This window comes from Coregonus clupeaformis, unplaced genomic scaffold (assembly GCF_020615455.1).
Source record: "Coregonus clupeaformis isolate EN_2021a unplaced genomic scaffold, ASM2061545v1 scaf0755, whole genome shotgun sequence".
Taxonomy (NCBI): Eukaryota; Metazoa; Chordata; class Actinopteri; order Salmoniformes; family Salmonidae; genus Coregonus; species Coregonus clupeaformis.
Genome location: NW_025534210.1, coordinates 2390 through 73825, shown reverse-complemented (window position 1 = coordinate 73825; position 71436 = coordinate 2390). Strand labels below are relative to the sequence as shown.

General features: G+C 44.0%; 5 protein-coding genes across 9 annotated transcripts in view; 2 read left to right on the top strand and 3 right to left on the bottom strand.

Moving 5' to 3' along the window:
• The window catches only part of LOC121587505 (PDZ and LIM domain protein 7), a 128819-nt gene extending 111250 nt beyond the window's left edge, over positions 1-17569 (bottom strand). The window contains exons 1-3 of one of the 4 annotated variants that reach the window (XM_045216623.1): positions 15117-15251; positions 14514-14688; positions 4548-4646 (exon numbers count right to left, since the gene is read on the bottom strand). In XM_045216623.1, the coding sequence (XP_045072558.1) occupies positions 4548-4643 (96 nt within the window). In that variant the 5' untranslated portion in view covers positions 4644-4646; positions 14514-14688; positions 15117-15251. Of the gene's footprint in view, positions 1-4547; positions 4647-14513; positions 14689-15083; positions 15252-17246 lie in introns of those variants that run through there. The other 3 variants (XM_041904501.2, XM_041904510.2, XM_041904520.2) reach the window with 3 other exon arrangements.
• Positions 17570-24339: 6770 nt separating this feature from the next.
• Positions 24340-37152, top strand: cltb (clathrin, light chain B). 2 transcript variants are annotated; one of them, XM_041904467.2, is made up of 6 exons: positions 24340-24804; positions 25306-25361; positions 29128-29245; positions 31586-31697; positions 34905-34958; positions 35501-37152. In XM_041904467.2, the coding sequence occupies exons 1-6, from the start codon at positions 24603-24605 to the stop codon at positions 35670-35672; spliced, it is 714 nt and encodes a 237-aa protein (XP_041760401.1). In that variant the 5' UTR covers positions 24340-24602; the 3' UTR covers positions 35673-37152. The 2 variants fall into 2 exon arrangements, with proteins under 2 accessions (XP_041760401.1, XP_041760410.1); XM_041904476.2 differs by lacking the exon at positions 34905-34958 and having other exon boundaries at positions 24341-24804.
• Positions 37153-37427: 275 nt separating this feature from the next.
• Positions 37428-39552, bottom strand: LOC121587499 (HIG1 domain family member 2A). The gene is made up of 2 exons (XM_041904490.2): positions 39054-39552; positions 37428-38196 (listed from the first exon to the last, which is right to left on the bottom strand). Exons 1-2 carry the CDS (start codon positions 39487-39489, stop codon positions 38033-38035), a joined length of 600 nt encoding a protein of 199 aa, XP_041760424.1. The 5' UTR covers positions 39490-39552; the 3' UTR covers positions 37428-38032.
• Positions 39553-44578: 5026 nt separating this feature from the next.
• On the top strand, positions 44579-55709 carry LOC121587481 (FAS-associated factor 2). The gene is made up of 11 exons (XM_041904455.2): positions 44579-44663; positions 45402-45470; positions 45732-45866; positions 46192-46268; positions 46373-46511; positions 49508-49593; positions 49845-49936; positions 53220-53397; positions 54138-54309; positions 54490-54633; positions 54865-55709. Exons 1-11 carry the CDS (start codon positions 44601-44603, stop codon positions 55045-55047), a joined length of 1338 nt encoding a protein of 445 aa, XP_041760389.1. The 5' UTR covers positions 44579-44600; the 3' UTR covers positions 55048-55709.
• An 8368-nt stretch (positions 55710-64077) lies between these two features.
• On the bottom strand, positions 64078-69635 carry LOC121587456 (RING finger protein 44-like; the record flags this gene model as incomplete). The annotated part of the gene is made up of 5 exons (XM_045216622.1): positions 64078-64246; positions 64452-64551; positions 68377-68498; positions 69244-69331; positions 69527-69635. Coding segments are annotated over 5 exons (482 nt in total), but the record flags the coding sequence as incomplete, so codon positions are not given.
• Positions 69636-71436: the final 1801 nt, after the last annotated feature.

Sequence of the window (71436 nt, the reverse complement as noted above, 5' to 3'; positions counted from 1 at the left end):
GTTAGTATGACCGTACCCCTGTATGTCAGTCCTGTTAGTATGACCGTACCCTTGTATGTCAGTCCTGTTAGTATGACCGTACTCCTGTATGTCAGTCCTGTTAGTATGACCGTACTCCTGTATGTCAGTCCTGTTAGTATGACCGTACTCCTGTATGTCAGTCCTGTTAGTATGACCGTACTCCTGTATGTCAGTCCTGTTAGTATGACCGTACTCCTGTATGTCAGTCCTGTTAGTATGACCGTACTCCTGTATGTCAGTCCTGTTAGTATGACCGTACTCCTGTGTGTCAGTCCTGTTAGTATGACCGTACTCCTGTATGTCAGACTCCATGTCTGCAAACAGCCCATCAAGGTGACGTAAACCTACTGAAACAGGTCTGTCTGGATATGGACACCTGTGTCATTAATTAATTCAGAGACCAGTCATGTATGATACAGATCAGATACCTGTGGGAACTCAGGCTGAGAATACCTGCAGTATAACATATCTGATTCACTATACTGTCACAAACATGGTAGGTATACCATTACCAACCCAACCATTAGTCATCCATACACCAACCTCTAAGCAGTTAATAAGTTTCCATTCTAATATACAGGCTTTTATAGTAAGATAGAGGTCAAATGTGTTTGTTTAGAGTGAGCTGTAACCAATTTATTCTAATCAAATTCACACACATCCACTAGACTACACTACATGACCAGAAGTATGTGGACACCTGCTCGTCGAACATCTCATTCCAAAATCATGGGCATTAATATGGAGTTGGTCCCCCCTTTGCTGCTATAACAGCCTCCACTCTTCTGGGAAGGCTTTCCACTAGATGTTGGAACATTGCTGCGGGGGACTTGCTTCCATTCAGCCACAAGCGCATTAGTGAGGTCGGGCACTGATGTTGGGTGATTAGGCCTGGCTCGTCCCAATTCATCCCAAAGGTGTTCGATTGGGTTGAGGTCAGGGCTCTGTGCAGGCCAATCATGTTCTTCCACACCGATCTCAACAAACCATTTCTGTATGGACCTCGCTTTGTGCACTGGGTTTTTCTTTATTTGTACTATTGCCTTGATGACAGCTTTGCACACTCTTGGCATTCTCTCAACCAGCTTCATGAGGTAGTCACCTGGAATGCATTACAATTAACAGGCGTGCCTTCTTAAAAGTTAATTTGTGGAATTTATTTCCTTCTTAATGCGTTTGAGCCAATCAGTTGTGTTGTGACAAGGTAGGGGGGGTATACAGAAGATAGCCCTATTTGGTAAAAGACCAAGTCCATATTATGGCAAGAACAGCTCAAATAAGCAAAGAGAAACGACAGTCCATCATTACTTTAAAAAACAACAGTCCATCAATACGGAACATTTCAAGAACTTTGAACGTTTCTTCAAGTGCAGTCGCAAAAACCATCAAGCTACCTCTGCTGCAGAGGATAAGTTCATTAGAGTTACCAGCCTCAGAAATTGCAGCCCAAATAAATGCTTTAGAGTTGAAGTCACAGACACATCTCAACATCAACTGTTTAGAGGGGACTGTGTGAATCAGGCCTTCATAGTCGAATTGCTGCAAAGAAACCACTACTAAAGGACACCAATAAGAAGAAGAGACTTGCTTGTGCCAAGAAACACGAGCAATGGACATTAGACCGGTGGAAATGTGTCCTTTGGTCTGGAGTCCAAATTTGAGATTTTTGGTTCCAACCGCCGTGTCTTTGTGAGATGCGGTGTGGGTGAACGGATGATCTCCGCATGTGTATTTCCCACCGTAAAGCATGGAGGAGGTGTTATGGTGTGGAGCTGCTTTGCTGATAACACTGTCTGTGATTTATTTAGAATTCAAGGCACACTTAACCAGCATGGCTACCACAGCTTTCTGCAGCGATACGCCGTCCCATCTGGTTTGGGCTTAGTGGGACTATCATTTGTTTTTCAACAGGACAATGACCCAACACACCTCCAGGCTGTGTAAGGGCTATTTTACCAAGAAGGAGAGTGATGGAGTGCTGCATCAGATGACCTGGCCTCCACAATCCCCCGACCTCAACCCAATTGAGATGGTTTGAGATGAGTTGGACCGCAGAGTGAAGGAAAAGCAGCCAACAAGTGCTCAGCATATGTGGAAACTCCTTCAAGACTGTTGGAAAAGCATTCCAGGTGAAGCTGGTTGAGAGAATGCCAAGAGTGTGCAAAACTGTCATCAAGGCAAAGGGTGGCTATTTGAAGAATCTCAAAATATAAAATATATTTTGATTTGTTGAACACTTTTTTGGATACTACATGATTCCATATGTGTTATTTCATAGTTTTGATGTCTTCACTATTATTCTACAATGTAAAACATAGTAAAAACAAAGGAAAACCCTTGTTGCTCAAGTGTAGCAGGTTGTGAGCTCTGTGTCCTCTCCGACAATGAGAACAGTAAATGACTGTTGTAATAATAATAATAATAATAATAATAATACATTGAATGCATTAACAGAAACAAATCTACTTGCGACTGCTTGACAAAAAAAGGAATCTTGGTTGACCAACAGCCTATCGACCAAACAATGGACTAAATGGGGTCAGATAAAGTCTCCGTTTGGTCTTGTCTGTTTGTAAGGATGAAACAATTCTGTCCTGTCACAGATCTGTTATGATATGGATGGTACGGAGTGAGGGCCAGCGAGAGGGCGAGTGAGAGGGCGAATCGAGAGAGGCAGAGTTCGAGTGAGAGAGAGGGCGAGCGAGAGAGGGCGAGCGAGAGAGAGGGAGGGTGAGATAGAGGGCGAGCGAGAGAGAGGGAGGGCGAGCGAGAGAGAGGGAGGGCGAGCGAGAGAGAGAGGGCGAGCGAGAGAGAGGGAGGGCGAGATAGAGGGCGAGCGAGAGAGAGAGAGAGGGCGAGCGAGGGCGAGCGAGAGAGAGGGCGAGCGACAGAGAGGGCGAGCGACAGAGAGGGCGAGCGAGAGAGAGGGCGAGCGAGAGATGGCAAGCGAGAGAGAGAGAGAGGGCGAGAGAGAGAGAGGGCGAGCGAGGGCGAGCGAGAGAGAGAGGGCGAGCGAGGGAGCGAGAGGAAGAGGGCGAGCGAGGGCGCGAGGGCGAGCGAGAGAGAGAGGGCGAGAGACAGAGAGAGAGAAAGAGCCACAGAGTGACAGGCTGGTTTAACTGCTCCCTCCATCACAGGAATACACACACAGACCTTTGAGTGTGTGTGCGTGTGTGTGTGTGCGTGTGTGTGTGTGTGTGTGTGCGTGCGTGTGTGCGTGCGTGCGTGTGTGTGTGTGCGTGTGTGTGTGTGTGTGTGTGTGTGTGCGTGTGTGTGTGCATGTGTGCGTGTGTGCGTGCGTGCGTGTGTGCGTGCGTGTGTGCGTGTGTGTGTGTGTGTGTGCGTGCGTGTGTGCGTGTGTGTGTGTGCGTGCATGTGTGCGTGCGTGTGTGTGTGTGTGCGTGCGTGTGCGTGCATGTGTGTGTGCGTGCGTGTGTGCGTGTGTGTGTGTGTGCGTGTGTGTGTGCATGTGTGCGTGTGTGCGTGCGTGTGTGCGTGCGTGTGTGTGTGCGTGCGTTTGTGTTTGTTTATATACAGGCAGACTGACCGTTAGGCAAAGTCATAAGGGCTGGAAACCATGAGTCACTAAGTTCATGAACGACTGGCTATTGAACAACCAGAGAAACCATTCAGCTAAGAACAATGTATTTAGCTAAGACACAGTGATCTAATACAGTGACAAGTTGTTCATAAGATAAACAACCCACAAGATGTCCTTGTGAGGAGAGAGAGAAGTGGAGCAACTCAAGACACTCCTGATATCATACACATTGTGTACATCCCAAAATGGCACCCTATTCCCTATACAGTATACTAGTTAGAATGTTATAGAGGACATCTTGAACACAGTGTTGGTTGACATGACAACGAATGAAAAAGCCAGGAAGGCGTTCATAAACTTAGAATACTAATTGGATCCTTATAGAAGTGTTATTGTGACAGGCTATCAACCAAAGTGTTGTTCAGTGTTTCCCAGGGGAGCGGGATCCTATATTCTTTGTTTTCTCTTACTTCATGTAGCTAATATTCATGCTTTGCCGATTTAGAAGATACTGTTACACAGATAACATGGTGACACCAGCTGTATTAGCTAGCTACGTTTGCTCTGACTCAGTTCATTTATTAGCTAGCCAGCTAACTAGCGATTAGCATTAGCGGCTAACAACTTATTTTAGCGACTTGCTTAGAAAAGACAAATTTGCTTTTTGCAAAGAGTAAGATACAAACTAACAGCGTAATTAATTACAGAACGCTAGTGGATTTACATTAAGAAGCAAAGTGGAAAGCTGCATCGTTGTCATCGATCAACAACATATTGTTGCATCTGCTGCATTGACCATGCAGACAGAAGAGTGAACGGACGGCAGATGATCTCTCGTGGTCGAGCAACAACCACCGCCTCCTTAGGTGACAGGGGGTGGGGCTTAGTAAGAGGGCCGACTCAAACTAGAAAAACGAAATACCGTTATAGAAGGTAAAGACCCAAACCGGTATATAGTAAAATACGGTACACAGATGAAGCTCACCCTGGACACAGTGAGGGGCATGCTGAAGTCCTTCCCCCCCTGAAGTCTGAAGCCCCATGGTGCTGGTCCGTTGAGGGTTATACAGTATATATTCATAGCCTATAGAGGAGAGAGAGGAGACAGAGTTATATATATTCATAGCCTATAGAGGAGAGAGAGGGTTATATATATATATATATATATATCACACATACATATACATACATACATACAGTGGGGAGACCAATATTTGATACACTGCCGATTTTGCAGGTTTTCCTACTTACAAATCATGTAGAGGTCTGTAATTTTTATCATAGGTACACTTCAACTGTGAGAGACGGAATCTAAAATAAAAATCCAGAAAATCACATTGTATGATTTTTAAGTAATTAATTTGCATTTTATTGCATGACATAAGTATTTGATCACCTACCAACCAGTAAGAATTCCGGCTCTCACAGACCTGTTAGTTTTTCTTTAAGAAGCCCTCCTGTTCTCCACTCATTACCTGTATTAACTGCACCTGTTTGAACTCGTTACCTGTATAAAAGACACCTGTCCACACACTCAATCAAACAGACTCCAACCTCTCCACAATGGTCAAGACCAGAGAGCTGTGTAAGGACATCAGGGATAAAATTGTAGACCTGCACAAGGCTGGGATGGGCTACAGGACAATAGGAAAGCAGCTTGGTGAGAAGGCAACAACTGTTGGCGCAATTATTAGAAAATGGAAGAAGTTCAAGATGACGGTCAATCACCCTCGGTCTGGGGCTCCATGCAAGATCTCACCTCGTGGGGCATCAATGATCATGAGGAAGGTGAGGGATCAGCCCAGAACTACATGGCAGGACCTGGTCAATGACCTGAAGAGAGCTGGGACCACAGTCTCAAAGAAAACCATTAGTAACACACTAAGCCGTCATGGATTAAAATCCTGCAGCGCACGCAAGGTCCCCCTGCTCAAGCCAGCACATGTCCAGGCCCGTCTGAAGTTTGCCAATGACCTTCTGGATGATCCAGAGGAGGAATGGGAGAAGGTCATGTGGTCTGATGAGACAAAAATAGAGCTTTTTGGTCTAAACTCCACTCGCCGTGTTTAGGAGGAAGAAGAAGGTTGAGTACAACCCCAAGAACACCATCCCAACCGTGAAGCATGGAGGTGGAAACATCATTCTTTGGGGATGCTTTTCTGCAAAGGGGACAGGACGACTGCACCGTATTGAGGGGAGGATGGATGGGGCCATGTATCGCGAGATCTTGGCCAACAACCTCCTTCCCTCAGTAAGAGCATTGAAGATGGGTCGTGGCTGGGTCTTCCAGCATGACAACGACCCGAAACACACAGCTAGGGAAACTAAGGAGTGGCTCCGTAAGAAGCATCTCAAGGTCCTGGAGTGGCCTAGCAAGTCTCCAGACCTGAACCCAATAGAACATCTTTGGAGGGAGCTGAAAGTCCGTATTGCCCACCAACCTGAAGGATCTGGAGAAGGTCTGTATGGAGGAGTGGGCCAAAATCCCTGCTGCAGTGTGTGCAAACCTAGTCAAGACCTACAGGAAATGTATGATCTCTGTAATTGCAAACAAAAGGTTTCTGTACCAAATATTAAGTTCTGCTTTTCTGATGTATCAAATACTTATGTCATGCAATAAAATGCAAATTAATTACTTAAAAATCATACAATGTGATTCTGGATTTTTGGTTTTAGATTCCGTCTCTCACAGTTGAAGTGTACCTATGATAAAAATTACAGACCTCTACATGCTTCGTAAGTAGGAAAACCTGCAAAATCGGCAGTGTATCAAATACTTGTTCTCCCCACTGTGTATATATATATATATATATATATATATTAGTTTGGACACACCTACTCATTCAAGGGTTTGTCTTTATTTTTACTATTTTATACATTGTAGAATAATAGTGAAGACATCAAAACTATGAAATAACACATATGGAATCATGTAGTAACCAAAAAAGTGTTAAACAAATCAAAATATATTTTATATTTGAGATTCTTCAAATAGCCACCCTTTGCCTTGATGACAGCTTTGCACACTCTTGGCATTCTCTCAACCAGCTTCATGAGGTAGTCACCTGGAATGCATTTCAATTAACAGGTGTGCATTCTTAAATGTTAATTTGAGGAATATTTTCCTTCTTAATGCGTTTGAGCCAATCAGTTGTGCTGTGACAAGGTAGGGGTGGGTATACAGAAGAAAGCCCTTTTGGTAAAAGACCAAGTCCATATTATGGCAAGAACAGAGCAAATAAGCAAAAAGAAACGACAGTCCATCATTACTTTAAGACATGAAGGTGAGTCAATCTGGAACATTTCAAGAACTTTGAAAGTTTCTTAAAGTGCAGTCGCAAAAAACATCAAGCGCTATGATGAAACTGGCTCTCATGAGGACCACCACAGGAAAGGAAGACCCAGAGTTACCTCTGCTGCAGAGGATAAGTTCATTAGAGTTACCAGCCTCAGAAATTGCAGCCCATATAAATGCTTCACAGAGTTCAAGTAACAGACACATCTCAACATCAACTGTTCAGAGGGGACTGTGTGAATCAGGCCTTAATGGTCGAATTGCTGCAAAGAAACCACTACTAAAGGACACCAACAAGAAGAAGAGACTTGCTTGGGCCAAGAAACACGAGCAATGGACATTAGACCGGTGGACATTTGTCGCAACTGCGCGCGTTCTTATCCAATTCCGAGGTGCATTTGAAGATATTGGAAGAACTGTCCACATGTACTTTTCGTCAGCCAACAAGATGAGTAGGCCTAACGAACAGCCAAAGCACTAGCCTATGTCAATCTACTATCCCCCATAGTACAACAGTTGACCTGTTCTATTCTGTGCAAGAAATAAATATTCCAAACATAGTTTGGGACAGCTGTGGGACGCGATAGATCCCAAATTAATACAAACACTAGCATCAAAAAAACATGTTTTACGCAATGTGGCTGACACAACGTTTAGCTTAAAATGTTGATAAACTATTAGGCTATTTTTACAATGCTCACACATGGCAGTAGGCTATAAGCGAGAATGTTCCATTAGCAGGAAAACACCATTATCAAAAGTGACCGCAAATGCGATTATGCATGTAATGCTTTTATTATAAAGGTGCCTTTTTATGGTGAAAGTTATCTTCCCCAAACTTGAAACTCACCCGCTGCTTATGTATGCCAGTTAGGTTCTAAACCCCTTGTAAAGCGGATTAATGTGCTTCATTTTAAGAAGTTATTTGGCCACTTTAGTTGTGATACAAACCTTATCAAAACATATAGGCCTATGGGCTAGGCTACATGAGGTGTGCGACTATGATTCCAAAAAGTCGAGAAAAATAATGCTGTTTCTTATGCTGGGCATCATTCACAAGTGATCATATATAATTCACAAGTGATAGGCTAATATTGTCACCCATCAGACTATTATTGATTTAATCTTGTCTTTACATTTACTAAATAATGTGTGTGAAATCTGTTTTGATTTATAATGGACCATTATCATGCAGCTGTCTCGAAACAGGGGCTACGGGAAAAAATATATGTCATCTCTGCACTTAAATAGCGAATGGAGGACGCTTTTCCCGTGGTTCATTCTCATGCCAGCCAGGTAGGCTATACTCCTGTTGTAAAGATAATCAATGTGCTTAATATTAGGAAAGTTGAGAAATAAATATAGTAGGCCTAGCCTATAGAAAGCTGATGGGATCCTCCTCTTTTTAATAGAGGCCATCACTCTGTTTTCTCCCGCAATTGCATAGCCTATAGAAATGTTACGCAACATGAGCTCATGGGCTCTCATGAAGTGTTTGATTCGATTTTCGACTACATTTGCATTGATGTCAGAGTGATTAGAGGGACAATAGAGTGCTGAGTACCAGGCAGTTAGCAAGTTTGGTAGGATACTAATGACCATCAGCAGCATCAGAGCTTGGAGAAGCCTAATTACCGTGACTAAACGGTTACATGGAGTTTGACTGCCTTCATGACTAATGACCGCCGGTCTGGTGGTAATACGGTCAACGCAACAGCCCTAGCCACCACCATGCTTCACCGTAGGGATGGTGCCAGGTTTCCTCCTGACGTGACGCTTGGCATTCAGCCCAAAGAGTTCATTCTTGGTTTCATCAGACCAGAGAATCTTGTTTCTCATGGTCTGAGAGTCCTTTAGGTGCCTTTTGCCAAACTCCAAGTGGGCTGTCATGTGGCTTCCGTCTGGCCACTCTTCCATGAAGGCCTGATTGCTAGAGTGCTACAGAGATGGTTGTCCTTCTGGAAGTTTCTCCCATCTCCACAGAGGAACTCTGGAACTCTGTCAGAGTGACCATCGGGTTCTTAGTCACCTCCCTGACCAAGGCCATTCTAGGAAGAGTCTTGGTGGTTCCAAACTTCTTCCATTTAAGACTGCTGCAGAAATGTTTTGGTACCCTTCCGCTGATCTGTGCCTCGACACAATCCTGTCTCGGAGCTCTACTGTCTATTCCTTCGACGTCATGGCTTGGTTTTTGCTCTGACATGCACTGTCAACTGTGGGACCTTATATAGACAGGTGTGTGCCTTTCCAAATCATGTCCAATCAATTGAATTTACCACAAGTGGACTCCAATCAAGTTGTAGAAACATCTCAAGGATGATCAATGGAAACAGCATGCACCTATGCTCAATTTCGATTCTCATAGCAAAGGGTCTGAATACTTACGTAAATAAGATATTGCTGTTGTTTTTGTATTCTAAATTTGCAACAACTAAAAAAATCTAAAAACCTGTTTTCACTTTGTCACTATGGGGTATTGTGTGTAGATTGATGAGGGAAAACATTTATTTAATCAATTGTAGAATAAGGCTGTAAAGCAACAAAATGTGGAAAAAGTAAAGGGGTCTGAATACTTTCCAAATGCACTGTACATGTATATATTCATGGCCTATAGAGGAGAGAGGGTCATATACACTACCGTTCAAAAGTTTGGGGTCACTTAGAAATGTCCTTGTTTTTGAAAGAAAAGCAATTTTTTGGTCCATTAAAATAACATCAAATTGATCAGAAATACAGTGTAGACATTGTTAATGTTGTAAAATGGCTATTGTAGCTGGAAACGGCTGATTTTTAATGGGATATCTACATAGGCGTACAGAGGCCCATTATCAGCAACCATCAGTCCTGTGTTCCAATGGCACGTTGTGTTTGCTAATCCAAGTTTATCATTTTAAAAAGGCTAATTGATATTTAGAAAACCCTTTTGCAATTATGTTAGCACAGCTGAAAACTGTTGTGCGGATTAAAGAAGCAATTAAACTGGCCTTCTTGAGACTAGTTGAGTATCTGGAGCATCAGCAATTGTGGGTTCGATTACAGGCTCAAAATGTCCAGAAACAAATAACTTTCTTCTGAAACTCTTCAGTCTATTCTTGTTCTGAGAAATGAAGGCTATTCCATGCGAGAAATTGCCAAGAAACTGAAGATCTCGTACAACGCTGTGTACTACTCCCTTCACAGAACAGCGCAAACTGGCTCTAACCAGAATAGAAAGAGGAGTGGGAGGCCCCGGTGCACAACTGAGAAAGAGGACAAATACATTAGTGTCTAGTTTGAGAAACAGACACCTCACAGGTCCTCAACTGGCAGCTTCATTAAATAGTACCCGCAAAACACCAGTCTCAACGTCAACAGTGAAGAGGCGACTCTGGGATGCTGACCTAGGCAGAGTTGTAAAGAAAAAGCCATATCTCAGACTGGCCAATAAAAATAAAATATTAAGATGGGCAAAAGAACACAGACACTGGACAGAGGAAGATTGGAAAAAGTGTTATGGACAGACAAATCGAAGTTTGAGGTGTTCGGATCACAAGGAAGAACATTTGTGAGACGCAGACCAAATGAAAAGATGCTGGAGGAGTGCTTGATGCCATCTGTCAAGCATGTTGGAGGCAATGTGATGGTCTGGGGGTGCTTTGGTGGTGGTAAAGTGGGAGTTTTGTACAGGGTAAAAGGGATCTTGAAGAAGGAAGGCTATCACTCCATTTTGCAACGCCATGCCATACCCTGTGGACGGCATGGCGTCCTCCTACAACAGGACAATGACCCAAAGCACAGCTCCAAACTATGCAAGAACTATTTACGGAAGAAGCAGTCAGCTGGTATTCTGTCTATAATGGAGTGGCCAGCACAGTCACCAGATCTCAACCCTATTGAGCTGTTGTGGGAGCAGCTTGTCACCAGTGTCAGTGTAATGCGGTGGATCGAAGTCAGGCGCAGGACACAGAACTCAATGAAAACGTACTTTACTGAATAAGTAAAGAAACCAATACAAAATACCTCCACACAGGGAGGAACAAACCCGCTCACCAAACGACACACGAAACGAAAAACAAACACTCACAAAACACAAATGGGAGCCACCGGGTTAAATAGGGAAGGAGTAATCACATGATGGGAAACAGGTGTGAGACAATCAGACCACAACAGGTAGAACATAGAACCATAGAACATAGATCGGCAGTAGCTAGTATTCCGGTGACGACGAACGCCGAAGCCTGCCCGAGCAAGGAGGAGGGGCAGCCTCGGTAGAATACGTGACACAGCTTGATCGTATGGTACGTAAAGAGTGCCCATCAGGCCAATCCAATTTATGGGAGGTGCTTCAGGAAGCATGGGGTGAAATCTCTTCAGATTACCTCAACAAATTGACAACTAGAATGCCAAAGGTCTGCAAGGCTGTAATTGCTGCAAATGGAGGATTCTTTGACGAAAGGACACAATTATTATTTCTATTAAAAATCATTATTTCTAACCTTGTCAATGACTACATTTCCTATGCATCTTGCTATATTTCCTATTCAAACTCATTTCATGGAAAACAAGGACATTTCTAAATGACCCCAGACTTTTGAACGGTAGTGTATTTTCATGGCCTATAGCAGAGAGAGGGTTACATACGCACATACGCACACACACACACACACACACACACACACACACACACACACACACACACACACACACACACACACACACACGTTCTATAGAGGAGAGGAGAGAGTGTTATACACTGGGTTAGTTATATGATACAGAGCAGTCTGTTGCCCCATGGTGCCGGGTGGTTGAGGGTTACACAGTCATCACATTCATGGCCTACAGAGCAGAGGTTGTCAAACCATGTAACTGATCTATTCCAGAACTAGCACACCTCATTCAACTTGTCGACTAATCATCAAGCTCTTGAATAGCTAGTTCAGCGCTACAACAAAAACGGTGAAAACGTCTGAGGGTCCCCGAGGAGAGGTTTGACAACCACCGCTACAGAGGAGATATCCTGGACAGGATTATAGAACTTTTCAAAAAAGAAAATATACTTTTATTTAATTTTGTTTTACAAGGAGCAAAGAGGAGAGAGGGTTATAGTGTGTAGAAAATAAATGTAAGAGCACAAATGAAAAATATTTGAGGTAACGGTGCATGAATCTGCGCTCAGTGTCTCCACTCCGGGGCTGCGGTACAGTGAAGTAATCATTGCAACAATTTTTGTAGCCGCACTGTATTTGTATTTTGTTTTGGATCCCCTTTAGTTCCTGCCAGGGCAGCAGCTGGTCTTCCTGGAGTCCAACAAAATGAAGGCAATTACAATACATTCACAACATATTAAGTGTGTGCCCTCAGGCCTCTACTCTACTACCACATATCTATAACAAAAAATCCATGTGTACGTGTGTGTATAGTGCGAATGTTATTGTGTGTTTCTCTGCATGTGTCTGTTTGTGTTGCTTCACAGTCCCCGCTGTTCCATAAGGTATTTTTTATCTGTTTTTGTTAAATCTTATTTTACTGCTGGCATGAGTTAATTGATGTGTGTTACGGATATCGGGTATCCTGTATGTGTATTTGTGTTTTTCCCTCTCCTTCTGCCCTATTTCACAGGTGTCCCTCGTGTTCCTGATTGGTGGTCGTTGGTGTGTCCCACCTGTCAGTCGTCAGTTCATCTGCTGATTGCTGAGGTGGACCAATCAGTGGACACTGATTGCACCACCTGATTGCACCACCTGTTTCTGGTTTTCATTACCCAATCACATCACACATCCCCTGGTTTAAAATTGGTCGCACTGTTAGAGCCCTGAGCGGGAAAGCTGCTTAGACTCAAAACGCCATGAAAATAGTTTACAAAAAGTCATAAAGTGGCCAAAAGTTTGAGTGAACGTTTCAGCTACATGCTCTCAGGATTTAAAAACGGCATTTAAAAAATGCAGCAGAACCCTTGCGTAGACCCTAGAAGCAAGGCCAGTTTCTCTGAGCAGAGTTAGTATGGATGGGCTTGGCAGCAGACCACCACCACAGCAGCAGGGACTCCACAGAGAGTTCCCTCATCCACACAGGATGCTTCCCAAATGGCACCCCATTTCCTTTATAGTGCACTACTTTTGACCAGCGCCCTATGTGAAAGGTAGCGCACTATGTAGAGAATAGGATACTATTTAGGACACAAACAGTGTTTCCCCAAAACCAGCCCTCCTTCGGGACACCCAGCAGGTTCACACACAGCATCTATGAACACCAACAATAAACCCTTGCTGATTAGTTGAATCAGATGTTTTAAAATCACTGGGGACCCATTTAACACATTCTCAGGTTGACAGTTTGCATGTCACCCAGAAAGTAACCGAGCCAGTAGTCAGTTAGCGCCTCTTTACACTACTTTGATCACACGAACGAGGTCCAGGAGAGATCCTTATGTAGTGTAAAGAGACAGATCTAGATTCAAATCTCTCTTTAAAAAGAGATGTCTCCCACACCACCTACTGAGGTAGACAGAGGTCTACACCACATACCCCCCCCCCCTTTAAAAAAGAGATGTCTCCCACACCACCTACTGAGGTAGACAGAGGTCTACACCACATACCCCCCTTTAAAAAGAGATGTCTCCCACACCACCTACTGAGGTAGACAGAGGTCTACACCACATACCCCCCCCCCCTTTAAAAAGAGATGTCTCCCACACCACCTACTGAGGTAGACAGAGGTCTACACCACATACCCCCCTTTAAAAGAGATGTCTCCCACACCACCTACTGAGGTAGACAGAGGTCTACACCACATACCCCCCTTTAAAAGAGATGTCTCCACACCACCTACTGAGGTAGACAGAGGTCTACACCACATACCCCCTTTAAAAAGAGATGTCTCCCACACCACCTACTGAGGTAGACAGAGGTCTACACCACATACCCCCCCTTTAAAAGAGATGTCTCCCACACCACCTACTGAGGTAGACAGAGGTCTACACCACATCCCCCCCCCCCCTTTAAAAAGAGATGTCTCCCACACCACCTACTGAGGTAGACAGAGGTCTACACCACATACCACCACCCCCGAGTGGTCCAGCGTAAAGACAACCTCTCCCCCACACCACACCACACGTCCCTGTAAGAATTGCCTTAACTTAACACCAGTAGACAGCATTTTTGCTCTGCTAGCCAAATTAAAAAGGTGTATAAAATATCCACCCATTTGTGAATCATTGCATTAAATCAAGTGTGCAACACGGTTTAGATGAGAAGCTCCTCTATAGTTTGAATTTCTATTCTTTTTTTGTTTGTCTATATACTATATTTACAATAGGATAATAGCTGCACTCACATTTACATTTGACATTTTTTGTCATTTAGCAGACGCTCTTATCCAGAGTTAGTGAGTGCATACATTTTCATACTGCCCCCCCCCCGTGGGAAACGAACCCACAACCCTGGCGTTGCAAGCGCCATGCTCTACCAACTGAGCTACACGGGGGGCTACGAACCCACATAAAAGGAGGAATGTGACTTTGACCACACCACATCCAAGGACAGTGTAAACAGAAAAGTTGCAAATCTGATGTTGAAGAGAGAGATATATATCTCACTAGACATATTTTACTAATGTAAATCCACCCTTAGTCGGGACTTTTAACAGGGACAAAAAAGGAGGGAATCCGCCACGACCCACCAGTGGGTTCCGAATCCGCCACGACCCACCAGTGGGTTCCGAATCCGCCACGACCCACCAGTGGGTTCCGAATCCGCCACGACCCACCAGTGGGTTCCGAATCCGCCACGACCCACCAGTGGGTTCCAACACACTGTTCGGTGCCCAAACTTTTTCCAGAGGGGGACAACAATATCTATAGGATCAAAAAATCTAAATAAAAAAAGTGGGCCAGTTGATCTGGACATTTCTGACAAGTTATAAATAGCTCTCTAAAAGGTACGCAATGACTAACATGACAAGAGGAACTCTACCCAATTTCAAAAATTGCACCTTGTGCATTTTACTATTACAACTTTCAAGAGTACGTTTAAAGCCAGACTAAAACACACCTGGCAAAGTAATATAGGCCTGATTACATTGGTACAGCACAACACATAACAACCCAAGTCATTTTAAGAACCAAGGACAACCTGAGACCTTAGGCCATGACACTTGCTGCTCTCGCCGAATGAGTTACAAGCCTACTGCTAACCTCCGCCCCCCCTCCTACCCCACCCCTCCCTCCTCCAAGGTATCCAAAAACCTCACCATGACACAGAGCTACCTGCAATGCAACCATACCTTGTCCTGAGGCCCTCCTGGTAACCCAAAGCTGTCAGAAAACTACAGGAGTGCTGGGTGCTACAGTACTGACGCAGGGTGGGCTGACTCTTCTCCCTCCCTGTTGGCAGAGCAAGGCCCTCCTCCCTCCTGGTGACACGGCTAGGCAAGCCCTCTCCACCACACCACACCTCCTCCTCCCCCCTCCTCTCCTCAGAGACCTATATAAGGAATGTAAAACTACACCAAACTATTTCAGCCCTACACCCACATGAGTCACAGAGAGGGGAGGGAGGGAGGGGAGGAGGAGAGGGGAGGGGGGGAGGGGAGGGGAGGAGGGGAGGGGAGGGGAGGGAACAACAGAGAAGGAGCAGGAGAGAGAGGGAACATCAACTACACATTATCTGGCCCCCCGCTTCGCACATAAAAGCCAAAAAGATATTTCGAACGGGAGGAATCACAGAGGAAGAGTAGAGAAGAACCTAAGTGACGAAGAAGAAGGTGAAGTGAAAACCACTGAGGACCACATTCCTTCCAGAGGGCATGAAGTACAGCTCAGTACATTATAACCCCAACCAAACCAGCAGTTAGGATATAGGACATCAAAGACAGATCTGGTTGGACTTTTCCTTTATGCAGTGAAAAAGTTACTTTGATTTATGTTTCAAAGTAAATCCAAAGAATTGAGAATGTGTAGGCTACATGTACTTAAGTGTGGTCCTCTGTAGCTCAATTGGTAGAGCATGGCGCTTGTAACGCCAGGGTAGTGGGTTCCATCCCCGGGACCACCCATACGTCAACATTTATGCACACCTGACTGTAAGTCGCTTTGGATAAAAGCGTCTGCTAAATGGCAAAAAAAAATAATAATAATAATGATGTACTTATCGCTACCGTAAACCAAGTCAAACCCAATGAGCTGCTGCTATTAGAAAATGCTATCTACCCTGTCTGAAATATCTCCTGGTAGTGTGTTCATATAGACCTCAGCAAGCTTGGCTCTCCGCAGCCTAGTATCCTACATATCTAAAATAGGTGTTCAATCTAGACTGAGGTAATGTGTGAAAAGTCACACAAACAAAACAAGAAAAACTATAAAAGGGATGGTAACAATTAGAGAATCCTGTCACTAGGCCTCTCCAGTAGTTGCCTCCATGACCATAGACACACTTAAATGAAAGTCTAGAAGAGAAGCCAGACGTCAACGCCCAGAATAGCAGGTTCAGGAGGTCCTGTCAATAAATACTGCAATACCATCTTTAGCTAAATAAGAATTGTTCATATAATGCAATACACCAAATAATATTTATGTAGCCTACACCCGTGAATCAAAATGAAAAGTTCGAGTTAAAACAGAATTAAAACAAAGCTTCAATTGCAAATTACAAAACATTGCCATAGATTGACCAGGTGAAAGCTATGATCTCTTATTGATGTCACTTGTTAAATCCACTTAAAATCAGTGAAGATGAAGGGGAGGAGACAGGTTTAAGCCTCCAGACAATTGAGGCATGGATTGTGTATGTGTGCCATTCAGAGGGAACACATTTAAGTGCCTTTGAGAATGAATGTTCCACCCGAAGGACATCCAGCCAACTTCACAACTGTGGGAAGCATAGGAGTTAACATGGGCCAGCATCCCTGTGGAACGCTTTCGACACCTTGTAGAGTCCATTCCCCGATGAGAACCGATGAAATGAGGCTGTTCTGAGGGCAAAAGGGGTATCTTCATTTTGATACATGAAAAAAGACCAGCATTCACTTGGAAACACACTGAGTATACTAAACATTAGGAACACCTTCCTAATATTGAGTTGTGTACCCCCCTTCCCCCCGTTAATATTGTGGAATGTGATAAGAAAGAGGAAGGGCTGCAGGATCAAGACTAGACCCACTTCGAGGTCCAGACCGCTATGTGGCCGCAGCGAACGTTTTATTCCACCAAGAAAAACAGCAAAATATCTTACTTTCAAGTAAACGGAAAACAGCAACTTCAATAGCATACTTTTTTTTTCATTGTAACGTTATACAGTCTAGCGTCAGACAAGGGTATGTTTCACAGACTTGGCTACAACAAACTTCCATGGATCCCATGTAGAAATCGCTAGTTGCGTTTATAAGTTAGAATACAGTTTTTCCCCATCATCCTACCTCCTTGTCATTATGATGATCGCCGGACATCGTGTCGGCCTACTGTAGTCGAGATCTGAAAGAAATGTGTAAATCAAACAAGTAAACCAGCCGAAAACTAAACTAAACTTCCTCAACCTGGACGTTAGGAGCACTGTCGATCCCTTCTGAACCAGCATTCATTCAATGCATTCCTCTATAGTAGCGTTCTACTGGAACGTCAGCAAGTCACATGTATGGGGAGTGATTCAGGCCAAAATTCAGCCCAGTGAAGCTACTGATTCCTCTCACCAAGTCACCTAATGTCTTCCTAGCGCCATAAGACCCCGCCATGAATTAACAAGGACTGTCAAGGGAGACAAGTATTTTTTTTTCAAGCCATCAAACTGGCGACACGTTCATGTCACGTGACACCTACACATCATGTAGGTGGCAGTGTTCATGTCTTCATATCGCCTGTCAGTTTGCCTGTACGTTTATCCTCACCATGAACACCTTACAAACGTCTACATGACATCTACATGTACATGATTTTGAAAAATATATTTTTCATTGCCAGAGTAATCTAATCTAATTTCATTTGTCGATTTAGCTAAAATAGGCATATCACCTCAATAAAAACATTTACATTTTAGTCATTTAGCAGACGCTCTTATCCAGAGCGACTTACAGTTAGTGAGTGCATACATTTTTTTCATACTGGCCCCTCGTGGGAAACAAACCTACAACCCTGGCGTTGCAAGCGCCATGCTCTACCAGCTGAGCTACACAGGACCTGTATTAGGGTAGTTGATTTGCAGCCAGCCACCATTACCATGTAGATATGCCTATTTCTCAAATCAATATGGACACAAGGGCTTCTTTGTTGAAGTCAGAAATAAGAGGTAGCCTAGGTCTCTAGTTCAAAACACCTGGGAACTCGCCAATCTCTGACTTCTGACTTCAGCGCGTTCAAAAAAAACTAGGAACTCGAGCTCCGACTGGGAAAAATAGTTTTGAACGGTCATCCAACTCGGAAATTCCAATTCAGAAAGTTGGGCATCTTTCTCTGACTTTCTGACCTGAAAATCACTGATGTCATGATTTGACCTCGTTTTTCCCCCAGAGTTCCCAGTTTGCAACAAGTTTACCGGTTTAACAGACACAATCACTGTCACCATACAATCGTTAACCTATCAATTTCTGTGGAGATGTCTTATGGTTAAAAGTAGGGCTTGAATTGAGGGGGTATGTGAGAATATAGGCCTAACCCTTGTTATTGAGACTGGCAAAAAGCATATGCTACCCCTTGTTTGCTTAGCCTTAGAAAAAACAACGGTCCAGATTATATCAAGTGATCTAGGTTATAACAATGATTAACTCCACGTTTATTTCTGCATAGTCTACTAGCCTATCGAAGGTCTTGCTCAGCCTCAACATGGGTTCTTGGTAGGCCTATAGGCTTATGAAAACATTCACTTTTAAATGAAAACAAGTGTCATTATCACACGGAAAATATGGTTGTATTATTAAATGCTCTGCAATTTAGAATATTAGTGGTAGGCTATGCCTATAGCAAAGACCAAAAATATAGAATTGGTGTAGAGGCAGTAGGGTCTATTCATCGACCAAACAGCTTAACAGATAAACTTTTTTTATTTATTCAGGAGAATCTAATTAAATCAGACTATTCATTTCAGTGCAGTTACATTCTTACACAGAACCTTAGCCTAAACGGAGCAGGATTAGCTATTTGTATCTAGTCTCTTAATAATTGCATAACTGGGCAAGTCAGACACATGTTGATTATAGTGATACTGAGAGGTGATGCTATGATTCACTATCTTGCTAGATCCTCCAGAGACGCACAGGGCCTGTTGCATTTATTCACATAATGAAAATGTATGCACTCACCAACTGTAAGTCGCTCTGGATAAGAGCGTCTGTTAAATGACTAAAATGTAAATGTAAATAATAATGGAGTCAGATTGATAAATGTAGTTTATTATTATATTGAACATAATTTCTACAATATGATTGGATCATTTCCATCCAACTACATGATGGTGACCCCTCCTCCTCAGCCGATCTCCACCAATGTACACTATTGCTTTTTACCTGACCACGTTTTTAAGGCCTATTCCTTGTAAAGATTAGGCTACAGTGAGGGAAAAAAGTATTTGATCTGTAGAAGAAGTAGAAGATCTGCAAAGAGGAGTGGGACAAAATCCCTCCTGAGATGTGTGCAAACCTGGTGGCCAACTACGAGAAACGTCTGACCTCTGTACTAAGTCATGTTTTGCAGAGGGGGTCAAATACTTATTTCCCTCATTAAAATGCAAATCAATTTATAACATTTTTGACATGCGTTTTTCTGGAATTATTTTGTTGTTATTCTGTCTCTCACTGTTCAAATAAACCTACCATTAAAATTATATGTACAAAATCAGCAGGGGATCAAATACTTTTTTCCCTCACTGTATTGAGTATAATTAAAAACAAATGTCTAGACAAGAAGGAGGGAATGGGTGTACTAAAGATGCACTAAAGGCATGTTTCTGTCTCCAGACAAATAGGGTCCATTTATAGTGTCATTGTGTGAATAGCTATAGGTTATCCTTTGTTTGTTGACGTTGATCAATACCCCGTTATATTACCACCAGTACAGTGGCTTGCCAAAGTATTCACCCCCCTTGGCATTTTTCCTATTTTGTTGCCTTACAACCTGGAATTAAAATATATATTTTTTTGGGTGGGTTGTATCGTTTGATTTACACAACATGCCTACCATTTTGAAGATGCAAAATATTTTTTATTGTGAAATCAACAAGAAATAAGACAAAAAAACAGATAACTTGAGCGTGCATAACTATTCCCCCCAAAGTCAATACTTTGTAGAGCCACCTTTTGCAGCAATTAAAGCTGCAAGTCTCTTGGGGTATGTCTCTATATGCTTGGCACATCTAGCCACTGGGATTTTTGCCCATTCCTCAAGGCAAAACCGCTCCAGCTCCTTCAAGTTGGATGGGTTCTGCTGGTGTACAGCAATCTTTAACTCATACCACAGATTCTCAATTGGATTGAGGTCTGGGCTTTGACTAGGCCATTCCAAGACATTTAAATGTTTCTCCTTAAACCACTCACGTGTTGCTTTAGCAGTATGCTTAGGGTCATTGTCCTGCTGGAAGGTGAACTTCCGTCCCAGTCTCAAGAAATTCCCTGTATTTAGCGCCATCCATCATTCCTTCAATTCTGACCAGTTTCCCAGTCCCTGCCGATGAAAAACAATCCCACAGCATGATGCTACCACCACCATGCTTCACTGTGGGGATGGTATTCTCGGGCTGATGAGAGGTGTTGGGTTTGTGCCAGACATACCGCTTTCCTTGATGGCCAAAAAGCTCAATTTTAGTCTCATCTGACCAGAGTACCTTCTTCCATAAGTTTGGGGAGTCTCCCACATGGCTTTTGGTGAACACCAAACGTGTTTGCTTATTTTTTTCTTTAAGCAATGGCTTTTTTCTGCACACTATTCCGTAAAGCCCGGCTCTGTGGAGTGTAGGGCTTAAAGTGGTCCTATGGACAGATACTCCAATCTCCGCTGTGGAGCTTTGCAGCTCCTTTAGGGTTATCTTTGGTCTCTTTGTTGCCTCTCTGATTAATGCCCTCCTTGCCTCGTCCGTGAGTTTTGGTGGGCGGCCCTCTCTTGGCAGGTTTGTTGTGGTGCCATATTCTTTCAATTTTTTAATAATGGATTTAATGGTGCTCCGTGGGATGTTCAAAGTTTGGGATATTTTTTTATAACCCAACTCTGATCTGTACTTCTCCACAACTTTGTCCCTGACCTGTTTGGAGAGCGCCTTGGTCTTCATGGTGCCGCTTGCTTGGTGGTGCCCCTTGCTTAGTGGTGTTGCAGACTCTGGGGCCTTTCAGAACAGGTGTATATATACTGAGATCATGTCATTATTTAACTAATTATGTGACTTCTGAAGGTAATTGGTTGCACCAGATCTTATTTAGGGGCTTCAAAGCATCAGTTGTCAGAGCAGCTTACTGATCACTGCACCTGTACACAGCCCATCTGTAATTAGCCCACCCAACGACCTCATCCCCATATTGTTATTTACATTGTTATTTATTTTTGCTAATTTGCACCCCAGTATCTCTATTTGCACATATTCTTCTGCACATCTATCACTCCAGTGTTAATACTAAATTATAATTGTAATTATTTTGCACTCTGGCCTATTTATTGCCCTACCTCCATAACTTACTACATTTGCACACACTGTATATATATTTTCTGTTGTATTTATGACTTTATGTTTTGTTTTACCCCATATGTAACTCTGTGTTGTTGTTTTTATCGCACTGCTTTTCTTTATCTTGGCCAGGTCGCAGTTGTAAATGAGAACTTGTTCTCAACTGGCTTCCTGGTTAAATAAAGGTTAAATAAATAAATAAAAATAGCAAAGGGGGTGAATACATATGCACGCACCACTGTTCCGTTATTTATTTTTTAGAAGTTATTTTTTTCATTTCACTTCACCAACTTTGACTATTTTGTTTATGTCCATTACATGAAATCCAAATAAAAATCAATTTAAATGACAGGTTGTAATGCAACAACATTGGAAAAACTCCAAGGGGGATGAATACTTTTGCAAGGCACTGTATATACTGTATTCTACTGTATTTTAGTCAATGCCATTCCGAAATTGCTCATCCTAATATTTATATATTTCTTAATTCCATTCTTTTACTTTTAGATTTGTGTGTATTGTTGTGTATTGTTAGATACCACTGCACTGTTGGAACTAGGAACACAAGCATTTCGCTACACCCGCAATAACATCCTTTGTTTTGTTGAAGTGGAGGGAGAGGTTATTTTCCTGGTACCACTCCGCCAGGGCCCTCAACTCCTCCCTGTAGGCTGTCTTGTCATTGTTGGTAATCAGGCCTACTACTGTTGTGTTGTCTGAAAACTTGATGATTGAGTTGGAGGCGTGCTTGGCCACACAGTCATGGGTGAACAGGGAGTTACAGGAGGGGGCTGAGCACGCACCCTTGTGGGGCCCCAGTGTAGAGGATCAGCGTAGTGGAGGTGTTGTTTCTTAACTTCACCACCTGGGGGCGGCACGTCAGGAAGTCCAGGACCCAGTTGCACAGGGCGGGGTTCAGACCCAGGGCTCCGAGCTTAATGATGAGCTTGGAGGGTACTATGGTGTTGAATGCTGAGCTATAGTCAATGAACAGCATTCTGACGTAGGTATTCCTCTTGTCCAGATGGGATAGGGCAGTGTGCAGTGCGATGGCGATTGCATCGTCTGTGGGCCTATTGGGGCGGTATGGAAATTGAATTGGGTCTAGGGTGTCAAGTAAGGTGGAGGTGATATAATCCTAGACTCTCAAAGCACTTCATGATGATAGAAGTGAGTGCTACGGGGCGATAGTCATTTAGTTCAGTTACCTTTGCATTCTTGGGTACAGGAACAATGGTGGCCCTCTTGAAGCAAGTGGGGACAGCAGACTGGGATAGGGAGAGATTGAATATGTCCGTAAACACTCCAGCCAGCTGGTCTGCGCATGCTCTGAGGACGCGGGTTTTTGATGCGCAAGTACTACAGTCAATGTGTTGATAGAACTTCAGTAGCGTTTTCCTCAAATTTGCTTTGTTAAAATCCCCGGCTACAATAAATGCGGCCTCAGGATATGTGGTTTCCAATTTGCACAAAGTCCAGTGTAGTTCCTTGAGGACCGTCGTGGTATCGGCTTGAGGGGGAATATACACAGCTGTGATTATAACCGAAGAGAATTCTCTTGGGAGGTCTGCATTTGATTGTGAGGTATTCTAGGTCTGGTGAACAAAAGGACTTAAGTTCCTGTACGTTTTCACAATCACACCATGAGTAGTTAATCATGAAACATACACCATCGCCTTTCTTCTTCCCAGAGAGTTCTTTATTCCTGTCTGCGCAATGTACTGAGAACCCAGCTGGCTGTATGGACAGGGACAGTATATCCGGAGAGAGCCATGATTCCATGAAACAGAGTATGTTACAGTCCCTGATGTCTCTCTGGAAGAAGATCCTCGCCCTGAGCTCGTCTACTTAATTGTCCAGAGACTGAACATTAGCGAGTAATATACTCTGAAGTGATGGATGGTGTGCGCGCCTCCTGAGTCGGACTGGAAGTCCACTCCGAATACCTCTTCTCCGCCGGCGGCGTCTTGGAGCAGCCTCTGGGATAAGTTCAATTGCCCAGGGGGGTACGAACAAAGGATGTTTTGAACGCATTATTAAAAAAGATATTATACAGCGAGATAAGATAACATACCATCCCATGTGGTGTTGAGGGAAAGCCTGATTACCTATTGATTGGACATCATCTTTTCTAGGCCGTGATAACAGGAAATACACAAGCCGTAGGCTAAACTATAGCTCAATGTGGCTACAACAGAATGTCGGCTAGCACGGGGAAAACGGTACGTTTCTAACATTTATTGTTGAGATTTAATTCACATAAATATAAACTATGCACCTTATTACTTTAATTAACAAGTAGGCATCACGCAGATGTTAGTAAGGCGTTGGTATCTCGTCATGTCAGTCATACGTTCAATGGTAGGCGACAGCCACACGGTGGTAACGTTGCCTAGGCTGAATTCTGAATTCTGACCTGAATCACTCCCCATACACATTGGGGTAGGCTATCCCCGCCATATGTCTGTGCTCTCCTATGAGAGAGGTGGCACACCGGCGACTCTAGCTATCGCTTTTTCCCTATATACTCTATTTCCCATCTATTCTGAAATATGTAAAGGCGACTAAAAATAATCAATCAATTGCCACCACATGACCAAAAAATGATCACTCTGATTATCCAGAAAGGTTTTATTTTCCACGGACACTTTTGGAAATATAAAAATATTTTATTGTACTGCATTCTAATTCTATTCCAATACTATTCTCTTCTATACTAACAAATAGAAAATGTTTATACATAATAGCCTAATCGGCAAGAAGAAAACGTTTAACTTCAGATACCAGTTAGGAAATAGGAGAGTGCATTTCTAGGTTTCACCAGCAGATGGAGACACATCCTAATAAACCAACAGTTGGATGTACGTGTGGCAGGCCAGGCAAGTTAAACATGAGCAATCATGAATCATCACAGACACAAGCTTGCTAACGTTAGCCCTTATTCATTGTTCTATTAGCTGACATCCGTTCATGAAAAGTTCAGTTAGTTGCATGTTCTGCCTGATTCAGATATATCCATCATCATAACTCTTCTCTCTCAGCTGAATTAATTGATAGCCAGCAAGATAACAAGCAATAATATAACGTTAGCTAGCGGTGTCAAGTGGCAAGCTACATTTTTCACTTTTTGTGAAAGATGGCTGATGCAGATTTCGGGTTCGCGTCTGACAACGGAGTGCTGCCTGTCGAGGTGGACCCAGCAGCAGCTTTCTTAGCCCAGCAAGAAAGCGAAATAGCGGTGATAGAGAATAACGACGAAGGATTCGGTGCTTTGGACGGATCCGTTGAGCTTCTCCAGCAACCGCCGGTAACCGATTCACCTGCTGCTGTAGAATACGGTAAGTTGCTAGCTATGCTAAGTTAGCATGTTAGCTAAACTAACTCCCAAGCTAAAAGTACATAAATGAAGACAACAAAAGTCACTTGTATTAGTACCATAGCTAGGTAGTTAATTCTTACCAGACAACTAGTTAGTTAGCTAGCTAAGTTAGCCTGGCTTTTAGTTAGCTAGCTAGCTAACTAGTTAGTTAATTGACAGCTGTCAATGTAAACAGTAACGTTAGTTGGAGCAGCACAACGCACCCTGAGTTGAACGATGATGATATACTTGTTTGAATGTGATTGTGAAACGTGTTGAAACTATCCTCAGGCCAAATTAGGCTAGCCAATATGGTGGTGGTGAGAAGCTAGTTTACCTTACTGCCCAAACAGGTGTTCCTGCATTCTTGTCACCATCTATCCACCCCTCGAAAGCAAATGATGACACTAGGTTCACATAATGCAAAGCATGTCAGATGAGGTTTGTTTTAAAGCCGTTTCTGTGTTGTTTCATCTGCCAGATGCCGGGTTTGCAGAAGCATCAGCAGCCACTGTAAACGGAGACATGTTTGAGCTGGTAAGAGAAGAACACATTTATATACAAATGTTCTTGGACATGTTTTATTGCAGGTTAGTTTTGTAAGTGAGGCGGCAGCCAACTAAGTGAGAATGTACCTGTAGCAGATGAGGACACACCTGAAATAGGTACCTCTTTCTCAATGGTAAGTGAATTGTTAACAAGTAAATTGTTGTTAAAGGAAGCATGACAAGAGAAACTTAATAATAATAATAATAATATGCCATTTAGCAGACGCTTTTATCCAAAGCGACTTACAGTCATGCGTGCATACATTTTTGTGTATGGGTGGTCCCGGGGATCGAACCCACTACCTTGGCGTTACAAGCGCTGTGCTCTACCAGCTGAGCTACAGAGGACCACAGCTTGCTTGGATAATGTTAGCTACTGCCCCTAAAAACAATTGATATTTTAGAGAACAGCCTATGTGGCAGCGATATTAGTTTGAAAAATGTATTATACTGTCAATATTGACTACAAAGTGTAAATAGGATAATTCTGGTCATAAAGTTAGTCTCTTCCAAAACAGAGTTTTGTACCAGAGTATGTCACTACGTAAATTAAGGTTGGGTTTGTTTAATTCCTGCCCATAGCTGGCAGCCCACAAGTAATCATCTTTTCGGAGTGCAGCTGCAAGGCTTCCCCATCATAATGCCCATTGACTTTGAATATCCCAATGGGGCTAGTTAGGGACCATCAGTAAATTACACAAGCCTACATGGGACAATATATTAAATTCCAATACCTCCAAATTTCAATGACTTAATAACCTCAAACCAACTATACATTGTATAAATTAATATACAGATGTTGAAAGCATTTAATGAGAAATGAAAGGTGTGTAACATGAAAATATTGTCTCATTTACACTGTGTAATTTATTGACGGTCCCTAACCTAGCCCCAGAGATGGGCTATTCAAAGTCAAACCAATTTTGCTACAGTTGCACACCAGCTGGCTGAAGCTACAGTGGGGAAAAAAAGGATTTAGTCAGCCACCAATTGTGCAAGTTCTCCCACTTAAAAAGATGAGAGGCCTGTAATTTTCATCATAGGTACATGTCAACTATGACAGACAAAATGAGAAAATAAAATCCAGAAAATCACATTGTAGGGTTTTTAATGAATTTATTTGCAAATTATGGTGGAAAATATGTATTTGGTCAATAACAAAAGTTTCTCAATACTTTGTTATATACCCTTTGTTGGCAATGACACAGGTCAAACGTTTTCTGTAAGTCTTTACAAGGTTTTCACACACTGTTGCTGGTATTTTGGCCCATTCCTCCATGCAGATCTCCTCTAGAGCAGTGATGTTTTGGGGCTGTCGCTGGGCAACACGGACTTTCAACTCCCTCCAAAGATTTTCTATGGGGTTGAGATCTGGAGACTGGCTAGGCCACTCCAGGACCTTGAAATGCTTCTTATGAAGCCACTCCTTCGTTGCCCGGGCGGTGTGTTTGGGATCATTGTCATGCTGAAAGACCCCGCCACGTTTCATCTTCAATGCCCTTGCTGATGGAAGGAGGTTTTCACTCAAAATCTCACGATACATGGCCCCATTCATTCTTTCCTTTACACGGATCAGTCGTCCCTGGTCCCTTTGCAGAAAAACAGCCCCAAAGCATGATGTTTCCACCCCCCATGCTTTACAGTAGGTATGGTGTTCTTTGGATGCAACTCAGCATTCTTTGTCCTCCAAACACGACGAGTTGAGTTTTTACCAAAAAGTTCTATTTTGGTTTCATCTGACCATATGACATTCTCCCAATCCTCTTCTGGATCATCCAAATGCACTCTAGCAAACTTCAGACGGGCCTGAACATGTACTGGCTTAAGCAGGGGGACACGTCTGGCACTGCAGGATTTGAGTCCCTGGCAGCGTAGTGTGTTACTGATGGTAGGCTTTGTTACTTTGGTCCCAGCTCTCTGCAGGTCATTCACTAGGTCCCCCCGTGTGGTTCTGGGATTTTTGCTCACCGTTCTTGTGATCATTTTGACCCCACGGGGTGAGATCTTGCGTGGAGCCCCAGATCGAGGGGAGATTATCAGTGGTCTTGTATGTCTTCCATTTCCTAATAATTGCTCCCACAGTTGATTTCTTCAAACTAAGCTGCTTACCTATTGCAGATTCAGTCTTCCCAGCCTGGAGCAGGTCTACAATTTTGTTTCTGGTGTCCTTTGACAGCTCTTTGGTCTTGGCCATAGTGGAGTTTGGAGTGTGACTGTTTGAGGTTGTGGACAGGTGTCTTTTATACTGATAACAAGTTCAAACAGGTGCCATTAATACAGGTAACGAGTGGAGGACAGAGGAGCCTCTTAAAGAAGTTGTTACAGGTCTGTGAGAGCCAGAAATCTTGCTTGTTTGTAGGTGACCAAATACTTATTTTCCACCATAATTTGCAAAGAAATTCATTAAAAATCCTACAATGTGATATTCTGGAGAAAAAAAATCTCAATTTGTCTGTCATAGTTGACGTGTACATATGATGAAAATTACAGGCCTCTCTCATCTTTTTAAGTGGGAGAACTTGCACAATTGGTGGCTGACTAAATACTTTTTTCCCCCACTGTAATTGGCGAAAGAATTTGGCTAACTCTTCCCACCTGCGAACACACACACACGAGACACCCAAAACCAACTCACTTTTGAATTGTCATGGCCACTGGTATTTCTTAATGAGCCAAATCTAGAACGAGGCCAAATCAGGAAGTTCAGCCGCCCTTTAAGGATTTCTGCATTTGCTCCTCAGTGTTCAGCTGTTACTATTGAATGACCCATGGACTGGTGGTCCTCATGCCTTATTAGTGCTGAGCAATTAGTGCTTTTTGAGGTTGTTTCGGTTAGATTATTTAAAAAAATTATCACGGATTTCGTTGTATTTATTTATTTGACATTAAATGCATTATGTGGGTTGAATGCTGTAACAACACAGAATACAACAATTAATACAAGTCCCATGATGGTAGTGACTGTCCATTACTGCTGATCACTTTTATTAACCATCATTTATTCACATTAATTTACTTTAATAATTTAATTTACAGTTGTTTTTATTTGATGACTTTATTTCATTCCAAGTCATCATCTCTATCTCTCTGCTGCTTATGCTGACTGTTAGTAGTTCTTCAAAGTAAATAAGGCCTACTTTTATGACTGCTGAATACCAGCTATCAAATCACTTAGATCATGTATTTTTTCAGGCTCACGAAGCAAATGCTTTTTAACCCTCTCGATCGCGCGTTCTCTTTTTGTTTCCGTGTCTGCTCCGCACAGACCGGACTAGTTTAAGCGGGCGCACAATGGATTAATGTAGTTAATGACCATGTTTTCTGCGCTAAACAATGTAGAATATCGGCCTGTTGGAAACTACAGAAAAACCCCAGAACGAAATGGAAATTAAATAATTATACCGATGTTGGTCAATTAGTTGTTTTATAACCAACGTTTTGTTTAATCGCTCGGCACTATGCGTGTATGTCTAACCCACAGCACCAAAAGCTAGTATACATCAGTTCATAATGGACTAGTCTGTCTGGGCTTATGGCTGCGTTTACACGGGCAGCCCAATTCTGATTATTTTCCCACTAATTGGTCTTTTGACCAATCAGATCAGGTCTTTCCCACTAATTTGGTCTTTTGACCAATCAGATCAGGTCTTTCCCACTTATTGGGCAAAAGATAAGAATTGGGCTGCTTGTGTAAACGCAGCCTATGACTGGTGGTCCTTATGTCTCATGCCTGGTCCTGGTTCTTCTCCCCCCAGGAGTCCAACGGTCCATCGGACAGCTATGCGGCCATCGCCCAGGTGGACTCTCTGCGAGCAGAGCCTGAGAGCCTGCGTAAGTGGAGGGAGGAGCAGAAGGCACGGCTGGAGCAACTAGGTAAGTAAACAACAGAGACTGATGTGTAGCCCAAATGGCACTCTGTTCCCTATATAGTGCACTACTTTTGGCTAGAGTCCATAGGGCTCTGGTCAAAAGTAGTGCACCAAAAAGAGAATAGGGTGCCATTTTGGACACACTGCCACTTCAGACTTACAGTTGAAGTCGGAAGTTTACATACACCTTAGCCAAATACATTTAAACTCAGTTTCTCACAATTCCTGACATTTAATCCTAGTAAAAATTCCCTGTCTTAGGTCAGTTAGGATCACTGCTTTATTTTAAGAATGTGAAATGTCAGAATAATAGTAGAGAGAATGATTTATTTCAGCTTTTATTTCTTTCATCACATTCCCATTGGGTCAGAAGTTTACATACACTCAATTAGTATTTGGTAGCATTGCCTTTAAATTGTTTAACTTGGGTGAAACGTTTCGGGTAGCCTTCCACAAGCTTCCCACAATAATTTGGGTGAATTTTGGCCCATTCCTCCTGACAGAGCTGGTGTAACTGAGTCAGGTTTGTAGGCCTCCTTGCTCGCACACGCTTTTACAGTTCTGCCTACACATTTTCTATAGGCTTGAGGTCAGGGTTTTGTGATGGCCAGTCCAATAACTTGACTTTGTTGTCCTTAAGCCATTTTGCCACAACTTTGGAAGTATGCTTGGGGTCATTGTCCATTTGGAAGACCCATTTGCGACCAAGCTGTAACTTCCTGACTGATGTCTTGAGATGTTGCTTCAATATATCCACATCATTTTCCTTCCTCATGATGCCATCTATTTTGTGAAGTGCACCAGTCCCTCCTGCAGCAAAGCACCCCCACAGCATGATGCTGCCACCCCCGTGCTTCACGGTTGGGATGGTGTTCTTCGGCTTGCAAGCCTACCCCTTTTTCTTCCAAACATTACGATGGTCATTATGGCCAAACAGTTCTATTTTTGTTTCATCAGACCAGAGGACATTTCTCCAAAAAGTACGATCTTTGTCCCCATGTGCAGTTGCAAACCGTTGTCTGGCTTTTTTATGGCGGTTTTGGAGCAGTGGCTTCTTCCTTGCTGAGCGGCCTTTCAGGTTATGTCGATATAGGACTCGTTTCACTGTGGATATAGATACTTTTGTACCTGTTTCCTCCAGCATCTTCACAAGGTCCTTTGCTGTTGTTCTGGGATTGATTTGCACTTTTCGCACCAAAGTACGTTCATCTCTAGGAGACAGAACGCATCTCCTTCCTGAGTGGTATGACGGCTGCGTGGTCCCATGGTGTTTATACTTGCGTCCCATGGTGTTTATACTTGCGTACTATTGTTTGTACAGATGAACGTGGTACCTTCAGGCATTTGGAAATTGCTCCCAGGGATGAACCAGACTTGTGGAGGTCTACAATTTTTTTTCTGAGGTCTTGGCTGATTTCTTTTGACTTTCCCATGATGTCAAGCAAAGAGGCACTGAGTTTGAAGGTAGGCCTTGAAATACATCCACAGGTACACCTCCAATTGACTCAAATGATTTCAATTAGCCTATCAGAAGCTTCTAAAGCCATGACATAATTTTCTGGAATTTTCCAAGCTGTTTAAAGGCACAATCAACTTAGTGTATGTAAACTTCTGACCCACTGGAATTGTGATACAGTGAAATATAAGTTAAATAATCTGTCTGTAAACAATTTTTGGAAAAATTACTTGTGTCATGCACAAAGTAGATGTCCTAATCGACTTGCCAAAACTATAGTTTGTTAACAAGAAATGTGTGGAGTGGTTGAAAAACGAGTTTTAATGACTCCAACCTAAGTGTATGTAAACTTCCGACTTCAACTATACCTACTACTACTACGATGCATACAGTATCTACTACTGACTTCAGTCAGTATTTTGTCCACATTGACGAAGGTTGACACCTAAATGTCACATTTCCCCCTGCCTGCTAAAAAAAAGCAAAATAAAAGACCTGCAAAAAAATATATAAAAAAATCTAGTTGATTAGTCTGCCACCCTTCGTTTGGGTTCCACTCAGTGTATTGGCATGACCTGTATGGATGAGTTGGTCTTGTTCTCGCTGTATTGACTCTATAGTTGATCTCTTGAGAAAAGAGCACCGCCTTCTGTAGATCATACAATGCATTGCGGACTGAAACCTTTCATCCTGGGTAGTGTTCATTAGTGCACACCCCGTAGCAAAAAAACGAAAACAAGCTATTCTTATTGGACAAATTCAGGTAGTCCTGCCCGTTTCCGTTCCGCTTCGTTCCTACTGAATATAACCCTGGTATTGTGCCCATTCTGTTGATTCTGTATTGATCATACCATCACCCATCTCCCTGTGTGCATGTGAACCCTGAAGACTCTGCGTCCAAGGCTGCGGAGGCTGAGTGGAAAGAGAGGGCCAAGCTAGAGCTGGAGGACTGGCATGTGCACCAGATTGAACAGATGGAGAAGAACAAGGCCAACAACAGGTTAGTTCCTACATAGCTCTGTTTTTAGTTCCTACATGGTTCCCTCAAAACTAACATAACAGGAAATGCAAGTTCAGACGTGTGTAACAATATACAAAATAAATAAGACAAAATATGCATCTAATGAATCTGAATGTATCTGTAATAGTTCACTATGAGAATTAAGAGCAACGGTGTGATCAGAATGTGTGTTTCTGTGGTTATTTCCTTGTTATTCCGTGAGATCAGATCAGGAAATAGGATATTTAAGCATAGGCTTAAAGACTTTCTATAGACTGTCACAGAAAGTTGACTTTATTCATGTACCTAATATATAATAATAATAATGTGAACAGGATTTCTTGGTAAATAGCCTAAACTGAGTGGAAACGTGGAACTGTGATAGCTGAGCTGCCCTCCAGGGCTCCAATGTTTTGTTGGCCTACTTTTTGTAACAGAAAGATGTTGCTCATTTTATTTAGGATGGGTAAGAAATGCAGAGATCAGTTTGTGTCCTATTTCTATGTCACCACGCTGAAATGTAATAAATCTGAACTGTCGTATAAACTAAGGAAGGTGGATGGATCTCAACCTTATTTCTTTGAGCTAACTAAATGACACGTAACTTCTCATTGCGTTTGTATTGATTTTCATAATTTATTTAACTATTAACTGATGTTCAACTAACTATTAATTAACTATTTTAATGCCCTCTGTAATCCTACACTTCAATTACTATCAAAAGTATTTCTCTCCCAGTTTGCTTTTCTTTCTCTGTCGTAAACATATTTTATTCCCTGGGGTCCTTTGCTTTCCTGTACTGAAACCAACCTTCTCTCATGCTTCCCAACAGACTTTGTCTAAGTCAGGCAAGGTGACGGTTTGCAACTACAACTCTCTTTCCTGCCGTAATGCCCCTGTGACTGTGAGCACTAACGATGACCCCTGGAGAGAGGCTAGCGCTGGACTGCATCCGGGCCAACGCAGCCGGGATATAGAAAACCAAAACAGGCTGCGTCCCAAATTGCACCTTGTTCACTATATAGTGTACTACTCCAAGGTCCCATATGGGCTCTGGTCAAAAGTAGTGCACTATATAGGGATTAGGGTGCCATTTGGGATGTACCCATATGTCAAGTAAAGAGAACTTACATTGACTTAGAAGTGTCACATTGCAGTGTATCTGGCCATTCTCCAGTCTAAACTGCTGACACATTGCAGTGTATCTGGCCATTCTCCAGTCTAAACCGCTGTCACATTGCAGTGTATCTGGCCATTCTCCAGTCTAAACTGCTGACACATTGCAGTGTATCTGGCCATTCTCCAGTCTAAACTGCTGTCACATTGCAGTGTATCTGGCCATTCTCCAGTCTAAACTGCTGTCACATTGCAGTGTATCTGGCCATTCTCCAGTCTAAACTGCTGACACATTGCAGTGTATCTGGCCATTCTCCAGTCTAAACTGCTGACACATTGCAGTGTATCTGGCCATTCTCCAGTCTAAACTGCTGACACATTGCAGTGTATCTGGCCATTCTCCAGTCTAAACTGCTGTCACATTGCAGTGTATCTGGCCATTCTCCAGTCTAAACTGCTGACACATTGCAGTGTATCTGGCCATTCTCCAGTCTAAACTGCTGACACATTGCAGTGTATCTGGCCATTCTCCAGTCTAAACTGCTGTCACATTGCAGTGTATCTGGCCATTCTCCAGTCTAAACTGCTGTCACATTGCAGTGTATCTGGCCATTCTCCAGTCTAAACTGCTGTCACATTGCAGTGCATCTGGCCATTCTCCAGTCTAAACTGCTGACTGCTATATGCACTACGATGACTGAGACTATTTTGTGTTTTTATTCGTAACACAATGGAATAGTATTGTCCGATACATCTTAGATATATGAATAGGATTGCTCGATACACTGACTGTACAAAACATTAGGAACACCGTCCTGACGTCGAGTTGCACAGCCTCAATTCGTCGGGGCGCGAACCCGCCGAGGTGTCGAAAGTGTTCCACAGGGATGCTGGTCCATGTTGACTCCAATGCTTCCCCCAGTTGTGTCAAGTTGACTGGTGGTGGATCTCTACTCCGAATAGCTCGTTCCATCTCATCCCACAGAGGCTCAGTTGGATTGGGATCTGGTGACTGGGCAGGCCCACTGCAGTAAGCTGAATTCACTGTCGTGTCCGTGGAACCATTCCTGGACAATCCTAGCCTTGTGGCATTGGGGCATTATCCTGCTGAAAAAAATCAATTTGCAGATGGATACACTGCTGCCATGAAGGGATGCAACTGATTGGCAATGATGTTTAGATATCTTGTGGCATTCAAACGTTGCTCCACTTTTATCAAGTGGCCCAATGTGTGCCATGAAAACACACCCCACACCATCACACCACCACCAGCCTGCAATGTTGACACGCGGCATGATGGGTGCATGCACTCATGTGGTTTTCTCCATACCCTAGTCCTCCCATCAGCGTGAAACAGCAGGAACCGGGATTCATCAGACGGGGCAATGTTTTTCCGATTCTCCAGTGTTTTAGTTCCTTAGCCCACTGTAACAGCAGTTTCTTGTTTTTTGCTGAAAGAAATTGAACTCTGTAAGGTGGTCGGCTGCCATACCCCATTCGTTTTCAAGGTACAACGAGTTGTGCATTAGTTTTATGGGTCTGTCAGTTAACTAACTGTAGCCCGTCTGTTGCTCTGCACAACTCGTGTCAGCTTCCTTTTGTCCTCTTTCATCAATGACCCATTTTCAACCACTGGGCTGCCGTTGGCTGGATGTCCTTTGGGTGGTGGACCATTCTTGATACACACGGGTAACCGTTGAGCGTGAAAAACCCAGCTGACTCAAACCGGTGCGCCTGGCGCCTACTACCATACCCCGTTCAAAGACACTTAAATCTTTTGTCTTGCCCGTTCACCCTCTGAATGACACACACACTCACACAATCCATGTCTCAAGGCTTAAAAATCCTTCTTTAACCTGTCTCCTCCCCTTCATCTACACTGATTTTAATTGGATTTAACAAGTGACATCAATAAGGGATCATAGCTTTCACCTGGATTCACCTGGTCATTCTACAATGTTTTGTACTCAGTCTGATGGAACTTCCTCTCTTCTGTCACCATGGCTTCCTGTCCTAACAACTCATAACTCTACCTGTTGTGTGACGCTGACTCATCTCTCTTCTTCTGTTGTCTTTTCCTCTGCACACTAGGATTGCTGATAAGACTTTCTACAAACAGCCCAACTCTGAAGTGATAAACTTTTTGTAGGTTTTTAGAACTCTTCTGCTTTTGGTGTAGTATTGTCTTGGCATTCTACCTCTGTTTGTTTACCTGTAGTTACTTTGTTTGCATGTCCCAACTGTGAAATAAACCAGTGAATAACGCATAAGTTAGGCTCCATTTTGGGTCTTGGAGGGACTGTATTTGTGTATTTGACTAGGTCCATAAATCACAACAACAGTGTTCATTGTATTTCAGTTGTGATCATTTGCCAGAAATGCATGTAGCCTATTTCCAATTCTGTGTGTAGGTTTTAGTCAAATGTACTCTCACTGTGAGTCTGTGTTTTGAAAAGTTAGTGTGTTTAGGCAGTAGGTACTGTTTGCAAAAGAATGTCATGTCAGTGGTGCTAAACTCTATGGGAAGATTTTCCTGACATGGATTAAGTCCTGGAATAAAATGATCTCAAAGGAGATTCTCCACTGAATGTCTATTAGTCCAGGACCAGGCTTAATCTGTGTCCGGGAAACCAGCCCTTAAACAGCTTGTCCAACACCTCATCCATATTTTCCTTCCCTTCCTCCAGGGCATCTGAAGAGGCCTTCCTGTCTGAGGCTGACGGTGACAGCCCAGGGACGGAGTGGGAGAGAGTGGCCCATCTCTGTGACTTCAACCCCAAGACCAACAAGACAGCCAAGGACGTGTCCCGGATGCGCTCTGTCCTCATAGCCCTCAAACAGACACCTCTGGTTCGCTAGTCGGGCCAATGGAACGGAGGGGTGGTGATGATGATGGTTCCTGTTTCCCTTCCTTTTAAAACGCCTGCTCATGAGTTATGAACCCTGTTTGCATTAAGGCAGAATGTGTACTAGGCTCTTCTCATATATTGTAGATCTACTCTTGGTGTAGGGTTTCTTTTATGTTCAGACCCTCCTGTTTTCTGCTATGTCTCCAACTTTTGGAGGAAAGGTATTTACACTCTCCTGCCATATTTCCTTATTCTGATTTGAATGTATCCAGTTGATATAATATACCTCACTAACCTTATTAAGATGAAGGACTGACTGACCGCTCTCTGTCCTTTTACCTTCCCTCAGCAATGCTTCTGTTTCACCACTACATTACTGACGTTAAGAAAATATTTTATTCAACTCCTTCCCTCTCAAACTTAGGGGGCATTGGGTCAAACCCCTATCTCTTAAGCATGATGCATCTCTCCCAATATTTTGGATGAAGTGTTTTCTATTTGATAAAATAACGGATTAGGTTTAATCGTTAATCTCGACTGTAATTGTAATGTTGATGTAATGTGTGAGGTCTAACCTAGCCAGTCCTGTTCGGGCACCACATTAGGAGATTGGAAACCACCGATGCCTGTTTGTTTTTAATTAAGAATTGATTCACCTATTCATTGGCTAGTAATTTGTCCTGAAATGTGAGACGCTACGAGCTTGTGGCCTTCCTGAACTCCTGTCACTGTTTATACTTTTAGCAAGATTAATTTCCTTCCCACGCTCAACTATTTTTTTTTATAGCCAGGCATTCTGATCTGTTTTGTGCGGTCTTGCCAAACGTGACAATGACCCTTTTTTTTTTATACATACGGTCTACGCAATGACCATAGGAGCTGGCAGGACAGCGCAAACCGATCTGGGACCAGGCAGTCTGTTGAGTTATGGCTGCGTGAGAGAGAAATGCAACCATTTCACACAATCGTCCTAAAATCTCATAAGAAGTTAGGGCGTTTGTCTTCCAGTAACGTTTTACTGTGCTATTGGGTTCTGTAGAATACTATCATTATGATCTTGCGGACATTGATTCAGCTTTGATCTAACGTTATTAAACGATTTATAAACCATTCACCAGAGTAGCCTGCTGAGACTGTGGACGTAGAGAACACCCACGCGTGCAGAATCTTCCGGAACCCCTTCAGCACCCGGGGAAAGAAAGGTCCAGTGAAAGTCGGATCCGCAGCCACTGTTGTTTTTTAAGAATAATATAATGGCCAATAATACACATCTTGAATGGCATTAACATGTTGTACACCGTCGAATGAACACTAGTCTGATGTTGAGTCATATTTTCAAACACTTCCCCCTTCATTTTCAACTGCGTTGCCTCTGAATCTGTGATCAGCTGTTGCGTATCAGGACTTGTCATCATCCATCCTCACACAGATGAGAGAATGTTACATGGGAACTGAAACTCTTTGTCCGTCAATAAAAACGATCTCTGAAATCTGCCTGTTTTTGGTAATGTCTTTATCAAGCAAAGGGTTTGTGTGAGGATTAAATAAGACTGTGTACGATACACAGGGGGTACTTGGGAAGACTCGAGACCATAGACTTCCTGGAGAATGCACTAGACAATCCCTGAGTTGTAACCTCTGCCTCCCTTACCAGAGTCATCTTTCCCCAGTCCCTATAACACCCCTTAACCGCTTTATTGGTCCTAAGAGCCAGATGCTCCACCGATGCGCCATCTTTCTCTCAAGTATTACAACACACAAACAATTCACTTTTACATGTTTATAAAGGGATAGACATGTACCCTGCGTGTGTGAGGATACAATGCTCTGTGTTTCACTTGACATGGCCAATACATGGTTTGTGGAACTGACAATACATGGTGCTAAAAAGGTGGTTCAGAGTCTTGGAATAATGATCTGTATTATACAGAGGTGGATCTCACTAACAGAGAGGCAAGCGGTAGTGGGTCGGCTGGCCCATTTCCTCCAACCCAGAGATGTTTTTCAACCTATGTGGATGGCTGCATTGCACTTCAATTATACAGTTACACAATTATGTTTTAAACTCAAGGCAGTCAGTGCCCTGCTTGCTTTGCCATCTGCAGGACATGGTGTACATTTCATTTGACTGGACCAGCCCAAAGCACAGTTAAGGGAGGCCAGAAACAGGAGAGAGAAAAGCAGTAAGTTTTAAATATCTGTTCCGTTAGTCTTTCTACACATTCAAACAACATTTCATTCACCACCACAGTTCTCTCCAAATGAATGGATAAACTGGCAGAATTTGTCTAATAAGAAACCTTGTTTTCTTTTTCCGTTGCAAAACGTTTTGCTACGGTTTTGCAGTAATGAATACAACCCTGACGCTGCTCAGTCTTTCTTCAGAGCCGTGGCGAACACGCCGAAGATGATAGCGACGACGGTGAAGCCTTGTGCGAAGATACGCCCTCTCATCAGGAGCTGGGACTGCCGGGTCTTGCCTTGTTTGAAGGCTCGGAGACCGTACATCAACGCTCCAGCTGTACCGAGACAACCTGGGGAGAGACGCAGAATATCGATTTTATTAAAACCAAAACAATTAGGTTTTCCATAACCAGTCTGAAAACAGCGGGTGTGAAAAGAGGTGCATTCAGTAGCTTCCATTTGGTTTCACAGTGGTCCCAATGCTTCTCTGTTCTGTTTTGGAGGGTCTGTGAAGGTGTACAATCAAAGTACTGTAAAAGGTCAAGCACCCTGACCACTGTAAATCTTAAGATATTTTAGGCCTGATTGTGTATGCAATTCATCCTGTAACCACAGGGGAAATTACAGCTACAGAGAGAGCATGCCCAATGTGGAGCAGTTCCCGATGTTATATTCACATAAATGTTCAATACCTAACTATGTTATACAGACAGTTTGTCCGCTGGTCTACCAGTGTAGCCTAGCACCCAGGGTATGACCCATTGATTGCACTAGTTTACCATTATAATACATGTTTATTATGAAACTCCTTGACAAGGGCATTATGCCCCCTGTAATGTTTCATAATGGGGCTTGGAACACTAGTCTGTGTTCCAATCAAATAATCAATGCTGAGGCCTTTTAGTGTACCTTATTAGGTCCACAAGGTCACTGCGCATGACACATCTTATTAAAAACTGTAGCTGGCTGTACCAAATTAAAGTTGATGGTATGCTGTTCCCTGCTGTAGCTAGCAAACGAGTTAAACATAGTTAGCTAACTAGCTACAACACGGTTGTCTCTTGGTCGTAAGCCGCCACATGAATGACCAAATGACAGTCTATTCAACGAATGAATCATCTAACGTATTAATAGTATGCATTGAAGCCGACTAGGTACAGCTGTGGACAATTTTCACTTGAGTTACAGTACTCATTACGCAACTCACCTATAGGGACGAAGGGGTTCTCCTTCGACTTCCTCATAAACTTCTCCTGGAACGTCTCTTCTCTGGGTCGCGACAGCGGTGTAAATCCTTCTATAACGGGGGGTTTGGATATGTCGAACATTGGTAAATGGGTCGTTGTTGTCGCCGACTGTTCAGGGACAACCGGGGTAGCGGCAGCAGCCATGCTTGCAGACTGTCTGTTCACAAAGCTATGGTTGCTAGCTACAGAGGAAGGGTGAACGGTTTGGAACAAAGATGTTGAAAATATGAGAGATGACCTAATTAGAGGGCTTCCGTAAATATCACATGCTATAACGCAGAGGATTCTGTTGGGCCACCTTTGACCACAATTATCAATGCAAAGAAAAGTGTTGCAACGTGTTTGAAACTTGAAAAGCGTAGTAAAATAAAAATAAAACATGATCTTATTAATCATAAGTTATGACAAGGCCTCCCTTGGCCATTTTTCAAATAACAGAATGATACCTAAACTAAAGAAAACTTCACCACACTAAGTTACCGGTGTTTAGCCTGAATGACAGGTCGCCACTGATTCTGACTTACAATAATACCTTTGAGAGTTTTGGCAGTTTCATCTCACCATCAAAAAAAAAAACGTACACCAAACGGCCTGTGAGGAGTGCTACGAGAACAAGCACAACACAGTATAAAAACCGGAAGTCAGGGAAACCGGAAAGAGGTATCCTGCACGTTTTCAAGTTAAAAGTCTCCATTCTCTTTTACTCAGTTGAGTTTACTTCACATTTAGGTACAGTGCATTCGGAAAGTATTCAGACCCTACTATTCTAGATGACTGTTGGGAATATACTAGTAGACAAGGCAGTGGTTTTGGTTGGACAGTTGGAAAGCTTGCTGATGAGAGTGGTTTGAGGGAGTTGAAGGTTGGCCCTTCTGTGGTGATAGGGGATGTTCCTCCGTGGTTACTCCCAGATCATGTTGTTGATCTAACCTTGGTAGAGAAAAGGAAAGATTGGTCAGAAGTCAGTGATACAGTGCCTTCGGAAATTATTCAGACCCCTTGACTTTTTCCACGTTTTGTTACGTTACAGCCTTGTTCTAAAATTGATTAAATTGTTGATTCCCTTCATCAATCTACACACAATACCCCATAATGACAAAGCAAAAACAGGTTTTTAGAATGTTTTGCTAATTTATAAAAAATTAAAAACTGAAATATTACATTTACATAAGTATTCAGACCCTTTACTCAGTACTTTGTTGAAGCACCTTTTGCAGCGATTACAGCTGGGCGGCAGGTAGCTTAGTGGTTAAGATCGTTGTACCAGTAACCGAAAGGTCGCTGGTTCTAATCCCTGAGCCGACTAGATGAAAAATCTGTCGATGTGCCCTTGAGCAAGGCACTTAACCCTAATTGCTCCTGTAAGTCGCTCTGGATAAGAGCGTCTGCTAAATGACCAATGTATTCTTGGGTATGATGCTACAAGCTTGGCACGCCTGTATTTGAGGAGTTTCTCCCATTCTACTCTGCAGATCCTCTCAAGCTCTTTCAGGTTAGATGGGGAGCGTCGCTGCACAGCTATTTTCAGGTCTCTCCAGATATGTTCGATCGGGTTCAAGTCCGGGCTCTGGCTGGGCCACTCAAGGACATTCAGAGACTTGTCCAGAAGCCACTGCTGCATTGTCTTGGCTGTGTGCTTAGGGACGTTGTCCTGTTGGAAGGTGAACCTTCATCCCCAGTCTGAGGTCCTGAGCTCTCTGGAGCAGGTTTTCATCAAGGATCTCTCTGTACTTTGCTCCATTCATCTTTGCCTCGATCCTGACTAGTCTCCCAGTCCCTGCAGCTGAAAAACATTCCCACAGCATGATGCTGCCACCACCATGCTTCACCGTAGGGATGGTGCCAAGTTTCCTCCAGACGTGACACTTGGCATTCAGGCCAAAGAGTTCAATCTTGGTTTCATCAGACCAGAGAATCTTGTTTCTCATGGTCTGAGAGTCTTTAGGGGCCTTTTTGGTGAACTCCAAGCGGGCTGTCATGTGCCTTTTACTGAGGAGTGGCTTCCGTCTGGTCACTCTACCATAAAGGCCTGATTGGTGGAGTGCCGCAGAGATGGTTGTCCTTCTGGAAGGTTCTCCTGTCTCCACAGAGGAACTCTAGAGCTCTGTCAGAGTGACCATTGGGTTCTGGGTTCTTGGTCACCTCCCTGACCAAGGCCCTTCTCCCCGATTGCTCAGTTTGGCCGAGCGGCCAGCTCTAGGAAGAGTCTTGGTGGTTTCAAACTTCTTCCATTTAAGAAAGATGGAGGCCACTGAGCTTCAATGTTGCAGAAATGTTTTGGCACCGTTCCCCAGATCTGTGCCTCGACACAATCCTGTCTCGGAGCTCTACAGACAATTCCTTCGACATCATGACTTGGTTTTTGCTCTGACATGCACTGTCAACTTTGGGACCTTATGTAGACAGGTGTGTGCCTTTCCAAATCATGTCCAATCAATTGAATTTACCACAGGTGGAATCCAATGAAGTTGTAGAAACATCCCAAGGATGATCAATGGAAACAGGATGTGCCGACAGACATGGCAGCTCTGCTTCTAGCTCCTCAGCAACAGACATGGCAGCTCTGCTTCTAGCTCCTAAGCAACAGACATGGCAGCTCTGCTTCTAGCTCCTAAGCAACAGACATGGCAGCTCTGCTTCTAGCTCCTAAGCAACAGACATGGCAGCTCTGCTTCTAGCTCCTAAGCAACAGACATGGCAGCTCTGCTTCTAGCTCCTCAGCAACAGACATGGCAGCTCTGCTTCTAGCTCCTCAGCAACAGACATGGCAGCTCTGCTTCTAGCTCCTAAGCAGCAGACATGGCAGCTCTGCTTCTAGCTCCTAAGCAGCAGACATGGCAGCTCTGCTTCTAGCTCCTAAGCAACGTTGCAGTATTTTTTTGTGTGTGTGTGTGTTATTTCTTACATTATTAGCCCAGGAAATGTTTTGTGTTATTACATACAGCCGGAAATAACTTTTGGATATCAGAGCGGCTGTAACTCACCAACTGATTCCAGAGGCTGATGCAAAACACCGCCGGCGGAGAAGAGGAATTCGGAGTGGACTTGGAATGCACACCATCCACCGCTTTCCGAGTATATTACTCGCTAATGTTCAGTCTCTGGATAATAAAGTACACGAGCTCAGGGCGAGGATCTCCTTCCAGAGAGACATCAGGGACTGTAACATACTCTGTTTCACAGAAACATGGGTCTCTCGGGATATACTGTCCCCGTCCATGCAGCCAGCTGGTTTCTCAGTACAGACAGGACTAAAGAACTCTCTGGGAAGAAGAAAGGCGCGACATTGCTCATCCTAATATTTATAATATTTATATATTCCTTAAGTCCATTATTTTACTTTTTGGTTGTGTGTATTGTTGTGAATTGTTAGATATTACTGCACTGTTGGAGCTAGAAACACAAGCATTTCGCTACACCCACAATAACATCTGCTAAACATGTGTATGTGACAAATAAAATGTGATTTGATTTGATTTGACCTAAGCTCAATTTCGAGTCTCATAGCATGTACGTTTGCCCACTGACAAAGACATGATCAGTCTATAATTTTAATGGTAGGTTAATTTGAACAGTGAGAGACAGAATAACAACAAAAAAATCCAGAAAAACGCATGTCAAAAATGTTATGAATTGATTTGCATTTTAATGAGGGAAATAAGTATTTGACCCCTCTGCAAAACATGACTTAGTACTTGGTTGCAAAACCCTTGTTGGTAATCACAGAGGTCAAACGTTTCTTGTAGCTGGCCACCAGGTTTGCACACATCTCAGGAGGCATTTTGTCCCACTCCTCTTTGCAGATCTTCTCCAAGTCATTAAGGTTTCGAGGTTGACGTTTGGCAACTCGAACCTTCAGCTCCCTCCACAGATTTTCTATGGGATTAAGGTCTGGAGACTGGCTAGGCCACTCCAGGACCTTAATGTGCTTCTTCTTGAGTCACTCCTTTGTTGCCTTGGCCGTGTTTTTTGGGTCATTGTCATGCTGGAGTACCCATCCACGACCCATTTTCAATGCCCTGGCTGAGGGAAGGAGGTTCTCACCCAAGATTTGACGGTACAAATCGTCCCTTTGATGCAGTGAAGTTGTCCTGTCCCCTTAGCAGAAAAACACCCCCAAAGCATAATGTTTCCACCTCCATGTTTGAGGGTGGGGATGGTGTTCTTGGGGTCATAGGCAGCATTCCTCCTCCTCCAAACACGGCGAGTTGAGTTGATGCCAAAGAGCTCGATTTTGGTCTCATCTGACCACAACACCTCTGAATCATTCAGATGTTCATTGGCAAACTTCAGACGGCCCTGTATATGTGCTTTCTTGAGCAGGGGGACCTTGCGGGCGCTGCAGGATTTCAGTCCTTCACGGCGTGGTGTGTTACCAATTGTTTTCTTGGTGACTATGGTCCCAGCTGTCTTGAGATCATTGACAAGATCCTCCCGTGTAGTTCTGGGCTGATTCCTCACCGTTCTCATGATCATTGCAACTCCACGAGGTGAGATCTTGCATGGAGCCCCAGGCCGAGGGAGATTGACAGTACTTTTGTGTTTCTTCCATTTGCGAGTAATCGCACCAACTGTTGTCACCTTCTCACCAAGCTGCTTGGCGATGGTCTTGTAGCCCATTAGAGCCTTGTGTCCCTGACATCCTTGGAGAGCTCTTTGGTCTTGGCCATGGTGGAGAGTTTGGAATCTGATTGATTGATTGCTTCTGTGGACAGGTGTCTTTTATACAGGTAACAAACTGAGATTAGGAGCACTCCCTTTTAAGAGTGTGCTCCTAATCTCAGCTCGTTACCTGTATAAAAGACACCTGGGAGCCAGAAATCTTTCTGATTGAGAGGGGGTCAAATACTACTTATTTCCCTCATTAAAATGCAAATCAATTTATAACATTTTTGACATGCGTTTTTATGGATTTTTGTTGTTGTTATTCTGTCTCTCACTGTTCAAATAAACCTACCATTAAAATTATAGACTGATCATTTCTTTGTCAGTGGGCAAACGTACAAAATCAAATACTTTTTTCCCCTCACTGTATGTACCAGTACAGAGGGATAGGCCAAGAAGTTATATTTATTTCAGTAAGATTGGATTTTTAGCGTTTATAGCAATGGTTATTCATTGTACTGCAGGGATGGAACGTACGTCGAAGAAAATTGAGGTTGTGGTGGCAGCTGCAGAGAGGTATTGGTGTGTGCGAGACTTGACATCAGAAGAGTTACAGGGAGTGTTAAGTGGCGATGTCCCATCATTTCAGGTTGAGGGCATGAGGTAGGAATTAATATATTTAAATAGTGGAGAAGGGTGGTGTTAATTATTAATAATAATTTTGAATTCGTGAGTGTTGTGTTAGATGGTAGGGTATTTCTTTATTTTATTATATATTTCAAGCAAAATATAAGGGAGTTGTACTCCAGTCTAGTAGGTGGCGGTAATGCAACAAATTGGATGCCGACCGCCGTTAAACCTCATTGAAGAAGAAGAAGAAGAAGAATCGTTAGCGAGGTAAGATGGCGGCGCCAGAGGTGCAGGAATTATCTCAGGCGCAGACCGAAAAACTCCTTCAATTTCAGGTAGTCAGCCTTTCTTCAGCTTACAGTAATTTATATATAACTACATATTAATGTATGTTTAGATATATGAAGGAAATAGTTTAAAATAAAGCACGTTATGGTTATAAAAACGCTTTTTGACAAGATAATTTTGATACCCCTAGCGCCACTGTTAACGTTAGCTAACAAGCCAGGTAGCTACCGTTAACGTTATTTCTAGCAACACACCAATTATTTTCAATACAAACTATTGTCTTGAATTGCTTGTCCGTTCCCGACAATTCCCCCCAAAGAAACACATCAGCAAACTTCAATCAGTGTATGGTGAATTAGAAAATATATTTTGAACTTAAGTTATCTGCAGGACTTGGTTTACTTACGACAACTAGCTAGCTAGGCTAACGACAGTTGGCTAGCTAGCAGTTTGTTTGGTCAGCAACGCTAACGTTACTTAGTTTGTTAACTGTTAGTTGGAAGATGGTTTGAGAGTGATCATCAGACACAACTGTTACGGTGGTTAGTTCCTAGTAAGGCCCCCCTCTGTTTCATCCAGACCCAAGATGTGGAAATGGCTTGTAGGAATTATTGGAATAAATTCGTTTGTCCCGAACGACTGTAAGTCGCTTTGGATAAAAGCGTCTGCTAAATGGCATATTATTATTTTATCTTCACATCCTCGCCTATCAATTGGAGATGTGTCCAGTCTCGTGTACACCAGTGTTAGATCTGAGAATTATGATTTTTGCATTTGATTTCCAGGACTTGACAGGCTTGGAGTCTATGGACCAATGTCGTCACACATTAGAACAACACAATTGGAACATTGAGGTAAGAACTGTCACCCAAAAAAAAAACCAGAATGCAACTTTTTGAAGTGGGCCTTTGAAGACTACATAATCCACAAGTCATGATGCACCCAGTGAATACAATCATTTCTCAGTGGTTGCACTGTTATGAATGAATTACGTACCTCGTGACAAATGTTGCCTTCAATGTTCATGATCTCTGCTCTTTGAAATGGTCATGGTTGAGTCTTCCTGTGCTGTCCAGGGTGAGATCAAATGGATAATGTGATGTGTGCGTTCCCAGGCTGCGGTGCAGGACAGACTGAACGAGCAGGAAGGAGTTCCCAGTGTGTTTAACCCGCCGCCCTCCAGACCCTTACAGGTCAACACAGCAGACCACAGAGTGTATAGCTATATCGTCTCCAGGCCACAACCCAGAGTACGTACACAGATTCTCTCTCTCTCTCTCTCTCTCTCTCTCTCTCTCTCTCTCTCTCTCTCTCTCTCTCTCTCTCTCTCTCTCTCTCTCTCTCTCATATATTCTTCTTTTTGATCACGTGTCACTGGGAAACTGCGGTAAATTGTTCTTGCATCTCAACTTAAAAGGTAGACTCTGCAATATGACATTAAAATACACAGTGGGGCAACATTCTGCTTACAGAAATCAACTCTGTAACTGAAATCATCCAGCTGTGGTATTCTCATTGAATCTTTCCACTGTTCCCACCATCATGTCTCATCTGGTCTTTTTCTTACATTTTCAGGGATTAATAGGATGGAGTTACTACATGATAATGCTACCTTTCAGATTGACATATTACACACTTATGGACATATTCAGGTAATACAAAAGAAACTGCATTTGTCCATCAGTTCCCGTTATTAACATGAGCTGCCTGACGTTTCTGTATGAAGGTGACTGATTGGTTCCTCCTCCTCTCCTAGGTTTGCCCTGCGGTGGGTCAGGCCAGACCCTCGTGGACGCGTCACAGACCCTGTGGGTGACGTTGTCTCTTTCATCCATAGTTTTGAAGAGAAGTACGGTCGATCGCATCCAGTGTTTTACCAGGGAACATATAGCCAGGTGTGTTACTCAGGTTCCCCAGTCCAGTTTCAATCTCAATTTGGGTTACTAGTATCTGACCATAAACAAGAAGTATATTGGAACGCATAAGAACATTACCCAAAAAGTTGAGACACCAAGTTTTATTTTATTGAACAACCGACTAAATGGTTTTAAGGAAGCAGATGTTCCAGAATCCAGATTGATTCAATCCATTTAGAACCTACACTACATGACCAAAAGTATGTGGACACCTGCTCGTCGAACATCTCATTCCGAAATCATGGACATTAATATGGAGTTGGTCCCCCCCTTTGCTGCTATAACAGCCTCCACTCTTCTGGGAAGGCTTTCCACTAGATGTGGGAACATTGCTGCGGGGACTTGCTTCCATTCAGCCACAAGAGCATTAGTGAGGTCGGGCACTGATGTTGGGCGATTAGGCCTGGCTCGCAGTCAGCGTTCCAATTCATCCCAAAGGTGTTTGATGGAGATGAGGTCAGGGCTCACCGATCTCGACAAACCATTTCTGTTTGGACCTCGCTTTGTGCACGGGGGCATTGTCATACTGAAACAGGAAAGGACCTTCACCAAACTGTTGCCACAAAGTTGGAAGCACAGAATCGTCTAGAATGTCATTGTCTGCTGTAGCGTTAAGATTTCCCTTCACTGGAACTTGAAAAACCGCCCCAGACCATTATTCCTCCTCCACCAAACTTTACAGTTAGTACTATGCATTTGGGCAGGTAGCGTTCTCCTGGCATCCGCCAATCCCAGATGGTGAAGCTGGATTCATCACTTCAGAGAACGCGTTTCCACTGTTCCAGAGTCCAATGGCGGCGAGCTTTACACCACTCCAGCTGACGCTTGGCATTGCACATGGTGATCGTAGGCTTGTGTGCGGCTGCTCGGCCATGGAAACCCAGTTAATGAAGCTCCCGACGAACAGTTATTGTGCTGACGTTGCTTCCAGAGGCAGTTTTGAACTCGGTAGTGAGTGTTGCAACTGAGGACCGATGATTTTTACGCGCTTCAGCACTTGGCGGTCCCGTTCTGTGAGCTTGTGTGGCCTACCACTTCGCAGCTGAGCCATTGTTGATCTTAGACGTTTCCACTTCACAATAACAGCACTTGACCGGGGCAGCTCTAGCCGGGCAGAAATTTGATGAAATGACTTGTTGGAAAGGTGGCATCCTGTGACGGTGCCACGTTGAAAGTCACTGAACTCTTCAGTAAGGACATTCTACTGCCAATGTTTGTCTATGGAGATTGCATGGCTGTGTGCTCGATTTTATACACCTGTCAGCAACGGGTGTGGCTGAAATAACCAAATCCACTCATTTGAAGGGGTGTCCACATACTTTTGTATATACATTACCAGTCAAAAGTTTGGACACCTACTCATTGCAGGGTTTTTCTTTATTTTTACTATTTTCTACACTGTATAATAATAGTGAAGACATCAAAACTATGAAATAACACATATGGAATCATGTAGTAACCCAAAAAGTGTTAAACAAATCAAAATATATTTTATATTTGAGATTTTTCAAAGTAGCCACCCTTTGCCTTGATGACAGCTTTGGACACACTTGGCATTCTCTCAACCAGCTTCATGAGGTAGTCACCTGGAATGCATTTAAATTAATAGGTGTGCCTTGTTAAAAGTCAATTTGTGGAATTTCTTTCCTTAATGCGTTTCAGCCAATCAGTTGTGTTGTGACAAGGTAGGGGTGGTATACAGAAGATAGCCCTATTTGGTAAAAGACCAAGTCCATATTATGGCAAGAACAGCTCAAATAAGCAAAGAGAAACGACAGTCCATCATTACTTTAAGACATGAAGGTCAGTCAATATGGAAAACTTCAAGAACTTTGAACGTTTCTTCAAGTGCAGTTGCAAAAACCATCAAGCGCTATGATGAAACTGGCTCTCATGAGGACTGCTACAGGAAAGGAAGACCCAGAGTTACCTCTACTGCAGAGGATAAGTTCATTAGAGTTACCAGCCTCAGATTGCAGCCCAAATAAATGCTTCACAGAGTTCAAGGAACAGACACATCTCAACATCAACTGTTCAGAGGGGACTGTGTGAATCAGACCTTCATGGTCGAATTGCTGCAAAGAAACCACTACTAAAGGACACCAACAAGAAGAAGAGACTTGCTTGGGCCAAGAAACACGAGCAATGGACATTAGACTGGTGGAAATGTGTCCTTTGGTCTGGAGTCCAAATTTGAGATTTTTGGTTCCAACCGCTGTGTCTTTGTGAGACGCAGAGTAGGTGAACAGATGATCTCTGCATGTGTGGTTCCCACCGTAAAGCATGGAGGAGGGGGTGTGATGGTGTGGGGGTGCTTTGCTGGTAACACTGTCTGTCATTTATTTAGAATTCAAGGCACACTTAACCAGCATGGCTACCACAGCTTTCTGCAGCGATACGCCATCCCATCTGGTTTGGGCTTAGTGGGACTATCATTTGTTTTTCAACAGGACAATGACCCAAAACACACCTCCAGGCTGTGTAAGGGCTATTTGACCAAGGAGAGTGATGGAGTGCTGCATCAGATGACCTGGCCTCCACAATCACCCGACTTCAACTCAATTGAGATGGTTTGGACCTTAGAGTGAAGGAAAAGCAGCCAACAAGTGCTCAGCATATGTGGGAACTCCTTCAAGACTGTTGGAAAAACATTCCTCATGAAGCTGGTTGAGAGAATGCCAAGAGTGTGCAAAGCTGTCATCAAGGCAAATGGTGGCTATTTGAAGAATCTCTCATATAAAATATATTTGGATTTGTTTAACACTTTTTTGGTTACTACATGATTCCATATGTTTTATTTCATAGTTTTGATATCTTCACTATTATTCTACAATGTAGAAAATAGTAAAAAATAAAGAAAAACCCTTGAATGAGTAGGTGTGTCCAAACTTTTGACTGGTACTGTATAGTGTGTGTAACTTGGTTGATTAGCTGGTAGTGTTATTCAGTGAGCTGTGTTTGTTTTCCCCCTGAAGGCATTGAATGATGCCAAACGTGAGCTTCGCTACTTGTTAGTTTACCTCCATGGAGAGGACCACCAGGATACAGACCAGTTCTGCCGGTAGGTCCCATTTTATGATCACTTTATGATCCATTTACATGAGGTCTAGTTATAATTTAGGTTCTGGTGGTTTGGGATATTTAGTCAGTTGATTGACTGGAGGTATTCCTTGCATGTTTTCTTATTTGTGTCATGCTTGGTATTCTTCATAATTAGTATAAATGATTATAGACATTTTGTTGATTTGGACTTCTTTCCTCTCACAGTTGATATTAACGATGTGCCTCTTTCTGTTACCATCTTCCTTCCAGCTCCACGTTATGTACAGAAGAGGTCCAGACCTTCCTCAACACCAGAACGCTGTTCTGGGCCTGCTCCACCAGCAAGCCTGAGGGATACAGAGGTAATGGTCTACTCCTGCACGCGTCTTCACTACCTGGGTCTGCTGGAGCTGGACAGGAACAGGCCTCATCCTGTATACTCTTTTATTGATGCTGTAAATTGAGGACGTGTTCTCAGTCAGTTTCATCTGGTCAAAAAGGGTTAAAGATAAAAGTCAATCATCTGTGCTGGAACTTTGGATGATTTTTGTCAGTGTCCTCTAAGATATGAGGGGGGGGGGGGATCTCTTCATCCAGGAGCTCTAAGATATGAGGGGGGATCTCTTCATCCAGGATCTCTAAGATATGAGGGGGGGATCTCTTCATCCAGGATCTCTAAGATATGAGGGGGGATCTCTTCATCCAGGATCTCTAAGATATGAGGGGGGGATCTCTTCATCCAGGATCTCTAAGATATGAGGGGGGGGATCTCTTCATCCAGGATCTCTAAGATATGAGGGGGGATCTCTTCATCCAGGATCTCTAAGATATGAGGGGGGGATCTCTTCATCCAGGATCTCTAAGATATGAGGGGGGATCTCTTCATCCAGGATCTCTAAGATATGAGGGGGGGATCTCTTCATCCAGGATCTCTAAGATATGAGGGGGGATCTCTTCATCCAGGATCTCTAAGATATGAGGGGGGATCTCTTCATCCAGGATCTCTAAGATATGAGGGGGGATCTCTTCATCCAGGATCTCTAAGATATGAGGGGGGGGATCTCTTCATCCAGGATCTCTAAGATATGAGGGGGGGATCTCTTCATCCAGGAGCTCTAAGATATGAGGGGGGGATCTCTTCATCCAGGATCTCTAAGATATGAGGGGGATCTCTTCATCCAGGATCTCTAAGATATGAGGGGGGATCTCTTCATCCAGGATCTCTAAGATATGAGGGGGGGATCTCTTCATCCAGGATCTCTAAGATATGAGGGGGGGGGATCTCTTCATCCAGGATCTCTAAGATATGAGGGGGGATCTCTTCATCCAGGATCTCTAAGATATGAGGGGGGGTCTCTTCATCCAGGATCTCTAAGATATGAGGGGGGATCTCTTCATCCAGGATCTCTAAGATATGAGGGGGGGATCTCTTCATCCATGATCTCTAAGATATGAGGGGGGGATCTCTTCATCCAGGATCTCTAAGATATGAGGGGGATCTCTTCATCCAGGATCTCTAAGATATGAGGGGGGATCTCTTCATCCAGGATCTCTAAGATATGAGGGGGGGGATCTCTTCATCCAGGATCTCTAAGATATGAGGGGGGATCTCTTCATCCAGGATCTCTAAGATATGAGGGGGGGCCTCTTCATCCAGGATCTCTAAGATATGAGGGGGGGGATCTCTTCATCCAGGATCTCTAAGATATGAGGGGGGGCCTCTTCATCCAGGATCTCTAAGATATGAGGGGGGGCCTCTTCATCCAGGATCTCTAAGATATGAGGGGGATCTCTTCATCCAGGATCTCTAAGATATGAGGGGGGATCTCTTCATCCAGGATCTCTAAGATATGAGGGGGGGATCTCTTCATCCAGGATCTCTAAGATATGAGGGGGGATCTCTTCATCCAGGATCTCTAAGATATGAGGGGGGATCTCTTCATCCAGGATCTCTAAGATATGAGGGGGGATCTCTTCATCCAGGATCTCTAAGATATGAGGGGGGATCTCTTCATCCAGGATCTCTAAGATATGAGGGGGGTGATCTCTTCATCCAGGATCTCTAAGATATGAGGGGGGTGATCTCTTCATCCAGGATCTCTAAGATATGAGGGGGGGATCTCTTCATCCAGGATCTCTAAGATATGAGGGGGGATCTCTTCGTCCAGGTTCTCTAAGATATGAGGGGGGATCTCTTCATCCAGGATCTCTAAGATATGAGGGGGGATCTCTTCATCCAGGATCTCTAAGATATGAGGGGGATCTCTTCATCCAGGATCTCTAAGATATGAGGGGGGGTCTCTTCATCCAGGATCTCTAAGATATGAGGGGGGGGATCTCTTCATCCAGGATCTCTAAGATATGAGGGGGGGTCTCTTCATCCAGGATCTCTAAGATATGAGGGGGGGATCTCTTCATCCAGGATCTCTAAGATATGAGGGGGGGTCTCTTCATCCAGGATCTCTAAGATATGAGGGGGGTCTCTTCATCCAGGATCTCTAAGATATGAGGGGGATCTCTTCATCCAGGATCTCTAAGATATGAGGGGGGTCTCTTCATCCAGGATCTCTAAGATATGAGGGGGGATCTCTTCATCCAGGATCTCTAAGATATGAGGGGGGATCTCTTCATCCAGGATCTCTAAGATATGAGGGGGATCTCTTCATCCAGGATCTCTAAGATATGAGGGGGGATCTCTTCATCCAGGATCTCTAAGATATGAGGGGGGATCTCTTCATCCAGGATCTCTAAGATATGAGGGGGATCTCTTCATCCAGGATCTCTAAGATATGAGGGGGGGTCTCTTCATCCAGGATCTCTAAGATATGAGGGGGGTCTCTTCATCCAGGATCTCTAAGATATGAGGGGGGTCTCTTCATCCAGGATCTCTAAGATATGAGGGGGGATCTCTTCATCCAGGATCTCTAAGATATGAGGGGGGGCTCTTCATCCAGGATCTCTAAGATATGAGGGGGGATCTCTTCATCCAGGATCTCTAAGATATGAGGGGGGGATCTCTTCATCCAGGATCTCTAAGATATGAGGGGGGGGATCTCTTCATCCAGGATCTCTAAGATATGAGGGGGGCCTCTTCATCCAGGATCTCTAAGATATGAGGGGGGGCTCTTCATCCAGGATCTCTAAGATATGAGGGGGGGATCTCTTCATCCAGGATCTCTAAGATATGAGGGGGGATCTCTTCATCCAGGATCTCTAAGATATGAGGGGGGGATCTCTTCATCCAGGATCTCTAAGATATGAGGGGGGGCCTCTTCATCCAGGATCTCTAAGATATGAGGGGGGGGTCTCTTCATCCAGGATCTCTAAGATATGAGGGGGGGATCTCTTCATCCAGGATCTCTAAGATATGAGGGGGGATCTCTTCATCCAGGATCTCTAAGATATGAGGGGGGTCTCTTCATCCAGGATCTCTTCATCCATTACTTTATATCAGCGTTTTAATCTGTGTTTGGTGTGTTTTTCACTGGCTGGGTTTGTGTGTCTGTGTGTGTGTGTCTCTGTGTCTCTGTGTGTCTGTGTGTCTCTGTGTGTGTCTGTGTGTCTCTCTGTGTCTCTCTGTGTGTCTCTGTGTGTCTCTGTGTGTCTCTGTGTCTCTGTGTGTGTCTGTGTGTCTCTGTGCCTCAGTGTCCCAGGCGCTGCGTGAGAACACCTACCCGTTCCTGGCCGTGATCATGCTGAAGGACCGTAAGATGACCGTGGTGGGACGTCTGGAGGGGCTCATCCAATCAGAGGACCTCCTCAACCAGCTGACCTTCATCATGGAGGCCAATCAGACCCACCTGATGTCTGAACGCATGGAGCGGTAAGGAACGGAGCTGGGTTTATTCCTACCTGATGTCTGAACGCATGGAGCGGTAAGGAACGGAGCTGGGTTTATTCCTACCTGATGTCTGAACGCATGGAGCGGTAAGGAACGGAGCTGGGTTTATTCCTACCTGATGTCTGAACGCATGGAGCGGTAAGGAACGGAGCTGGGTTTATTCCAACCTGATGTCTGAACGCATGGAGCGGTAAGGAACGGAGCTGGGTTTATTCCAACCTGATGTCTGAACGCATGGAGCGGTAAGGAACGGAGCTGGGTTTATTCCAACCTGATGTCTGAACGCATGGAGCGGTAAGGAACGGAGCTGGGTTTATTCCAATAGCAAGTCCAGGCCATCTGGCACTCCAGACAAACTCAAACAAAAGTATGTGAATAGTTTTTTTAATGTATTTGAAACCCAGGTCTGAATTGATTGCTTATTTTACTATAATGAAAAATACAAATGTGGAGATGGTCTCTGGTCCTGGAGGGATGTGGTGTGCCTGGAATTTGAATTAGACCTCAGCAACTATGTTAATAGAACGTGTGTGTGCCTGCGTATCACTTTGTGTGTCCGTGTCCATTCGTGTGTTTTTTTATTTATTTAACCTTTATTTAACTAGGCAAGTCAGTTAAGAACAAATTCTTATTTACAACGACGGCCTACACCGGCCAAACCCGGACGACGCTGGGCCAATTGTGCGCCGCCTTATGGGACGGCGTGTGTGTGTGTGTTCCAGGGAGGAGAGGAACCAGACGCAGGTGTTGCGGGCGCAGCAGGACGATGCCTACCTGGAGTCGCTGAGAGCCGACCAGGAGAAGGACCGGAGGAAGAGGGAGGAGCAGGAGAAGGTCCAGGCGGAGGAGGAGATGGTCCGGCAGACCGTTCTGGCCGAGGAGAGGAGGAGGAGGGTGAGGAGTCTTTTACACTATCTGCCTCCTCGCTCGCTCTCTGTCTCCTCGCTCGCTCTCGGAAGGACTCTCTCACGCTCTGACTCCTCTCTTTGCCTACAGTAAAACTGTTTCTTGTCTTGGTCCTATGTTTTTTAATACTTTGTTGTTGCCAGTTTGACACAAATTCTGTGTTTTTAGACGCTGGAGGAAGAGAAGGAGCGCAAGTCAGAATGTCTTCCCCCCGAGCCCACGGCAGACGACCCTGACAGCGTCAAGATAGTTTTCAAACTGCCTAACGACACCAGAGTAGAGAGGCGCTTCCTCTTCCAGCAGTCTCTGACGGTAAGAACACAGCTCTGCTCAAGTCAGCTTACAGGTGGTGGCATTTTAACTGTCCCGGTGCATACCAGTGGGGGCTTGACTCCCAATTCTACACAGCAAACTCCTAGTCACTCTTACATGTGTTATTTTAACGTTTTGATTTAACTCCCCTGGCGTATACCAATGAAACGTATGGTTTTGACAAAAAAAAAAAACCTTGCATCTCACCCATTTCTCCCTCTGTGTTTCCAGGTAATATACGACTTCCTGTTCTCATTGAAGGAGACCCCGGAGAAATTCCAGATAGTAACAAACTTCCCTCGCCGGGTTCTGCCCTGCCTTCCCACGGAGGAGCAGCCCAATCCTCCCAGCCTGAAAGAGGCCGGCCTCAGCCGTTCTGAGGTCCTCTTTGTTCAGGATCTCACGGACGATTGACACCTAGCTAACCTTCTCCTCCACCTCCAACATGGGAAAACAACTGTTCTGTTTTTTTTGTTTTTTTTTGTATCTTCACAATTTTATTTTTATGGCCGTTGTGCACAAGGGATCACTGTCTGAAAGAATGAAACAAAAACTCTAACCCAAAATAATTTACCCCTAGCAGAGCTGATACCACCACCTCTCTCCAGTTCAATTTGGTTCTGTTTAAAAGGAGAGCAATGTGAACGTTACATATACGTTACATATTTAAAGAACAAGGCTGAAAAAGCACGACTTTTTATTATTATTATTTTTTTCAATCAAAGTTGACGCTATAATGTGATTGTCATGAGACGACCAAACAGGCGAGGTTTGAGTTCCGTACCACCAGAGTTCAGTTTAGAACTACAACACAGTTCAGTTTAGAACTACAACACAGTTCAACAACCAGAAGAAGCCACAGCTTTGACATGTGGCTTTACCCATCTATAGTAAAACAGTCAGCCCATAGTCTGGGCTGGTCATGTAAAGATGTCATTTTCCAACAACTATAAATTAAACATTTTTAAAATGTTGTGGTGGTTTTGATAATATTCCTGTCAGTCAGTCCTCTTTGCCTGTGCTCAGGTCTCTTGGTCTAATAAATCGCAGGCTTCCTACCAGCCCACAGAAACTCTGCTAACCTTGAAGCCATGTCAGTTTTAATATTTTTGTTAGGTATGTAGAAAACAAACGTATTATGCTAACCCATGAGTAAAAACACATGACCAAAAGTATGTGGACACCCCTTCAAATGAGTGGATTCGGCTATTTCAGCCACACCCGTTGCTGACAGGTGTATAAAATCAAGCACACAGCCATGCAATCTCCATAGACAAACATTGGCTGTAGAATGGCCTTACTGAAGAGCTCAGTGACTTTCAACGTGGCACCGTCATAGGATGCCACCTTTCCAACAAGTCAGTTTGTCAAAATGTCTGTCCTGACAGAGCTGCCCCGGTCAACTGTTAGTGCTGTTATTGTGAAGTGGAAACGTCTAGGATCAACAACGGCTCAGCAGCAAAGTGGTACGCCACGCAAGCTTACAGAACAGGACTGCCGAGTGCTGAAGCACGTAAATTGTCTGTCCTCGGTTGAAACACTTACTACCGAGTTCCAAACTGCCTCTGGAAGCAACGTCAGCACAAGAACTGTTCGTCGGGAGCTTCATGAAATGGGTTTCCATGGCCGAGCAGCCGCACACAAGCCTAAGATCACCATGCGCAATGCCAAGCATCGGCTGGAGTGGTGTAAAGCTCACTGCCATTGGACTCGCTTCACCATCTCACCGCGATTAATCACGCTTCACCATCTGGCAGTCCGACGGACAAATCTGAGTTTGGCAGATGCCAGGAGAACGCTACTTGCATGAATGCATAGTGCTAACCGTAAAGTTTGGTGGAGGAGGAATAATGGTCTGGGGCGGTTTTTCAAGTTCCAGTGAAGGGAAATCTTAACGCTACAGTATGCAATGACATTCTGGACGATTCTGTGCTTCAACTTTATGGCAACAGTTTGGGAAAGGCCCTTTCCTGTTTCAGCATGACAATGCCCCCGTGCACAAAGCGAGGTCCATACAGAAATGATTTGTAGAGGTCAGTGTGGAAGAACTTGACTGGCCTGCACAGAGCCCTGACCTCAACCCCATCAAACACTTTTTGGGATGAATTGGAACGCCGACTGCGAGCCAGGCCTAATCTCCCAACATCAGTGCCCGACCTCACAAATGCTCTTGTGGCTGAATGGAAGCAAGTCCCCGCAGCAATGTTCCAACATCTAGTGGAAAGCCTTCCCAGAAGAGTGGAGGCTGTTATAGCAGCAAAGGGGGGGGGACCAACTCCATATTAATGCCCATGATTTCAGAATGAGAGGTTTAATGAGCAGATGTCCACATACTTTTGGTAATGTAGTGTAGGTGTCATAAAATGCTACAGAGCTGGATGTGAAGAAAATATAGTTTATTTTGGCCGTCATCCTGATCTCACGAGATCACGTTCCTTTTCTCTGCACAGTATGAGAACCTAGGGCTTTGGTCAAATATAATGCACTATATAGGGTGCTATTTGGGACACAATCCTGGCATTCATGACAACTCTGGTGATTACAGTGAAAACAGGCAAAGAAGCGCTTGGTAATATTGGTATACATTTATTAGTGAACAACTCAAATCAGCCACAACTATTTAAAAAAAAAATAAGATCACACGACTCGGTAAAGCAGAACTAGCAACTTTCATTTAAAAAAAGTACAAATCTGAAAAATGTCAATCAGTATACAGATGTGTATATATAATACACTTTAACTAGTTAAATGCTACAAACAATGATTCCAATGGAATGAAAAAATTATAGCATTAAGAACCATTTTCATATATATATATATATTAGCTTTTTTATTTTTTCAAATCCAAACATGGAAAAAATGAGGTAACCGTAAATGTGCAAGTACCAAAACAAACATCCTGTTTCTATTGCCAAACATGCCCCTCGCGTGTTGGGTGGAGCCCCCTAGAGGCTGGAGGTGAGTAGTAGAATCAGTAAACAGACCACTATCCCGCCACAGCAACAGATCATTGGAAAAACAGTTGAAATCTACGGCGCAGCAAAAAAAAATCAAATCCTAAAGAAATGATTTTAGCTGCTTATTATTGGAACTCCATTATCTGTCTCTATTTGTTCCTTGTGCACCACAAGCTGTGAGATTAAATGGATCACAGAAAGACTACAAGATTTGTCATGTTTTGATTTGAAGTTACATGAGGTTTTCAGAAGAAAATCACAATATGGTTAAAACCTGCCAATTATATGTTTACCCCCCCAAACCAAACCATGGTGCTAATGTTTCAATAAGTGAATAAAAGGTATCTAGCGCAGGGTGGAGGACAGGCTCGTTGTAATGGCTGGAGCGGAGTCAGTGGAATGTTACCAAACATGGTTTCCATGTGTTTGATTCCATTCCATGTTTATTTATTTTTATTTCACCTTTATTTAACCAGGTAAGCCAGTTGAGAACAAGTTCTCATTTCCAACTGCGACCTGGCCAAGATAAAGCAAAGCAGTGCGATTAAAAACAACAACACAGAGTTACATATGGGGTAAAACAAAACATAAAGTCAAAAAATACAACAGAAAATCTATATACAGTGTGTGCAAATGTAGTAAGTTATGGAGGTAAGGCAATAAATACGCTATAGTGCAAAATAATTACAATTTAGTATTAACACTGGAGTGATAGATGTGCAGAAGATGATGTGCAAATAGAGATACTGGGGTGCAAATTAGCAAAATAAATAACAATGTAATAACAAAATGGGGATGAGGTAGTTGGGTGGGCTAATTTCAGATGGGCTGTGTACAGGTGCAGTGATCGGTAAGCTGCTCTGACAACTGATGCTTAAAGTTAGTGAGGGAGATAAGAGTCTCCAGCTTCAGAGATTTTTGCAGTTCGTTCCAGTCATTGGCAGCAGAGAACTGGAACGAATGGCGGCCAAAGGAGGTGTTGGCTTTGGGGATGACCAGTGAGATATACCTGCTGGAGCGCAGACTACGGGTGGGTGTTGCTATGGTGACCAATGAGCTAAGATAAGGCGGGGATTTGCCTAGAAGTGATTTATAGATGACCTGGAGCCAGTGGGTTTGGCGACTAATATGTAGTGAGGGCCAGCCAACAAGAGCGTACAGGTCACAATGGTGGGTAGTATATGGGGCTTTGGTGACAAAACGGATGGCACTGTGATACATCCAATTCGCTGAGTAGAGTGTTGGAAGCTATTTTGTAAATGACATCGCCGAAGTCAAGGATCGGTAGGATAGTCCGTTTTACGAGGGCATGTTTGGCAGCATGAGTGAAGGAGGCTTTGTTGCGAAATAGGAAGCCGATTCTAGATCTAACTTTTGATTGGAGATGCTTAATGTGAGTCTGGAAGGAGAGTTTACAGTCTAACCAGACACCTAGGTATTTGTAGTTGTCCACATACTCTAGGTCAGACCCGCCGAGATAGTGATTCTAGTCGGGCGAGCGGGTGCAAGCAGCGTTCGATTGAAGAGCATGCATTTAGTTTTACTAGTGTTTAAGAGCAGTTGGAGGCTACGGAAGGAGTGTTGTATGGCGTTGAAGCTCGTTTGGAGGTTTGTTAACACAGTGTCCAATGAAGGGCCAGATGTATACAAAATGGTGTCGTCTGCGTAGAGGTGGATCCGAGCTTCACCAGCAGCAAGAGCGACATCATTGATATACACAGAGAATAGAGTCGGCCTGAGAATTGAACCCTGTGGCACCCCCATAGAGACTGCCAGAGGTCCAGACAACAGGCCCTCCGATTTGACACATTGAACTCTATCTGAGAAGTAGTCGGTGAACCAGGCGAGGCAGTCATTTTGAGAAACCAAGGCTATTTAGTCTGCCAATAAGAATGCGGTGATTGACAAGAGTCGAAAGCCTTGGCCAGGTCGATGAAGACGACTGCGCAGTACTGTCTATTATCGATCACGGTTATATTATCGTCTAGGACCTTGAGCGTGGCTGAGGTGCACCCATGACCAGCTCGGAAAACCGGATTGCACCCATTCACTCCATTCCAGACATTATGATGAGCCGTTACACGTCTTCTTTAAAATGTCCTTCAGCTGGGTTGAACGTAACTGACCATTGTAGGGCTATTAGTATAGCAACATGCTCTAAGAATCCATCTGATCCCCATTCCCACAAGTGACAGCATCACACCTAAAGCAGATCTAATGGCTTTTCACTATGGCTTTTCAGTGAACCGGGTTTAGTTCATTATCTGAGGCAATAAACATAGCACACATTTTATAACCAGGCAACTTATTATTATTATTATTTTTTTTTAATAAAAGCGCAATAAAATCTTGTATTCATTCAGTTGTGTTACAAATGTGTGCAGTACAATGCATGGCAGTTATCAGCTGAGCAGTAACGGAGCCCCCACCACCTGAAGAACGGACCCAAAGCCAACTAAAAGCGGTAACGGAGCCCCCACCACCTGAAGAACGGACCCAAAGCCAACTAAAAGCGGTAACGGAGCCCCCACCACCTGAAGAACGGACCCAAAGCCAACTAAAAGCGGTAACGGAGCCCCCACCACCTGAAGAACGGACCCAAAGCCAACTAAAAGCGTAACGGAGCCCCCACCACCTGAAGAACGGACCCAAAGCCAACTAAAAGCGGTAACGGAGCCCCCACCACCTGAAGAACGGACCCAAAGCCAACTAAAAGCGTAACGGAGCCCCCACCACCTGAAGAACGGACCCAAAGCCAACTAAAGCGGTAACGGAGCCCCCACCACCTGAAGAACGGACCCAAAGCCAACTAAAAAGCGTAACGAGCCCCACCACCTGAAGAACGGACCCAAAGCCAACTAAAAGCGGTAACGGAGCCCCCACCACCTGAAGAACGGACCCAAAGCCAACTAAAAGCGGTAACGGAGCCCCCACCACCTGAAGAACGGACCCAAAGCCAACTAAAAGCGGTAACGGAGCCCCCACCACCTGAAGAACGGACCCAAAGCCAACTAAAAGCCGGTAACGGAGCCCCCACCACCTGAAGAACGGACCCAAAGCCAACTAAAAGCGGTAACGGAGCCCCACCACCTGAAGAACGGACCCAAAGCCAACTAAAAGCGGTAACGGAGCCCCCACCACCTGAAGAACGGACCCAAAGCCAACTAAAAGCGGTAACGGAGCCCCCACCACCTGAAGAACGGACCCAAAGCCAACTAGAGCTAGCTAAAAAAAAAAAACAGTTGGGACCTGGCAGGACGTGCATGCATATTGTGCACCGTTAAATAGTCCACCGTCCCCATGTCTAGATATCTTTCACTGAAAATACACACTTGGTATTATTTTTGAGTATTATTATATGTTTTTTTTATTTAAATCATGCAAACACCTTGAGTAGTTTTGAAAGTGGTTTTTAGGTAGGATAGTGTGCACCAACGGCACGTTTTTAAAAATGGGATCACAACCCGTTATGCAAGTATGTCGTGTGGTTGTTCCAAGAACACAAACTACATTTGTAATTATATGATGTAATATCCACTACTCTGGCACAAATCAACAAGTATTATTATTTTAATTGATTACATTAAAAATGTGTGGCCTGAGGGAAAACAACCAAGAAAATTCAAATCCACCACCAATCTTTTCATGGCATCTGTCCCATTAAAACAGACTGTTTTCCTTTATTCTTAAATACCGAGAGGCCCTGAGGGATTTTTTTTTGTTTGTTTCAAACTCACAATATACGCCAGTGAACAGATATGTACACAGATTAACTCTCAAAGCTGTGGGTTTACTTTAAAAACTCATCAAGATGGCTTTTTTTTTCTCTTCTCTTTAAAGGTGGTACACGCATCACAGAGAGACTCTATAGAACACATGGCAAGGTCCCTTTACACAAGAAAGCAAGTGTCCATCCTAAAAGTTACATCTGCCTAGCAGTGCTTATTGTAGTGGGAATAGAAAGGAATCCCCCCCCTACAACACACAACACTTACAAAAAGACACCCGGAGTAACATTGATTTATTTTCTAACACCCCAACGACATTCCGTTTTGGAAGTCTGAACGAAGGTGAGTATCGAGTCCCAAATGGCACCCTATTCCCTATACAGTGCACTAGCCCTATGGGCCCTGGTCGAAAGTAGTGCACTACATAGGGTACCATTTGGGACACACACCCTATAGATGTCCAGAAGCGTATCATTCTACCAACACCACTCCTCCCTCCATCTTTGTCTCAAACCCCTTCCTGTCCTGATCATCACTGTGAAAGTACGGTCAGCTCAGCTGGGACAACGCCAGAGCGTCTGTCTGTCACGTCACCAGAGATGTTTGAAACAGGGAGTTAACATTCTTTTGTCTTCGAAAACAAGACGATTATCGAGAAGCTTTCACACTGAAGCTATGCAGCATACAACACTTCATCTTTTACAACACCATTAGTTAGCACGGCCTAAAAAGAAGACCTGACCAAGTTAAGTTACCATTAGAATAGAACACATACCGTTGACCATACACTTCCATGTTAGTGCTCTGACCTTGTCCTTCAACACGTTTTCTCCAAAATAGCTAAAACCAATAAATAAAACCATTTAAAAACTAAAAACTCTTAAAACAAGTGGAAATGACAAAGGGATTTTTTTTTCTTTTTAAAGATTAGTAATAATAGTAGGTTTGTGCTTGTCAAGGTCTTGAGAAGGCAGATCTGAAATCTTGATAGAGTATATATAATATTGAATATTTGGCTCACAAACAGATAAAAGCCTGGTTCTTCCAAAAAAAAGGAAGACAAATGTCCACTTTAAAACAATCAGTCATTGCACATATTGCTTTCTGCAGCAGGCTCCACAGCAGCAGTCAGTCAGTGTGGGTGATGCTGGGGTAGTGAAGGCCCCCTCCTGTCCCCCTCACCGATGCAGCAGACACACCTCACCTCCCTCTCTGGGTGAGACAAGGCTCCCCCCCTCTCTCTCTCCCCCCCCCTCTCTCTCTCTCTGGGTGAGACAACATTCCTTGTTTTTGTTGGTTTGCGTGTTGTTACTTCCTTTAAAATGTCGAAGCTTGATTAAAATATTGCTAGTCTGAATCAACAGTCTATGCAAACCCCTCAGCACTGCCTGGGATCCAGCCGGCACTGGTTTTCCAGAGGGCCAAGGCTGGCGAGGAGGATGGATGTGGTCATTTGCAGAAAGGGCAGATGGCTTCACAGAGAGGCAGTGCTTTGTCCCCTCCCCTCCTCTCCTCTCCTCTCTCCGAGGACCCTCCCCTTCACCAGAACAACAAGGTAAACTCCACAGCTCTCCTCCTCTTCCTCCATCCAGTCAGTTGTGTATCACAGTGTGGAGTAACAGGGCAGGGAGGAGGAGGGAATATATATCCGACAGGTCGGTGACGGTGCATCACTTCCATCATTCTCAGTGCCAGATGAGTCCATAACCTCAGGCTTATTTTAACCACAGCAAGTCTTACTTTCACAATAGCAGATTGAACAAGAAAACGACCAAAAAGAGATAGAACTATTGAAATCATCAACACATTATTGCGAAACATACATTATTAACAGGTCACTTTGCCCATCAGTCGCCTACACAAACATGCATCTATGATGGTCAGTCAGCCAGCGGAATGATCTAGTCTCCTACAGTTTTAACCGTGTTGAAGTATTCCTATTATTGGTCTGCTGATTGAACAACGTGTGACGCCTCTCTCCCTCTCTCCGCTCCACCAGGCCCTCACACACCACCCCCCCCACCCACCGTCATCACCATCTCCCATGCAGGCAGCTCCAACTCCCATCTGTCACAAAGAACTAACCAAAACCACAAGATAACAAAAAGTAAAAACCTTGTAAACGTAAAAGCCCAACGACAACAACAACAACAACATATGGTAGGTCACATCTTTGGAATCTGCCACACTGGGGCAGGCAGAGGGGCAGATCGAGGAGGTGGATCATTGGATATCCCAGACAGACAGACAGACAGACAGGCAGACAGACAGACAGACAGCCCACACAGAAGAAGACAGACAGACAACACAACGAAACAGACAGACAGACAGACAAGCAGACAGACAGACAGACAGACAGGCAGACAGACAGACAGACAGACAGACAGGACTATGAGGCTGTAGTAGGCTGTAGCTTTTCATCAGACGCAGCAGTAGAAGAACAGCAGAGGTACGACCGAGGGAGGGGCTCCAAACATACAATCTTAGATTGCTTATTGTTGTTGAGGTGGAGCAGGAATGGTGGGGGGAGGAGGACGCAAGCAGGGTAGGTGGTAGGAGTGGTGGTGGGGGGCCGCAGGGACGCAAGCAGGGTAGGTGTGGTGGGGGGCGAAGGACACAGGCAGGGTAGGAGTGGTGGGGGGGGTGCAGGACACAGGCAGGGTAGGAGTAGTGGGGGGGTTGGGGGGGCGCAGGACACAGGCAGGGTAGGAGTAGTGGTGGGACGACGACGCAGGACGCAGGGTAGGAGTGGTGGGGGGGGCCGCAGGACGCAGGCAGGCTGAGGCTGGCGCTAAGACAGACAGACTCTGTGGGTTTAGTTTTGTGCTGCTTTCCAATCAAAGACCTCAAAAGCCTGGGTGTCACTCACTCCACCTCGCGGTGCACCTCTGACGCGTCCGCCCGGCAGATTGGACAAGTGCGATTGGTCTGGGAGGAAGACAGAGGAACAAAAAGAGGTGTTAACCTGTCCATCGCATTAAGGTGAAGGCTTCGTCCCCAAATGGCACCCTACGCCCTATATAGAACACTACTTAGGGCCATAGGGCTCTGGTCTAAAGTAGTGCACTATGTAAGGAATAGGGTGCCATTTGTGATGTACTCTAAGAGTTAACGACGGATGACATCAGCTTACCTTTAACCATTTGTCGACACACTTAGCGTGGAACTCGTGGTTGCAGGGTAATACTCTCAGTAGCTGCCTACACTCAAAGTCACTAAAGCACACGACACACCTGGAAGACAGACCTGAGCATTACACAGAAGTATGACATTATTTGATGTTTTTGAATAATACAAGTTGTAAATATGCTTCATGAGTAGTTCATGACCCTGGGGTGGCAACACATAAGGGTTTCCTATTGTTTTATACCGTTCAATACAACTTCAGCATTTTCACAAAATGTCTGCATTTCCTGCACTTTTGTTATCATGTCCACACTGTGCCACGCAGCATGGTAGCAAAAACTCTAGGCCTAGTTAACTGGTGAACGGTTGGAATCATGGATTATAGTGGGCTGCACCTTGAATACGTTGTTGTTTGACATGACAACGAATGAATAAGCCAGGGAGGAATGATTGACAGGGTAGGAACCAAAGTGTTGTTTAGTCTTTTCCAGGGGACCCTAATTAGATGTTACATTACATGTTGTTTTCTTACTTTCATGTAGCTAGCGAACATATTTCCGCTTCGCCCATTCCTCTGGGATTTAGAAGATACCGTTGCACCAACAACACGCTGACCTAGTCCTACACCATCACTGGCATTAGGCTGTATTAGCTAGCTAGTCCTACACCATCACTGGCATTAGGCTGTATTAGCTAGCTAGTCCTACACCATCACTGGCATTAGGCTGTATTAGCTAGCTACGTGTGCTGACTAGCCAGGACAAACTCATTTTCACAATTTCACTAATATCAAAATCAATAAAATCATAGAATGTTTTTGGGTTCATTTAGTCATTTACCTGATTATGTAGAATCATGTAGAAAAATTGCTACAACTACCATTTATATTCCTAAAACTGTTGCTGCTATCCTGTTGTCATGTATTATTTATATATAGCCGAGTGTCAAAACACCAGTTTTAAAATGTCCAAATTCATAATCAATATGCTGAAATAACAGGTTAAGACATTTTAACTAATTTAGAAAAAATAAAACACGGAAATATTACATTTACATAAGTATTCAGACCCTTTAATCAGTACTTTGTTGAAGCACCTTTGGCAGCGATTACAGCCTCGAGTCTTCTTGGGTATGATGCTACAAGCTTGGCACGCCTGTATTTGGGGAGTTTCTCCCATTCTTCTCTGCAGATCCTCTCAAGCTCTGTCAGGTTGGATGGGGAGTGTCGCTGCACAGCTATTTTCAGGTCTCTCCAGAGATGTTAGATCGGGTTCAAGTCCGGGCTCTGGCTGGGCCACTCAAGGACATTCAGTGACTTGTCCCGAAGCCACTCCTGCGTTGTCTTGGCTGTGTGCTTAGGTTCGTTGTCCTGTTGGAAGGTTAACCTTCACCCCAGTCTGAGGTCCTGAGTGCTCTGGAGCAGGTTTTCATCAAGGATCTCTCTGTACTTTGCTCCGTTCATCTTTCCCTCGATCCTGACTAGTCTCCCAGTACCCAGAGCATGATGCTGCCACCACCATGCTTCACCGTAGGGATGGTGCCAGGTTTCCTCCAGACGTGACGCTTGGCATTCAGGCCAAAGAGTTCAATCTTGGTTTCTTTAGACCAGAGAATATTGTTTCTCATGGTCTGAGAATCCTTTAAGTGCCTTTTGGCAATCTCCAAGCGGGCTGTAATGTGCCTTTTACTGAGGAGTAGCTTCCATCTGGCCACTCTAACATAAAGGCCTGATTGGTGGAGTGCTGCAGAGATGGTTGTTCTTCTGGAAAGTTCTCCCATCTCCACAGAGGAACTCTGGAGCTCTGTCACAGTGACCATCTGGTTCTTGGTTACCTCCCTGACCAAGGCCCTTCTCCCCCGATTGCTCAGTTTGGCCGGGCGGCCAGCTCTAAGAAGAGTGTTGGTGGTTCTAAACTTCTTCCATTTAAGAATGATGGAGGCCACTGTGTTCTTGGGGACCTTCAATGCTGCAGACATTTTTTGGTACCCTTCCCCAGATCTGTGCCTCGACACAATCCTGTCTTGAAGCTCTACGGACAATTCCTTCGACCTCATGGCTTGGTTTTTGCTCTGACATGCACTGTCAACTGTGGGACTTTATATAGACAGGTGTGTGCCTTTCCAAATCATGTCCAATCAATTGAATTTACCACAGGTGGACTCCAATCAAGGATGATCAATGGAAGCAGGATGCACCTGAGCTCAATTTCGAGTCTCATATTAAAGGGTCTGAATACTTAAATAAGGTATCTGTTTATTTATGATACATTTGCAAAAATTATTAAAAACCTGTTTTCGCTGTGTCATTCTGGGGTACTGTGTTTAGATTAATGAGGATTTATTTATTTATTTAATCTATTTTAGAATAAAGCTGTAACGTAACAAAATTTGGAAAAAAGGAAGGGGTCTGAATACTTTCCGAATACACTGTATATAGAAAAGTATGTGGACACCCCTTCAAATTAGTGGATTCAGCTATTTCAGCCACACCCGTTGCTCGAGCACGCAGCCACGCAATCCCCATAGACAAAACATTGGCCTTACTGAAGAGCTCAGTGACTTTCAACGTGGTACCGTCATAGGATGCCGACAGTCAGTTCATCAAATTTCTGCCCTGCTAGAGCTGCCCCGATCAACTGTAAGTGCTGTTATTGTCAATTTTAGAATAAGGCTGTAATAGGACAAAAAGTCAAGGGGTCTGAATACTTTCCGAATTCACTGTAGTAGCCATTTATCAACTAATCTCCTTGTGGTACAATGTTTACGGTAGATGGCCCAATACGAAATAGGAAACGATACACTTTTTTGTCAGGATAATTTCAACGAATCATCTCTCCACAGGTTGTTCTAAAAAGTGACAGGGGTTTGGCTTTCGTTTGAGTGATAGCTTGACTGTCAAATCTGTGTATTAGTTTGTGGCCAGCGACTTTTATACAGAGTGCGCCGCTAATTGTCTTTTGACTTTGAAAAACGACAACAGCGTTATAAATCCTGCGACGGACAGGCGCGTATGACAAAATCAACGGTATCAAATTAATAATATTAATCTGATTCAAGCAATCGATTTAGAGTCAGCGTGATGACTTTACACTTTTATAATAACCAGTGGTGTGTATTCATGGATGCCAAGGGAAGCCAGGCTTCCTCAAAAAAATTTACCAAGAAAAAAATGTATATACATTTTCTTCAAGTCAAGGGAAAATATGTCAAGGGAAGCAAGTTTTGATTTGTCTTCAGACCAATTACATCAGAAGCCAAACGTAATTATTGACAGGAAAAAACTTGAATTGTTGCATCTCGTTGTGTTGTCCTCCAGTGGCTAGCTAGCTAGTTAAAATCATCCCTTTCCTAAATTAGCCATGGAGGGAGATAGGGATTTTGGACTTAACTTTTAATTATCCGTACTGGCCAATGATTATAAAGTCGATTCTGATCCAAGCGTAAATTCTGTGGTTTGCTGTGGTTAGCAGCAGTGTGACAGGGGGCGGGGCTTGGTGTGACATGGGGTGGGGCTTGGTTGACAGGGGGTGGGGCTTGGTGTGACATGGGGCGGGGCTTGGTGTGGTTAGCAGCATGCACCAGAAGGAGAGGGAGAAAGACGACTCCAGTAGCAAACAGAGTAAACTAAAAAAAACAGACATTACACGCGCTGGAGATGCAGATCACATTTAACAAACCAAATATTGAAATACCGTTATAGAAATTAAAGTAAAAACCCAAACCGGTCAGTGCATAAATACCGGTATATAGTAAAATACTGTATGCCGCCCAGCCAGCCTGCCAGCCTGCCAGCCAGCCAGCCAGCCAGCCAGCCAGCCAGCCAGCCTGCCAGCCAGCCAGCCAGCCAGCCAGCCTGCCAGCCAGCCAGCCAGCCAGCCAGCCAGCCAGCCAGCCAGCCAGATAGATAGAGAGAGAGAGGAAGCTTATCTTACAGCGTTTGTTCAGATTGATGGTTGTCGAGGTTGAACCTGTAGGATGGAAGCTGCTCAATGTCTGCCTTGGTGATTCCTCGTGGTTTAGCCTCTCCTAGCCTCTCAGCCAGGTTCAGTAATGCCTGAGGGACAAGAGGGTGAGAGAGACCAATATATTTAGGGCCAGTTGTTTTTGGTTTATTTACATTTTTATTGACCGGTAAATTTCCAGCATTATCCACTAGGTTTGCTGCAGTTAGAAAATCCAAGGAAATTGTATTTAATTGACACAAGCTGTCTCCAAATCAATCAATCAATCAATCAATGCCTGATTGATTTTTTAACTACAACTTCCGAGTCTGCTGGAGAGGATCAGCTTGAGCAAAGTGAGGTGTAGAATCACTGATCTACAAATAGTATTCCCTGCCAATTAATAGTATTCCGTGCCAATTAATAGTATTCCGTGCCAATTAATAGTATTCCGTGCCAATTAATAGTATTCCGTGCCAATTAATAGTATTCCGTGCCAATTAATAGTATTTTCCCCATTAAGATTCATAGAGCTCCGCCTCCCCTCGCCTAGGGGATCCCCCACCAAACACTCGCGCACAACCACACATTGATTGGATTGTGTTCTAGCTAAAGTCAATTTCCTAGTATTTTCTACCTGCAGCAAACCTAGTGGATAATGCTGGAAATACAGGTAAAAAAAAAAAAAACATCCAAAACAACTGGCCCCAATATATAATACATGTGCAGGTACAAAACACAGAAACACACAGACACAGAAAGAAACACACAGAGAAACACACAGAGAAACACACAGAGAAACACACAGAGAAACGCACAGTGTGTTTGGTAAGTGTATTGATGACCTGGTCCTCTCACCTCATAGTTCTCCATCTCCACATCATCTACGTCCAGGTCCAGACTGATGGCTGGTCCCACTGCTGTAGGAGGCACAGGAAGCATCGACCTGCACAGAGACACAACGGTCACACATCACCCAGACTAAAATAAGGATGTGGAAAAAGGCAATGTATTGAGGGTATGTTCAGTTACGTTAGCACCTCACCTTGTACGATTTTAGGTCCTGAACGACTTTGGGTCATTGAAAAGCACTTTGTAAAGTACCTGTATCATTTCGTTCTTTATTTCATTTCATACTCACAGGAAGTACGGCAGGAAGCCTGGGTAGTAGGGAGGTGGAGGCGGAGGTGGGGGCTGCTGTAACCGGTACCTGTGGCGTTGACACGCCACGGCAGCATGTGGGGGTATGGCTGAACAGGAGACAGAGAGAGACGTAGCTGTTAATCAAATCAAATCAAATCAAATTCTGTTATTGGTCACATACGCCAGACCACAACAAAGTGCAGACATCCACATGAAAATGTTATTCCAGCCAACTACTAATCAATAGTTAAGTTATTTTAACAAAAAGTAAGAATGTAAAACAACAACAAAAAAAAAAAAAAGTGAAAATAAAGAGCAGAAGTATAAAGTGATTGTGAGGCTATATATACAGGGGGTAACGGTCAGAGTCAATGTAAGGACGGCTAGTTGAGGTAAAGTTGTAGGTAATATGGTACATGTGGGTGAGAGTTAAGTGACTATGCATAAATACTTAACAGAGTAGCAGCAGCGTAAAAAGGATGGGGTTGGGGGGCAGTGCAAATAGTCCGGGTAGCCGCGATTAGCTGTTCAGGAGTCTTATGGCTTGTGGGTGCTGTTGAGAAGTCTTTTGGACCTAGACTTGGCACTCCGTACACGCTTGGCCGTACGGTAGCAGAGAATTAACATCTATGACTAGGGTGGCTGGAGTCTTTGACAATTTTGAGGGCCTTCCTCTGACACCGCCTAGTAGAGGTCTTGGATGGCAGGGAGCTTTGCCCTCAGTGATGTACTGGGCCAGTACAGCACTTACACCACTCTGTAGTGCCTTGCGTCGAGGCCGAAGCAAGTTGCCATCCAGGCGTGTGATGCAAAATCCAAACAGGATGCTCCCCGATGGGTACCTTCTTAGAATTTTTTGAGGATCTGAGGACCCATTCCAAATCTTTTTAGTCTCCTGAGGGAATAGGCTTTGTCGTTGCCCTCTTCACGACTGTCTTGGTGTGCTTGGACCATGATAGTTCGTTGGTGATGTGGGACACCAAGGAACTGAAGCTCTCAACCTGTTCCAGACTACAGCCCGTCGATGAGAATGGGGGCGTGCCTCATCCTCTTTTTTTTCCTTAGTCCAGCAATCATCTCCTTTGTCTTGGTCACGTTGAGGGAGAGGTTGTTGTCCTGGCACCACACCAGATCTCTGACCTCCTCCTAGAAGCTGTCTCCATCGTTGTCGTGATCAGGCCTACCACTGTTGTGTCGTCGGCAAACTTAATGATGGTGTTGGAGTCGTGCCTGGCCATGCAGTCATGGGTGAACAGAGAGTACAGGAGGGGTCTGAGCCACGCACCCTGAGGGGCCCCGTGTTGGGAGGATCAGTGTGGCAGATGTGTTTGTTACCTACCCTTGCCACCTGGGGCGGCCCAACAGGGAAGTCCAGGATGTCAGTTGCAGAGTGGAGGTGTTTAGTCCCGGTGATCCTTAGCTTAGTGATGAGCTTAGGGCACTATGGTGTTGGAATGCTGAGCTGTAGTCAATGAATAGCATTCTCACGTAGGTGTTCCTCTTTGTCCAGGTGGGAAAAGGGCAGTGTGGAGTACGATAGAGATTGCATCATCTGTGGATCTGTTGGGGCGGTATGCAAATTGGAGTGGGTCTAGGGTTTCTGGGATTATGCTGTTGATGTGTGAGCCGGTGACCATCTTTCAAAGCACTTGCAGTGGCTCACAGACGTCAGTCTGCCGTTATGGTGGGTAAGTCATTTAGGCAGGTTATCTTAGTTCTTAGGCACGGGGACTATGGTGGAATCTGCTTGCTTTGGTATTACAGACTCGGTCAGGACTTGAAAATGTCAGTGAAGACACTTACCAGTTGGTCAGCACATTGCTCGGAGTTAATGGTGTTAACATGGTGGTGGGTGAAATATCCTGTGGAAGTGACTGATTATTTAAATGGGAATTACGCTAGTTCTGT

Bases quoted from the DNA above. Each gene is read 5' to 3' on its own strand.
- cltb (XM_041904467.2), top strand. From the start codon at position 24,603: ATGGCTGATGCAGATTTCGGGTTCGCGTCTGACAACGGAGTGCTGCCT. The intron at 24,805-25,305 runs GTAAGTTGCTAG...TTCATCTGCCAG, and splicing joins ACCTGCTGCTGTAGAATACG to ATGCCGGGTTTGCAGAAGCA. The intron at 29,246-31,585 runs GTAAGTAAACAA...TGAACCCTGAAG, and splicing joins GGCACGGCTGGAGCAACTAG to ACTCTGCGTCCAAGGCTGCG.
- LOC121587499 (XM_041904490.2), bottom strand. From the start codon at position 39,489: ATGATTAATAAGATCATGTTTTATTTTTATTTTACTACGCTTTTCAAG. The intron at 38,197-39,053 runs GTGAGTTGCGTA...GTCTCTCCCCAG, and splicing joins GAACCCCTTCGTCCCTATAG to GTTGTCTCGGTACAGCTGGA.
- LOC121587481 (XM_041904455.2), top strand. From the start codon at position 44,601: ATGGCGGCGCCAGAGGTGCAGGAATTATCTCAGGCGCAGACCGAAAAA. The intron at 49,594-49,844 runs GTAGGTCCCATT...TCTTCCTTCCAG, and splicing joins GATACAGACCAGTTCTGCCG to CTCCACGTTATGTACAGAAG. The intron at 54,634-54,864 runs GTAAGAACACAG...CTGTGTTTCCAG, and splicing joins TCTTCCAGCAGTCTCTGACG to GTAATATACGACTTCCTGTT.